At 42.9% G+C, this 72,089-nt stretch overlaps 1 protein-coding gene, 6 non-coding genes and 1 pseudogene across 8 annotated transcripts; 4 read left to right on the top strand and 4 right to left on the bottom strand.

Annotated features, from left to right (window-relative positions):
- Positions 1 to 2,806: 2,806 nt before the first annotated feature.
- On the bottom strand, positions 2,807 to 2,880 carry trnat-agu (transfer RNA threonine (anticodon AGU)). Its single transcript has one exon. It is a non-coding gene; the product is annotated as a tRNA-Thr (tRNA).
- Positions 2,881 to 7,707: 4,827 nt separating this feature from the next.
- trnat-agu (transfer RNA threonine (anticodon AGU)) lies at positions 7,708 to 7,781 on the bottom strand. The gene has a single exon. It is a non-coding gene; the product is annotated as a tRNA-Thr (tRNA).
- A 1,096-nt stretch (positions 7,782 to 8,877) lies between these two features.
- On the bottom strand, positions 8,878 to 8,951 carry trnat-agu (transfer RNA threonine (anticodon AGU)). The gene has a single exon. It is a non-coding gene; the product is annotated as a tRNA-Thr (tRNA).
- Positions 8,952 to 14,889: 5,938 nt separating this feature from the next.
- LOC133455518 (E3 ubiquitin-protein ligase TRIM39-like) lies at positions 14,890 to 19,941 on the top strand (annotated as a pseudogene).
- Positions 15,514 to 61,245, top strand: LOC133455516 (E3 ubiquitin-protein ligase TRIM39-like). Of its 2 annotated transcripts, none has more exons than XM_061734598.1 (2): positions 15,514 to 15,622; positions 59,409 to 61,245. In XM_061734598.1, the coding sequence occupies exon 2, from the start codon at positions 59,418 to 59,420 to the stop codon at positions 61,059 to 61,061; it is 1,644 nt and encodes a 547-aa protein (XP_061590582.1). In that variant the 5' UTR covers positions 15,514 to 15,622; positions 59,409 to 59,417; the 3' UTR covers positions 61,062 to 61,245. The 2 variants fall into 2 exon arrangements, with proteins under 2 accessions (XP_061590582.1, XP_061590581.1); XM_061734597.1 differs by lacking the exon at positions 15,514 to 15,622 and adding an exon at positions 58,831 to 59,067.
- trnat-agu (transfer RNA threonine (anticodon AGU)) lies at positions 23,093 to 23,166 on the top strand. The gene has a single exon. It is a non-coding gene; the product is annotated as a tRNA-Thr (tRNA).
- trnat-agu (transfer RNA threonine (anticodon AGU)) lies at positions 24,327 to 24,400 on the top strand. Its single transcript has one exon. It is a non-coding gene; the product is annotated as a tRNA-Thr (tRNA).
- trnat-agu (transfer RNA threonine (anticodon AGU)) lies at positions 25,460 to 25,533 on the bottom strand. The gene has a single exon. It is a non-coding gene; the product is annotated as a tRNA-Thr (tRNA).
- Positions 61,246 to 72,089: the final 10,844 nt, after the last annotated feature.

Below are 72,089 nucleotides of genomic sequence, written 5' to 3'. Positions count from 1 at the left end.
GTGAAGCAGCAGAAATTAAGTGACAATGTGCAAATACTACTGGCCCATTTTTGGGTAAACTAAATATGCAGAAGTAGTCTTACATGTCACTGTTTATAACACAGGGCGTTTATCCTTTGCTGGACAGGCCGTTTAAAAAAAAAATAAAAATTGGGGCATAAATTGAGAGTATACCCACTTCTTCAGGGACCACTACACCACTGGGGTCAGGGGGACCCAGGCCGACCCACAGAGACCCGGCCGGACCCCAGCCGGACTGGGGTTACCTAACCCTAACCCTAACCGGGAACTCCTGGACTGCACCCCGGCCACAGGGACCCCCATTACCTCCCAGCACCTCCAGGGACCCCACACACATCCCCGGGAAACACCACACCCATCCCCGCCAACCACCGCACTGCACCCCGGCCAGACCCCCACACCGGGAGCCAAAGCCCTCAACCCGGCGCTCCGGCCGAGCCCGGGGACCCGCACTTACGCACCCCTCCGACCGGCCACCCCTGAGTGATAGAGCCCAGCCCACGGGCCTGGAGGAGAGGCCCCTGGTACCCCCCGGGGACCTCGTGCCCGTGGTACCGCGGACAGCGCTCTGCAGCCCATGTAGGGACTTAGAAACTTTTCCAACACGTGCCTCGTGTATGTGGTACCATGGACAGCACTCTGCAGCCCGTGTAGGGACTTTGAACGTGCCTCCTGCCCGTGGGCAGCACTCTGCAGCCCGCGGGCAGCACTCTGCAGGGGACTCTCAACATTTTTCAAACATTTTTAAACACTTTTCATGCCCGTGGTACCATGGACAGCGCCAGGACCGGCAGACAAAGCTTGGATCGAGGGCTGACTTTCAATAGATCGCAGCGAGGTAGCTGCTCTGCTACGCACGACACCCTGACCCAGAATCAGGTCGTTTGCATGGGATTTAGCACCAGGTTCTCCACAAACATGCTTTGCGCAATGGGAGAGGGGCGACCATCCTTCGGGAAAAAGCTGTAGGATCTGAGTGGTCACTGTTACCACATAAGAACTTTGTCCAGATTGCTGTCCCTGACATAAATAAACTATTACTATCTCTGCCAATTGAAAAACCTGCTGGAACAGACAACCTAGATGGTAAACTGCTACGACTTGCTGCAGCTTACATATCAACTCCCATTTGTCACATCTTTAATAGATGTTTTACTAACGGGGTTTGATCAAGGATTTGGAAAGAGGCTAAGATAATTCCAATACCAAAGGACAATAAATCTAACTTCACAGATGCTAACAGCCGTCCAATAAGCATACTTCCTGTCTTAAGCAAATTATTAGAAAAGATAGTTTTTAAACCAATCCAAAATTATTTTATCATAAGCAGAGGTGTCAAGTAACGAAGTACAAATACTTCGTTACCTTACTTAAGTAGAAATCTTTGTTATCTATACTTCACTGGAGTAATTATTTTTCCAACGACTTTTTACTTTTAAATTTTCACGCAATTATCTGTACTTTTTACATTAAAAAAAAAACAGCCTCGTTACTCTATTTCATTTCGGCCTTTAAATAAAAACTATCCAGTTAAATTGCTCCATCCGGATAGAGTGAATTTGGTTGTGGTTGTTTCAGATGTTCTTGTCCAGTTTTGTTCTTACATCCGTTCCCTCAGATTCCTGCAACTAAACTTGGATGTACATTCCAATAAAGGTTAGGATAAATGATAACATGCCTCTGAAGTTTGACTTTTTGCACCATTACAATACTTATAGGAAACTAGTCATCATATCTCCTGCTCTCTGAAACACATGTTAATGCTCAATAGTACACATATATGCTTCTTTAATATATTTGCATTATACTAAGATGCATTCATTTTCAATGGCTTTTGTCCTTAATGGCTTTTTCCCCCTTACATTACTTTTACTTTTATACTTTAAGTAGTTTTGAAACCAGTACTTTTATACTTTTACTTGAGTAAAAAACTTGAGTTGATACTTCAACTTCTACAGGAGTATCTTTAAACTCTAGTATCTATACTTCTACCTGAGTAATGAATGTGAGTACTGAAGACACCTCTGATCATAAATAATGTGATCACAAGTTCACAGCATGCATACAGAGAGTGTCATTCAACCACCACAGCTCTAGCCCAGCTAACTGATTAGTACTGAAAGTACTTGATGGTATATCCATCCATTATCTTTACCCGCTATATTCTTTGCAGGGTCACGGGGGTCTGCTGGAGCCTATCCCAGCTCATTTTCAGGTGAGAGACAGACCCCTGGACAGGTCAAAACACAATTTTTATAATCTGAAACTTTCAACGATAACCCGAGTTTCAGTGGTAAACAGTTTGGCCAGTATGGGGACTGACCCCATGACCTTGGGGTTATTAGCACCAGAATCTGACATTCTGAGCTAACCAGCCTTCATGGTGAGTGTTTCTTTTTCGTATGTACGTATGTACGTATGTACGTATGTATGTACGTATGTATGTGCATGTTTGATCCAGGCCTGGTTTACAACATCTTGAATTACATGCACAGTCTCCCAAACCAAGTAGAGACCTTTTTAAGTGAGGTCAAACTTGGAAAGTAAGTGACTGTCAGAAACACCACGTAAAGAAATACACATTTGGTCAAGAAGAATTGGAGGAGTATCCCACCTTGTGGCACGAGTGAAGAACAGCAAAGCATTAAAGTGACTAAAAGGAGAAGAACCAGACACTACCTTTTTTTTAAGCTATATGTCATTTTTCCATTTCACCACCATAGTTAAACCATGAATGAATGAGACACATATCATCTTTTTCTCATCCAGAGACAGATGAGTCTAGAGGCTCTGCTGGGATTTGAACCCAGGATCTCCTGTTTACTAGACAGGTGCTTTGACCAACTAAGCCACAGGGCCTCCACAACCTCTAGAACAGTAAGTTCTAGTGTCCTACCTCACATTCACTCTTTACAGGTCACTTGAACCAATACAAAACAGGTTCAAGTGACTAAGATCAGGGTTTGTGTTTGTTTTTTTTTTTTTTTTTACGTCATTTTTTTTCATGATTTATTTTTAGCTCTGTCTGCGTCTGCGTGGCATTGTCAAAAGATGTGATGAGAACTAGTAAGAAGGAGTTCTATTTATAAACTCTGTTACAAGCTTGTTGATGGAATGGAATGGTTCATGCTTGGTGGAATGGTTGTGCATGTTTGCAGGCTGGAGCCTTGGGAGCTGCGTTCTGGCCTGTGTTCCTGGCCCCCCTCCCCCCATCCCCGGTCATCCCGTTGCTGCTTCCACATGACTGCTGTGTGCTGCTGACGTCCCCGACCACCCCAGTCTGGCCTTCGGCAGGAGGGCCTTAAGCATGCAAGCTTGCAGGTGGCAAATATTCACGTCAAATAATGACATATATGTGCCAATTATGTAACAATGATATACACTACAAAGGTTTTAAGTCAGCGCTTCCAACCTAAAATCACCAAACTAATCTGTCCACAATAACACATTTCATCTTCCACCTGCAAACCACTGCAGCCGAAGCTAAACAAGTGGCTCTTATGGGGGAAACAATACTAAATAATAATTACAAGATTTAATTCATGTCAAATTTAAATCATATTTTAAATGACTTTATAAAAAAAGGAAAAATATATATCCAGCCACTGTTGTTAAATCTACCAGTTGCAGTAATTATGCCATGTACTTTTTTAAATGACTATTGACAAAAAAAACAAGAAAAGAAACCAAAAAAAAAGCTAAATTGACAGAACTTTTACATAAAACTCAAACACAGGGAGACGGACTGATGTTGCGCTGGACAAACCACCAAATACCAGCAAATAACCAAAAGAAACACGACCAACCTCAATGAGAACTGTTTCCACCACATCCTTAGTGAGAAGATACCAAGCTGAAGGTGAATAACTAACTGACTCGGTCCAGAGGAATATTTACAGATAAATATACTGCTGGTGACGTCATAAAGGATCAAAGGAGGCAAGAATTCCACCGCCATATCAACCTACGTCATATCAAACCTACGTCATATTAGAGACGCCCCACTTCACTCCCACATGTTCACCGGGGGTTGTTGTCACATTGTGAGTGTCTAAAATAAGAGGCTGTGAACGGGTGAATAGGAAAAAGACTAAATCGCTTTGCAGAGCCTATAAGTGGCTGAACTAAAGAAATAAACTATAGGAGCGCCATCCATTTATTTGAAGGAGTAACTCGGTCGTCAAAGGACAGCATACGGATGTTTGTGTTGTTCAGTTCTGATGAAACAAACACAAACGTGACAGTACACTCGGTAAGTGCGTATTCATCGATATCATGTGACGTCACACAGTACTCGCAGCGCCATCTTTAGGACCGACTTTCAGCATGCCGTCTATCTGTTGTGCCGTGGGATGCGACAATAATAAGTCTAAAAAAACGGGATTGACCTTTTATCAGTGCTTTAAGTGGGCCGTGGGATATTGTGATGTTTAAATGTTCTTTTATTTTCTTCCTTTCACTCGTGTTGAAAGCCGGTTGAAAGCGCTGTAGGAAACAGTCATGATGAGGAACGGCTGATCCAGTTAGTTGAAATGAGAATTTATCTATGATTCCTCCTCATTTCACCACAAAAACCACAATAAAGTGGCAGAAATAAATAATATCCTATTATTATAGGTCCCAGAACATCGGACGGGAGGGAGAGAAAAGGTCCTGTAAGTGGGGGGGGGGGGAAAACAATTAATAACTGCGTGTGGTGACGCAATCAAACAGCGAACAGCGTGGAATGAGCGGCGTGTTCGTGGTGTTAAATGCAGCAAACATGCAGCATGTCAGATCATTACTGGGATGTGGGGAAAATGCAGAGGACACGAGAAATGATCCAGGCTGAGTTGGATTTGGGAGAGCCGCTTGGTGATGGAGACGTCACGGGACGCACCGCGCAGGAGATCGGGAGCGCAAGATGAACATTTGCATTAATAATATAATAAATCATATTTTATATTTTATGTTTTAATAAAGTTTTATGGTGACATGATGATATGCTTTTACTTTCTAGAGTAGTAACGTTACTGAAAAAGTGAACTGCCTTCTTACTTTTCATTACATAAACGTATCCTGTGCAGGCAATTCAACAAAAAATGTCACGTGACTGAAATCCATGAATAGAAGACAGTTGTGAAGCCGCAGCTGCCGCTTACGACCATACCGCCATGAACCAGCAGAGGGCGCTGTTGCTACGTTTGGGAACATGTGCACATTCATCCTCGTTTGCAGCAAATCAGCTCCAGCTTCAGACGCGTAGCGTTCAAATGCTCTTTCATGGAGCCTTGGAACGTCATCAAAGAATGTGATGTCTTTGATGACGTCACGAAGAATAGTGGAAGAGGAAGCACACGTAATAGCACACATTAGAGTGAAGATGTATTTCTTTTCTTGTTATTATAAACACCACCAGAAAACCAGACACACACAGCTGTTTAAAAGCACAGCAGAAGTAGTGAAATTATTTTGCCACAGGACCATGAAAATATTATAACTGTAATGGCAATCTAACAACAAAAAAGGCCATGTGAGGGAATTTGAAGACATTTCCAACTCATGCTGGTTCCAAAAAAAGTGGTCCGACAGGGAGCTGCGTTCAACACTTTATTTTACATGTGCAAAGCTTCAAAAAAACACCACCTACAATACCCGGGTGCTGAATGAGAGGTTAAAAAACAAGCTTGTGTATTATCAAAAACAACACATTATGCATTGAGTTGATGTGAAGATGTCTTCCAGCTCAGGAAGAAACATTTTACCAAGCATTCTTATGAGTTATTCCCACTGATTTTAAGACTCTAATACCAATCCAATAACACATGATCTTGCTATCTAATCGTTACATTTTAGCACACAGAAGTTGTCGTGGATGACACTGTATTTAAAGTTTTGTCATGACCAAAAAATACCAAACGCCAGCTTTTCTTCTTGTACGAATGAGTTCCAATTGCTTTCAGTGATATTGATTTAACACATGCATTGGTCTCTATAGCTGTGTTCACACTGCCAGCCCAATATGCAATAACTAGCATACTGCTTGTTGAGCTGCATGTAATTCTACTGAGTGCAAAAGATGATGCATACTGTCTGACTCTGTTACAAGATCTGCCCTTGTGCTCTCAGATGTCTGCCGTCTTCATTGCATCCCGGTCTGAAGGAGGAAGCTTGAAACTGTGAAATCTGACTGGATCACTGACTGGACTGTCGTTGGCACAACAGCTGATGATGTGCAACAAAAGCTTTATTCAACTGGACTCAGTGTCAGTGAGTGTCTTCCTGGAGCACAGGCGTGGGAGGTGGCTTTGTTGGAGTAAAAGGCATCAGGCACACCTGCTGGATTTAAAAAACAATAAGGAAAAATTGCTGAAGGTTTAATTTGTAGAATCGGTATAGAACGTTGTGCGTGAGAGTTGAATGCAAGTGATTGATTTGTTGATGACAATACTGTAAAAGCGCTTATTTGTTAGAGTTGAAGTGCCCTAAGCGCGTGCAAAAAGCTGTAGGATCTGAGTGGTCACTGTTACCACATAAGAACTGTAAGTCTGACTTTGTCCAGATTGCTGTCCCTGACATAAATAAACTATTACTATCTCTGCCAATTGAATAACCTGCTGGAACAGACAACCTAGATGGTAAACTGCTACGACTTGCTGCAGCTTACATATCAACTCCCATTTGTCACATCTTTCATAGATGTTTTACTAACGGGGTTTGATCAAGAATTTGGAAAGAGGCTAAGATAATTCCAATACCAAAGGACAATAAATCTAACTTCACAGATGCTAACAGCCGTCCAATAAGCATACTTCCTGTCTTAAGCAAATTATTAGAAAAGATAGTTTTTAATCCAATCCAAAATTATTTTATCATAAATAATCTGATCACAAGTTCACAGCATGCATACAGAGAGTGTCATTCAACCACCACAGCTCTAGCCCAGCTAACTGATTAGTACTGAAAGTACTTGATGGTATATCCATCCATTATCTTTACCCGCTATATTCTTTGCAGGGTCACGGGGGTCTGCTGGAGCCTATCCCAGCTCATTTTCAGGTGAGAGACAGACCCCTGGACAGGTCAAAACACAATTTTTATAATCTGAAACTTTCAACAATAACCAGAGTTTTAGTGGTAAACAGTTTGGCCAGTATGGGGACTGACCCCATGACCTTGGTGTTATTAGCACCAGAATCTGACATTCTGAGCTAACCGGCCTTCATGGTGAGTGTTTCTTTTTCGTATGTACGTATGTGCGTATGTATGTATGTACGTATGTATGTGCATGTTTGATCCAGGCCAGGTTTACAACATCTTGAATTACATGCATAGTCTCCCAAACCAAGTAGAGACCTTTTTAAGTGAGGTCAAACTTGGAAAGTAACTGACTGTCAGAAACACCACGTAAAGAAATACACATTTGGTCAAGAAGAATTGGAGGAGTACCCCACCTTGTGGCACGAGTGAAGAACAGCAAAGCATTAAAGTGACTAAAAGGAGAAGAACCAGACATTACCTCCCTCTCAAGAAGTCCACATCTATTAGAAGTACTTGAATGTGTGAATTAACTTTGGGTAAGAAACATTTGATGTGCCTTTCTTTTGTTTAAGTTACATGTCATTTTTCCATTTCACCACCATGGTTGAACCATGAATGAATGAGACGTCTATCATCTTTTTCTCATCCAAAGACAGATGACTCTAGAGGCTCTGCTGGGATTTGAACCCAGGATCTCCTGTTTACTAGACAGGTGCTTTGACCAACTAAGCCACAGGGCCTCCACAACCGCTCACTTACCTCGTCTCAGACATCAAAACAGTATGGAGCTAGAACGGTCTCATAATTCGCAAATGCACACACCATTTCACAAATGCACACACCGATCCGCAAATGCACACACCGTTTCACAAATGCACAGGACAATTCACACGTGCGTAAGACAAGATACACAAATGTATTTTTGTCATCGGTTGCTGCATCGGCAGAACGAAGAGCTCTCCCGACGGCTCTGGTTGAACGGCCCGACAAACCATCTCTGATCACGCTGTTTTCTTTACCGAGATCACAAGAAAAGCAGAAGAGTGATCTCCTCTCCATCCTGTTTGCTGTCTTGTTTATTTATCTTTACTCCACCAACTCCATATATTGAATCACTTTTCTAACCGAACGGCGCTAACGCAGTTCAAACAGCAGGTGTATCCGCCCCTTTAATCTGATTGGTTTAGAGTAAGTCGTGTTTTATCCACTGCTCTGCGTCCCCCACGTGGGGTGCGCTCTTATGATTGGCTGAAACAAAGGAAGACATCTGATTGGTTGCAGATCCTTCTGTGTTAAAAAAAAAAACATTTTTGGATTGATCACGTCAGGGAAGTCTTAAAAGTCCCACGCAAATCCAGCGCAGCTCACAGACAAAAAAATGTTTGTAAATCAGGTTATATTTGTGTGCGCATAGAAAATACATTTGTATATCTTGTCCTACGCACGTGTGAATTGTTCTGTGCATTTGTGAAACTTGTCCTTGACCTTTTTAAGCGAGGTCAAACTTGGAAAGTAACTGACTGTCAGAAACACCACGTAAAGAAATACACATTTGGTCAAGAAGAATTGGAGGAGTACCCCACCTTGTGGCACGAGTGAAGAACAGCAATGCATTAAAGTGACTAAAAGGAGAAGAACCAGACATTACCTCCCTCTCAAGCAGTCCACATCTCTTAAAAGAACTTGAATGTGTGAATTAACTTTGGGTAAGAAACCTTCAATGTGCCTTTCTTTTGTTTAAGCTACATGTCATTTTTCCATTTCACCACCATGGTTGAACCATGAATGAATGAGACATCTATAATCTTTTTCTCATGCAAAGACAGATGAGTCTAGAGGCTCTGCTGGGATTTGAACCCAGGATCTCCTGTTTACTAGACAGGTGCTTTGACCAACTAAGCCACAGGGCCTCCACAACCTCTAGAACAGTAAGTTCTAGTGTCCTACCTCACATTCACTCTTTACAGGTCACTTGAACCAATACAAAACAGGTTCAAGTGACTAAGATCAGGGTTTGGGTTTGTATTTTGTTTTTTTTTTTACGTTATTTTTTTTCATTATTTATTTTTATGTATTTTTTTCCTTTTTTAAATCATTCATTCAGGATTCCCTCCATCATCTGTTGACCTTCAGCGTCTGCGTCGGACAACTCTCCTGCGTCTGCGGGCGACGCGGGTCCTACGGACTCTCCGGCGCCTGCGGACGGGGCGAGAGCTCTGTCTGCGTCTGCGTGGCATTGTCAAAAGATGTGATGAGAACTAGTAAGAAGGAGTTCTAGTTATAAACTCTGTTACAAGCTTGTTGATGGAATGGAATGTTAATGGAATTGATGACATCATATATTCTTCAATGGAATTAATGACATCATAACTTGATGACATCATATCTTCTTCAATGGAATTAATGATCATATTATTTGGGGTTTTTGGTTTAGTTTTTACTTCATAACAGTGATGATGTCATAGAAAAAAAAGAAAGCAGATTTTTAATTACTTTAAATTACAGAATAGTGAATAAGAGAATGATGACTGTAATAAACACATCTTACAGGGTTTTTAGCTGTGATTTCACCTGATAAGTCTGGAAACCGCCGCAGACAACAGTGATGTCACAGTCATGTATTGATCATTGATGTGTACAGTCATCTGACAATGATGGCAGGATGAAAACGTCCAATCATGTGCTAACAGTGGAATGATGATCTTCAGCAGTTTCTATTCTGGCTCAGAGGCCAGGGCTTTATGCTCTTATACACTTTCTAAACCCACGCTGAAACTTGTGGAAATGCCTGTAAAACCCTTCGTGAAGCTTCCTTAAAACAAGTCCAGAAAAAGTCATTAAAGGTAAAACAGAGACTTGCTTGGGTAAATGAAATCAGACTTAACTCTAGCAGTTAAATATAAAAACACACCAGCTCAGGAGAGCAGTATTATATATGTAGTGGATATGGGTAAATGAAACAGTATGTATGGATATGAATGAAAAGAAAAAAGTATATATGGTATTATAATAGTATATATAGTATAAGGTCATATATGAGGTGTACAACATTATTGACATCTCACCCAGAATGAAGCAGATCCAAGTCGTACAGTGAGATGTTTTTTATTCTGTTTTCCATTCATGTGTCCTCTGCCATTGTTGTAGGTTTTTAAAAATGATTATTGAAAATAACTGCAACAAAAAACAAACATAGTTATTAAAAATAAAAACATTAATGTACAGTATCCACGGAGAAATGTCCAATTAAGATTATAACCAAAGCACAAAGGAGTTATAAATGAAGGTTTACTTTAGCCTCATGGATAGTGTTTGGCAGGGTATTATCTGTGGATCAGTGTGATGCAGGTGATACCCTCTGGTTTTGAATTTAATTCTTAGATAAACTAGTTTCAACATCTGGGAGCTAATTTGGGGTTAATGGTATTTGGCTGTGAATTATTCCTTGCTATTACAATTATATGTTTTATTATTTATTTAATTATTATTTTATTGTATATTATAAATTTATTATTTTATGTTTATTCATATCATTCTGAATGGTACCTGGTCCTTTGGTATTTAGTTGTGATGTTACATTCATTCAATGGGATCCCTGGCCATTCACCTTTATTATCTCAGTGACAAACATGCAATGCCCTTAGTCTTCCACTAGAGGGACGCAATAAATTCAGTTGGGCCACACCTTCAGCCCCTCCACCTACCAGCCGTACGTTGTTGCTCCTGGCTCTGACTCTAAGTATTTGGGGGCCTTTAAACCTTCAGAAACAGGACTCTGGATGAGGCCTGCAGCTGTACAGCCACGTATTCAAAAGACTGAAACCTTCAAGGTGTTAACTCTTGACATTGAAATGATTAATTGAATAAGTCTGCAACCCCTCAGGTCCCCCGGCCCTGCCTGTGATACGTCCTCCCTGTTTCAGGAGACAGGATTTACTCTTTGGTTTTGCACAGAGACAGTTCCAGGGAGGATTATCACTCCATGATTTGTTATAATGCACAGACTTTGCTGTGTGTTCGCTTGCTCATAGTGTCCAGGAGCTATCGCAGGTGATCTCACATGGATAGAAGGAAGAAATCAGGGGAAAATCAGCATAAAATCAATAACATAAGCAAATCAAGCAGAGAGCAAGCAGAGGAAGTGTCTGAACTGTAAAGCAGCAGGAATGAGGAGGAATATAGTTTTATTGTCCGTACCGCCCAGTCATGATCTGAACTTTGAACATCATCTTCTCCCGCTTCATCCGTTACCGGGTCGCGGGGGCAGCAGCCTCAGCAGGGATGCCCAGACTTCCCTCACCCCAGACACTTCCTCCAGCTCTTCCGGGGGGAGTCCGAGGCGTTCCCAGGCCAGCCGAGAGACATAGTCTCTCCAGCGTGTCCTGGGTCTTCCCCGGTGTCTCCTCCCGGTGGGACATGCCTGGAACACCTCCCTAGGGAGGCGTCCAGGAGGCATCCGGTACAGATGCCCAAGCCACCTTTAGCTGACTCCTCTCAATGTGGAGGAGTAGCGGCTCGACTCCGAGCTCCTCCCGGGTGACCGAACTCCTCACCCTATCTGTAAGGGAGTGTCCAGCCACCCTGCGGAGGAAACTCATCTCGGCCGCTTGTATCCGCGATCTTGTCCTTTCGGTCACTACCCAAAGTTCATGACCATAGGTGAGGGTAGGGGCGTAGATTGACCGGTAAATCGAGAGCTTCGCCTTTCGACTCAGCTCCCTCTTCACCACGACGGTCCAGTACATCGACCGCATTACTGCGGACGCTGCACCGATCCGCCTGTCAATCTCACGCTCCATTGTTCCCTCACTCGTGAACAAGATCCCGAGATACTTGAACTCCTCCACCTGAGGCAGGACTTCTCCACCCACCCGGAGAAGGCATGCCACCCTTTTCCGGTCGAGAACCATGGCCTCGGTCTTGGAGGTGCTGATTCTCATCCCTGCCGCGTCGCACTCGGCCGCAAACCGCCCCAGCACATGCTGGAGGTCCCGGTCTGATGAAGCCAACAGGACAACATCATCTGCAAAAAGCAGAGATGAAATCCTGAGGTTCCCAAACCGGAATCCCTCCGGCCCCTGGCTGCGCCTAGAAATCCTGTCCATAAAAATTATGAACAGGACCGGTGACAAAGGGCAGCCCTGCCAGAGTCCAACATGCACCGGGAACAAGTCTGACTTACTGCCGGCAATGCGAACCAGACTCCTGCTTCGATCATACAGAGACCGGACAGCCCTTAGTAGAGGGCCCCGGACTCCATACTCACTCAGCACCCCCCACAGAACGGCACGAGGGACACGGTCAAATGCCTTCTCCAGATCTACAAAACACATGTAGACTGGTTGGGCAAATTCCCATGAACCCTCGAGCACCCTGCGGAGGGTATAGAGCTGGTCCAGTGTTCCACGACCGGGACGAAAACCGCATTGTTCCTCCTGAATCCGAGGTTCGACTATCGGCCGTAATCTCCTCTCCAGTACCCTGGCGTAGACTTTCCCCGGGAGGCTGAGAAGTGTGATCCCCCTGTAGTTGGAACACACTCTCCGGTCCCCCTTTTTAAACAGAGGGACCACCACCCCGGTTTGCCACCCCAGCGGTACTGTCCCCTTCCTCCATGCAATGTCGCAGAGGCGTGTCAGCCAAGACAGCCCTACGACATCCAGAGACTTGAGGTACTCAGGGCGAATCTCATCCACCCCCGGTGCCCGGCCACCGAGGAGCTTACGAACCACCTCGGTGAACTCGGCTTGGGTGATGGATGAGCACGCCTCCGAGCCCCAACCCTCTGCTTCCTCAGTGGAAGGCATGTCAGTCGGGTTAAGGAGATCCTCAAAGTATTCCTTCCACCGTCCGACAATGTCCCCAGTCGAGGTCAACAGCTCCCCACCAGCACCATAAACGGTGCCGGCAGAGTACTGCTTCCCCCTTCTGAGGCGCCGAACGGTCCTCCAGAATTTCCTCGAGGCCGACCGAAAGTCCTTCTCCATGGCCTCCCCGAACTCCTCCCAGACCCGAGTTTTTGCCTCCAAGACTGCCCGAGCCGCGGCCCGCTTGGCCTGCCGGTACCTATCTACTGCGTCAGGAGTCCCACCGGCCAACATAGCCCGGTAGGACTCCTTCTTCAGTCTGACGGCATCCTGTACTTCCGGTGTCCACCACTGGGTTCTAGGATTGCCGCCACGACAGGCACCGGAGACCTTGCGTCCACAGCTTCGAGCCGCCGCGTTGACAATGGAGGCAGAGAACATGGTCCACTCGGACTCGATGTCCCCCGCCTCCCCCGGGATCTGAGAGAAGCTCTCCCGGAGGTGGGAGTTGAAGATGTCCCTGACAGAGGGCTCAGCCAGACGTTCCCAACAGACCCTCACAATCCGTTTGGGTCTGCCCGGTCTGTCCAACCTCTCCCTCCGCCAGCGCATCCAACTCACCACCAGGTGGTGATCAGTTGACAGCTCAGCCCCTCTCTCCACCGAGTGTCCAAGACATGCGGCCGAAGGTCAGATGAAACGACAACAAAGTCGATCATTGACCTCCGGCCTAGAGTGTCCTGGTGCCACGTGCACTGATGGACACCCTTATGCCTGAACATGGTGTTTGTGATGGACAAACTGTGACTCGCACAGAAGTCCAATAACAGAACACCGCTCGGGTTCAGATCGGGGAGGCCGTTCCTCCCAATCACGCCTCTCCAGGTATCACTGTCATTACCCACGTGAGCGTTGAAGTCCCCCAGTAGAACAATGGAGTCCCCAGTTGGAGCACCATCAAGTACTCCTCCCAGGGACTCCAAGAAGGCCGGGTACTCCGCACTGCTGTTCGGCCCGTAGGCACAAACAACAGTGAGAGACCTTTTCCTGACCCGAAGGCGCAGGGAAGCGACCCTCTCGTTCACCGGGGTGAACTCCAACACATGGCGGCTGAGCTGGGGGGCTATAACCAAGCCCACACCAGCCCGCCGCCTCTCACCCTGGGCAACTCCAGAGTAGTGGAGGGTCCAGCCCCCTTCAAGGAGCTGGGTTCCAGAGCCCAAGCTATGTGTGGAGGTGAGCCCGACTATCTCTAGCCGGTATCTCTCAACCTCACGCACAAGCTCCGGCTCCTTCCCCCCCAGCGAGGTGACATTCCATGTCCCCACTGTGAGGGTTTTGGTCCAGGGATTGGGTCGTCGAGGCACCCCGCCACGACTGCTACCCAGTCCACAATGCACCGGCCTGCCATGGTCCTTCCTGCGGGTGGTGGGCCTACGGGAAGGCGGACCCGCGTCGCCGTTTCGGGCTGAGCCCGGCCGGGTCCCACGGGCAAAGACCCGGCCACCAGGCGCTCGCCTACGAGCCCCAACCCCAGGCCTGGCTCCAGGGCGGGGCCCCGGTGACGCCGATCCGGGCGACGTTACGGTCCTTGATTTAGCTTTATCCATGGTAGGCTTTGTGAACCGCTCTTAGTCTGGCCCGTCACCCAGGACCTGTTTGCCATGGGAGTCCCTACCAGGGGCGAAAGTGCCCCCGACAACATAGCTCCTAGGATCACTCGGGCACACAAACCCCTCCACCACAGTAAGGTGGCGGTTCAAGGAGGGGAACTTTGAACATGTTCTAGTTAATTTAAGATAGACAACATTGTAAAGATGAATGTTTGAACAACGAGCTGCAGACGAAGCTTCACTCCGTCTTATTCATCACATCAACTCTGCTGTTTGATAATAATCCTGTAAATAAGAGGAAGAACCAGAGCAGAGGGAGGAAGAAGGAAAGTTCAAGTGTGACGGAGCAGAAATCCAGTCCAAAAGATTCCTGTTCGTCTCTGAAAGAAGGTCCAAGCGAGTCCATCAGGTTTTCCTCCACAACACAGCAGAGTCTCTGAAACACTGGTGAGTCCAGCTCATCACATTTCCTGCTTCAAAAGGAAATGGAAACATGCTCATTTTCCACAATTATTCTGGACAATTTCTGAGTTCCATTCAGGAGCTTCAGGTGTATGAAAGTCTCTTTTTTTCTGGTTCATATCTCAGTTTTAGACATAGAACACAAATCTTTTTGTTGACATTACTACCTGGATGCTGCCCAAATACAGTTTATAGTCAGAGATGGTTCAAAAATCTTAAATCTTAAATAAGACCCGACCCAGCTTCTGGATGATGTTTAGTTCCTGCTGACACTTTTGCATAACTAAAATATAAAAACTTCCTGATTAGATCCTAAAAACAGCCATAAAGAGTTGAGATTCTAGCACAAACAGAGATGTCGAACAACTAAAGGTGAAGAGTTTAGTGTTTATCTACAAAAAGTGACTGATGTGAGTTAGTAAAGAGTTTTCAGGTGGCAACGACAGATAACATCAGGTAAAACAGGCATAATGAAAGTCACGTGACAGTAATCAGGTGGAAAGATCAGAACTGTAGGAGGAGCAGCAGAACTGGAAATACAGGAAAACTTCAACGTCACATGGTTGAGTGAATCAGAATGTTTGTCAGAGCGACAGCAGAGCTGCAGCAGAGACTAAACCTGTCTGATTCTGGGTTTCTGAGTAAATTCAGACTTCAGAGTTTGTTCTCAACAACTCAGCAGAGAGTCTGGAGACACTGGTGAGTACAGAAGAAAACATTTACTGTGTTTCTGTCAGCGGGACGACAAAACTTCAACTCTGTTTACTAAATGTTATTCTGGAAAACTCAAACTGACTCTGGTCAAAGAACAGGAACGTTTAGAGGAAAATGATTCACATGAAATAGTTCATTATTCTGGAGTCGTGACATTTGTTGGACTACCGTCCATATGATTATGAATTCATGACATATGTGAGTGGGTGAACATTTCTCTTGGACCAGTAAACCTAAAGACTTAAAGTCTCATGATCCCTGCCTCATGGTGAGTTTACGACACCTCCAGCGTGGTCTGGAGAACGGAAAGACCCTATGGACACCAGGATTTGCATATGTGACCCTCTTGGTGATAAGGCACCACACTTTGATTGGACAAGGACCCCAAGCTGCAGGAAGGGGTATCAACTTCCTGTATGCAGCTATAAAAGAGGAGACCCCCCTCTCTCCGGTCTCTTCTCTCTTTTTTCTGCTTCCTCCTTCTCACCCACAGGTCTCTGCTGTAGCCAAGGGCCGGCTTTCTCCTTCGTGAACGAAGGAGCGTCCGTTTTGCAGCGCTGCACGAGCGACCCACGCAGTTCCGAGCCCAGAAAGCCGAACTAGGGACCCTGCATTGACTCGACGTGAACGCGACGCTGATCCGAAGTTGAAGGAAGCCAAGTGCTGTGCCCAGCTGCTCTCCCCTCATCCAGCTGCCTTTCCCCTCATCCGCAGCAAGGACACAGGAGGGAGTGATAGCCGCTTTATCAGGATCGCCTGCTGAGCGTAAACACCCAGCTGTTCCCCAGGGAACGCTGACCGACCACCCCTTTTTTTCTTCAACTGCAAAGGTTCACGTAAGAGGCTGTTTTTGATGTCTGGGCAGAGAAAACTTAGTAATACACTTTAAAAGTTAGTTTACACTGTGAGCTGGACTGCTGATCCCGTCATAGTTGTGTTTATTAACTTAAGTGTTTTGTTTATCTTCTTAATTGTCTACGGCTGCATCCACATTGCTGGATCGTTATGACATGCTTCTCGACAACCGAAAACAAGGCCCTTCTAGATTTCCCGGTTGAATGACCAGAGCGCACGTGTGAAGTTTAGTTTCACATTGGGGCATTTCTGTGTGGGAAAGATCAGAAGGTCTTGGGTTTCTGGTAGTGAGAAATTATTTAAGAGTGTCTATTATTGTACTTTTCTTCTGTATCTCTCTCTCTCTTCCTCTCGTACTAACCCCCCCCACACGCACACACACACCCAGACGCTCCCCTCGGTCATAAATTCCCGAGCCATTCTGAGATCCGACACGCACACACGCACGCACACACGCACGCAGACACGCACGCACGCAGACACACACGCACGCAGACACGCACGCACACACACACACACACACGCAGACACACACACACACACACACACACACACACACACACACACACACACACACACACACACACACACACACACACACACACACACACACACACACACACACACACACACACACACACACACACACACACACACACAAGTTACACCCCACACAGATGACTGGAACTTTTGCATTGTATAATTTCTGTCCCTGTTTACGTAGCGTGCCATCAGGATTTATTGGGGTGTTCCGTTTACCATCTTTTGACACCTATATGTAAATAAATTCTGATTGATTTGTCGTTATTGTGGTTGTCGTTATTTCATGCAGATTTTGGTCACAATTGATTTGTTTGACAGAGCCTAGTGTTCGGATCTCACCCTTCAATTACTGTATTAGGCATAAACCTTAATTTCTGAGACTGATTTTCTGCTGTAAAAGTTATCATTTCCCTGCTTAAGGAACAGGGTGGTGCCCCGAGGATTTTATTTATCATATTGGTCATTCAATTTGATAAATAGTCGACTTTATTAATTATTAATAATTATGAATAATATTTATTAATAACCCTTCGATAACTGAACAGCCAAGCTACCTATGAGTTGCACAACACATTAATAATCTAAACTTGTGTTGAGGAAACGTTCCTCTTTTTACTGTCAGACGGGTGTTTTCTCTGAGGATTCATGACATTCTTTGTTGTGTTTCCTTCTCTCTCGTTGTTTTTCTCTTCTTCATTTCATTATTGCAGCTTTGATGTTTCACACTTTCACTTTTGTTTCCAGAGAACCAACATGTCTGCTGGCAGCAACCTGAGATCTGCAGATCAGTTCCTGTGCTCCATCTGTCTGGATGTGTTCACTGATCCAGTCACCACACCATGTGGACACAACTATTGTAAAACCTGCATCACTCATTTCTGGGATGATAATGTTCTCTACAAGTGTCCCTTATGTCAGGAGACTTTCTACACCAGACCTCAGCTGAAAGTCAACACCTTATTCAGAGAGATGGTTTCTGAGTTCAGACGTGAAGCTCAACAGAAATCCAGCAGCAGCAGCTCAGAGCAACAAGCTGCAGAACCAGGAGAAGTTCCCTGTGACGTCTGCACTGGAACCAGACTGAAGGCCCTGAAGTCCTGCCTGGTGTGTCTGCTGTCCTACTGTGAGACTCACCTGGAGCCTCATCTGACAGCTTCACGTCTGAAAAGACATCGGCTGGTGGAGCCTGTGGAGAACCTGGAGGACAGGATTTGTAGGAAGCACGATAAACCTCTGGAGCTGTTCTGTAAGACCGACCAGACATGTGTCTGCACGCTCTGCCCTGTTTTAGACCACAAGAATCATGAGTTTGTTCCTCTGAGAGAAGAATATGAAGGAAAGAAGGCAGATCTGCAGAAGACAGAGGCTGAGATTCAGCAGATGATCCAGAAGAGACGACTGAAGATTCAGGAGATCAGAGCGTCTCTGAAGATCAGTAACGATGCTGCACACAGAGAGAAAGCAGAAGGTGTTCAGGTCTTCACTGATCTGAAGGAGTCTGTTGAGAGACGTCTGAAGGAGTTCATGAAGGAGATGGAAGACAAACAGAAAACTGCAGAGAAACAGGCTGAAGACTTCATCAAAGATCTGGAACAGGAAATCTGTGAGCTGAAGAAGAGGAGCTCTGAGGTGGAGCAGCTCTCACGCTCTGAAGATCACCTGCACCTCCTCCAAAGATTCTCATCCCTGGAAGATCCTCCACCCACCAAGAACTGGACAGAGGTCAGAGTCCATCCACCTTCATATGAGGGGACTGTGGTGAGAGCTGTGGACCAGCTGGAGAAGAACCTCAGAGAGAAGATGAAGAAGCTGTTTGAAGCTGAGCTGAGGAGGATCCAGCAGTTTGAAGCTGATGTGACTCTTGATCCTGATACAGCACATCCTAGACTCATCCTGTCTGAAGATGAAAACAAGTCTATCATGGTAATGTGGAGAAGAATCTTCCAGATAATCCAGAGAGATTCTCTACATCTGCTTGTGTTTTAGGAAAACAGAGTTTCTCTTCAGGCAGATTTTACTTTGAGGTTCAGGTTAAAGGAAAGACTGACTGGACTTTAGGAGTGGCCAGAGAGTCGGTCAACAGGAAGGGAAAGATCACAGCGAGTCCTCAGAATGGTTACTGGACTGTTGGGCTGAGAAATGGAAATGAGTACCTTGCTGCTAATGCTCCTCCAGTCCGTTTCCATCCTAGTTCTCCTCCTGAGAAGTTGGGGGTGTTTGTGGATTATGAGGAGGGTCTGGTCTCCTTTCATGATGTAGATGCTGCAGCACTTCTCTACTCCTTTACTGGCTGCTCCTTCAGGGAGAAACTACACCCGTTCTTCAGTCCCTTTATCAATAATGGAGGTAAAAACTCTGCTCCTCTGATCATCTGTCCTGTCAATCAAACTGTCTGATCTTTGATGTAATGAATCTTCATCAACTCTGAATGTTCATTGTGTGTGTGTGTGTGTGTGTGTGTGTGTGTGTGTGTGTGTGTGTGTGTGTGTGTGTGTGTGTGTGTGTGTGTGTGTGTGTGTGTGTGTGTGTGTGTGTGGTTCAGGTAGGAGTGTATGATCACATGATGTGACTTCATTTCTCATTGCTACCAAATATTCAATTAGAATGATGTAATTTGGATCAATTTATATCATTTATTGGATATAAATGATTCAATATTTTATATAGATTATTATATTAATATTAATATTTAATAGAGCAGAGAGAGGACTTTTTTAGTATTTTTATTATAATTTTTATATTAATGTCAGGAGACAGAGAAGGATCTTGCAGACCACAAATAAGATGCACCTACTTGTGTGGTGTCAAGGGTCATCCACCATGAATTACACTTCAATTTGATCAAAAACACGCTCTGGCCCAATTATTCTTTGATAATACGTTAATAATAAGTTTTGTTCTTGTAAGTTTCAGTTAAGTTGTATTTTTCTGTCTGTCTGTCTGTCTGTCTTTTCTGTCTTTTAACATATTCTGAATAATACACTTGAATTTGGTTTGTTACATGTTGTTAAGTTACCATTTAAGATTTAGACAAATTATTCTTCAGGTTTAAACTGGAAAATAGAAAATGGGTCAATTTACCCCCAGATGCAGATCAACTTACCCTAAACTGGGGCGAGTTGAGCCACAAGACAACTTTTGTTGTGAAGTCATATTTTCATTGCCCGTTGTCATGGAGACGTTATTATCATTTCCATTGACAGGATCCTGAAATTAAGGTAGATGTTTCTTTTTTTTTTTGATGGTGATAAGCAATGGACAATGAAACGATAACAATTTGAAAAAAAGTTTGTATCTATCTCTCTCTGCTTTTCTTTCACAAATGTGGGAATGATGGTCCAAACTTGTGTTAAAATGTACAAAACAGTGAAGTTTATTTTGCCTCGCCGGCCAGTGAACTCTGAGTGCTCAGCACGCCTAAAGCTCTGATCCTAGAACCAACCCTGGATCATATTATTACATTTGTATGTTGTACTTCTATCTTTTTCCTGTTTTTTGTTCCTCCTCTTTTTAAAGGAACGTTTGAGATTTTCCAGTCAAATGTAACATCATGTGATCTAATTGTAACATGTCTAAAGTCTGAACGATCCTACAATATCTGATGATGGAACGAGTGAAAACTGCTGGATTGTTGAAGTTTTTACTGAATAAAGCAGAACTCTGTAATCTGTGTTTGTCTCTGATGTTACAGTCTCGATTTTGAAAAGCTACATTTTAAGTTGCTTTTAGAGTCAGATAGATTGTTGGTCTTGCAGGGGTTAAAACCTGTATAAATATCAACTCTGTTGACCAGAAATTCATGTTAAATTAACAACTGTGATGGAAATTCTTAGCTGAGAGTAACCAGTCACCAGCAGAACATGTTTTTACTGATAAATCTTTATTCCGTATAAGAGCACACTGGGACTGGAGAAGTCACGATGTTGGGCTTTTGTTTTCCGAGGCGACCTGAAGGCATCACTGAAGCTGCACCGTAATTACTGATCCCTGTCTGTGGAGCTAGAATAATGTCAATATTCACAAATGTACAGGACGTTTCACTGGTGCAGAGTTTTCTGAATCCATTTATATCAATCTCTGCTGGTGTTAGATTATCATTTAAAGACTTTTAGTCAAATTTAACTGATCTTTTAGTGAAAAGTGTGATATAGATGAATAGATGAATTACTTTGATCATTTTTAAAGACTAGTGACTCAGAATGATTCGTAACAAGATACAATGGCAAACATTTGTAATTTAAAAATATGGATTATAAAGGAATGAATACAATAAAATAATAATTAAATAAATATTAAAAGAGATAATTGTAATAGCAAGGAATAATTCACAGCCAAATACCATTAACCCCAAATTAGCTCCCAGATGTTGAAACTAGTTTATCTAAGAATTAAATTCAAAATCAGAGGGTATCACCTGCATCACACTGATCCAGATAATACCCTGCCAAACACTATCCATGAGGCTAAATTAAACCTTCATTTATAACTCCTTTGTGCTTTGGTTATAATCTTAATTGGACATTTCTCCCTGGATACTGTACATTAATGTTTTTATTTTGAATAACTATGTTTGCTTTTTGTTGCAGTTATTTTCAATAATCATTTTTAAAAACCTACAACAATGGCAGAGGACACATGAATGGAAAACAGAATCAAAAACATCTCACTGTACGACTTGGATCTGCTTCATTCTGGGTGAGATGTCAATAATGTTGTACACCTCATATATGACCTTATACTATATATACTATTATAATACCATATATACTTTTTTCTTTTCATTCATATCCATACATACTGTTTCATTTACCCATATCCACTACATATATAATACTGCTCTCCTGAGCTGGTGTGTTTTTATATTTAACTGCTAGAGTTAAGTCTGATTTCATTTACCCAAGCAAGTCTCTGTTTTACCTTTAATGGCTTTTTCTGGACTTGTTTTAAGGAAGCTTCACGAAGGGTTTTACAGGCATTTCCACAAATGTCAGCGTGGGTTTAGAAAGTGTATAAGAGCATAAAGCCCTGGCCTCTGAGCCAGAATAGAAACTGCTGAAGATCATCATTCCACTGTTAGCACATGATTGGACGTTTTCATCCTGCCATCATTGTCAGATGACTGTACACATCAATGATCAATACATGACTGTGACATCACTGTTGTCTGCGGCGGTTTCCAGACTTATCAGGTGAAATCACAGCTAAAAACCCTGTAAGATGTGTTTTATTACAGTCATCATTCTCTTATTCACTATTTTGTAATTTAAAGTAATTAAAAGTCTGCTTTCTTTTTTTTCTATGACATCATCATTGTTATGAAGTAAAAACTAAACCAAAAACCCCAAATAATATGGTCATTAATTCCATTGAAGAAGATATGATGTCATCAAGTTATGATGTCATTAATTCCATTGAAGAATATATGATGTCATCAAGTTATGATGTCATTCATTCCATTGAAGAAGATATGATGTCATCAAGTTATGATGTCATTAATTCCATTGAAGAATATATGATGTCATCAATTCCATGAACCATTCCATTCCATCAACAAGCTTGTAACAGAGTTTATAAATAGAACTCCTTCTTACTAGTTCTCATCACATCTTTTGACAATGCCACGCAGACGCAGACAGAGCTCTCGCCCCGTCCGCAGGCGCCGGAGAGTCCGTAGGACCCGCGTCGCCCGCAGACGCAGGAGAGTTGTCCGACGCAGACGCTGAAGGTCAACAGATGATGGAGGGAATCCTGAATGAATGATTTAAAAAAGGAAAAAAATACATAAAAATAAATCATGAAAAAAAAAATAACGTAAAAAAAAAAACAAAAACAAGTGACCTGTAAAGAGTGAATGTGAGGTAGGACACTAGAACTTACTGTCTCAAGTCTCTTTAACCACAGAGGGACTAAAACTCTCAACCTTCTTATCCAAAGTCAGATCCTTGTCCTTTAGGACGTGTGGTCCACCAATGGCTTCTGTTTCTCATTCCAGCATGTCACACCTCTAAAGGTCTTACTGTTTTGATGTCTGAGACGAGGTAAGTGAGAGGTTGTGGAGGCCCTGTGGCTTAGTTGGTCAAAGCACCTGTCTAGTAAACAGGAGATCCTGGGTTCAAATCCCAGCAGAGCCTCTAGACTCATCTGTCTTTGGATGAGAAAAAGATGATAGATGTCTCATTCATTCATGGTTCAACCATGGTGGTGAAATGGAAAAATTACATGTAGCATAAAAAAAAGAAATGCACATTGAATGTTTCTGAACCAAAGTTAATTCACACATTCAAGTTCTTCTAAGAGATGCGGACTGCTTGAGAGGGAGGTAATGTCTGGTTCTTCCCCTTTTAGTCACTTTAATGCTTTGCTGTTCTTCACTCGTGCCACAAGGTGGGGTACTCCTCCAATTCTTCTTGACCAAATGTGTATTTCTTTACGTGGTGTTTCTGACAGTCAGTTACTTTCCAAGTTTGACCTCACTTAAAAAGATCTCTACTTGGTTTGGGAGACTGTGCATGTAACTCAAGATGTTGTAAACCAGGCCTAGATCAAACATGCACATATGTACATACGTACATACGAAAAAGAAACACTCACCATGAAGGCCGGTTAGCTCAGAATGTCAGATTCTGGTGCTAATAACCCCAAGGTCATGGATTCAGTCCCCATACTGGCCAAACTGTTTACCACTAAAACTCGGGTTATCGTTGAAAGTTTCAGATTATAAAAATTGTATTTTGACCTGTCCAGGGGTCTGTCTCTCACCTGAAAATGAGCTGGGATAGGCTCCAGCAGACCCCCGTGACCCTGCAAAGAATATAGCGGGTAAAGATAATGGATGGATATACCATCAAGTACTTTCTCTGACATACTCACCCATTTAACAAAAGTGTCCATAAAGTAGAAGTACATCAGTTATCAATTCTGTAAAGCTGAAATAAACGTGTATGTTTGATTGAATCGGAAAAATTAGTCAATAAAATGTAAAATTTGAAGTGAAGAGTTTAAGTTTTTGGAGAATCTCTACTCTCTCCATATATTTGCAATTACCCGAGACGGTAGCTAAACTGAAGTGACCTGTAAAGAGTGAATGTGAGGTAGGACACTAGAACTTACTGTCTCAAGTCTCTTTAACCACAGAGGGACTAAAACTCTCAACCTTCTTATCCAAAGTCAGATGCCTTGTCCTTTAGGACGTGTGGTCCACCAATGGCTTCTGTTTCTCATTCCAGCATGTCACACCTCTAAAGGTCTTACTGTTTTGATGTCTGAGACGAGGTAAGTGAGAGGTTGTGGAGGCCCTGTGGCTTAGTTGGTCAAAGCACCTGTCTAGTAAACAGGAGATCCTAGGTTCAAATCCCAGCAGAGCCTCTAGACTCATCTGTCTTTGGATGAGAAAAAGATTATAGATGTCTCATTCATTCATGGTTCAACCATGGTGGTGAAATGGAAAAATGACATGTAGCTTAAAGGGAAAGTTCCATTTTTTACAACCTGGACCTTATTTCTTGCATTTTTTATGGTCGTATACTCACCCAGGCAAGTTTGGTGTCATTTGGAGTCCTTCGGAAGATATTAGGAGTTTTGTGCGAGCCGCTTCTCCATATAACGGTAGTGAACGGGGCACAGCGGGACACAGGCGTTGCAGCGTCTAAATAACACATGATTGCCGCGAAACTCTTCATTTCTTTTATGAATCACTAGATCTGCTTCCAGGACCTGTTGTCTACATCCGGGGCTGTGTGTGTAACAAATAAATCAGTTTGTAAACAAGACCTCTGAACTCATGACGTCATCTCTGTGCAGCACTCTGTCCTCCGTTCAGTGAGCTCTTCAGCCGTATACTCTGGCTCAAAACGGTAAGGACGTCCATCATATTCAAAGTCGTCGTCCACAACCTCAGAATTTGACAAATATTCAGACATGTTTCAAATAACTAACAGTAAACTAACAGTAGTGAACTCCAGCTGTACACGGAGCTGTGTCTGGGATACGCGCACAGAGATGACGTCATGAGTTCAGAGGTCTTGTTTACAAACTGATTTATTTGTTACACACACAGCCCCGGATGTAGACAACAGGTCCTGGAAGCAGATCTAGTGATTCATAAAAGAAATGAACGAGTTTCGCGGCAATCATGTGTTATTTAGAGGCTGCATCGTCTGTGTCCCGCTGTGCCCCGTTCACTACCATTATATGGAGAAGCGGCTCGCACAAAACTCCTAATATCTTCCGAAGGACTCCAAATGACACCAAACACCTCTGGGTGAGTATACGACCATAAAAAATGCCAGAAATAAGGTCCAGGTTGTAAAAAATGGAACTTTCCCTTTAAGCTACATGTCATTTTTCCATTTCACCACCATGGTTGAACCATGAATGAATGAGACATCTATAATGTTTTTCTCATCCAAAGACAGATGATTTTAGAGGCTCTGCTGGGATTTGAACCCAGGATCTCCTGTTTACTAGACAGGTGCTTTGACCAACTAAGCCACAGGGCCTCCACAAGCTCTCACTTACCTCGTCTCAGACATCAAAACAGTAAGACCTTTAGAGCCAGAAATAAGGTCCAGGGGCCTCATTTAAAATGGAGTGCGTAGGATTCATACTAAAAGTGCACGTACACCCAAAAGCCGAAAATGGCCGGCGCAAAAAAAGATCCGGATCTATAAAACCGCGTGCACGCACACTTGCACGCAATGTTCGCACAGTCCAGCTGGAAGGTTGCGCAGGTGAATCCGCCTCATATCCCGCCCTCTACACGCCCATAAATGCATATGGATGAGCCTACTGAGCATGCGCAGTGGTTTCCTGCAGCCTTTGGCGTCAGAATGAATGAGAGGGTGTCCCACCGTGACACTGACTTTCACGGAGACCTAGATGTTGTAGATGATGTGGAGGACAGGAAAACCACATTATTTGGTGGTCACAGTAAAAGTTATAATAAGTATATAAATAGTATACAATAAAATAAAGCGAGTGAGTGGCAGCACGCCGTTGCTGCGCTAAACGCCGTGAGTTCCCCGGCGCACCAGGGGGACACACGTCCCCCCGTCTTTTCAAAATCATGTTTTTTTCCCCCTTACTTTTTACAGTTTAAAAACTGTTTAAAAACGGTAGGCTCAGCCTTAAATTGCAAATTAACACTGTATGAAAGCGATACGAAAACGGCCCCGCAGCCCCGTTTCACCCCCCGCTCCCCCTCCTCCTCCCTCCCCTCAGAGCTGCTCAGGGCGGGTTTATGGTTCTGCGTTACACCAAACGCGTCGTTTTAACGCGGGACCCTAATTTAGGCACCATACACCCGCACCTAAAGGTTTCACGCGCGCGCAAAACTCATATATATGAAAAAAATCTGAGTCCCTTTAGGGGCTCCGTGGGGCTCCCCAAACGCAGCCCCTCATTTGTTCTGTCCTAAAGCGGTGGGTGTGAGGAGGTTCCCCGCGTGTCACCGCGGCTGCAGCTCCAGCAGCACCAGAGTCCTGACTGACTGAGCTTCACACACAGAGGACACGATCAGCGCTATTTTATTTTATTTTATTATTTTATTATTTTATTATTTTATTATTTTAAGTCTGATATATGTTGTGATATGTGATGACATTATTAAGAGTATGACATGAATCTGGCTTCATTTCACCACCTCACAGCCTGCCTCGCCAGTTCCCCGTGTCTTAAGTAAATTCTTACGGGAGGGTCCGAGTTGCCGTAAAGATAAGCAGATTTTTCTGTTAGTTTTTTCTTTTTAGATCCGAGGATTTGCGTAGATGGTGGCTTCCGCAACTTTCAGGCGCTTTTTCTGCGCAAGCAAGCTTTATAGATGAGGCCCCAGGTTGTAAAAAACTGAACTTTCCCTTTAAAAAAAAAGAAAGGTTGACATTGAAGGTTTCTTAACCAAAGTGAATTCACACATTCCAGTCATAAAGTTCTTCTAAGAGATGCGGACTGCTTGAGAGGGAGGTAATGTCTGGTTCTTCTCCTCTTAGTCACTTTAATGCTTTGCTGTTCTTCACTCGTGCCACAAGGTGCAAGATCCTCCAATTCTTCTAGAACAAATGTGTATTTCTTTACGTGGTGTGTCTGACAGTCAGTTACTTTCCAAGTTTGACCGCACTTATAGGGCGAGTAACCATATACGGTAATTTCCGTGGACACGGAAAACTACTTTCCCCACACTTCTCAGTGAGGTCTTGAAGTCATGTGAGTTAATCCTGCCAATCAGCACAGATCATGCTTTGTCACAGACAGTGTCATCATGGCCTCTGACCAATCAGCCAATCATCCTGGAGAAGCGGGAACGTCATTGATTTTCAAGAAGGGGAAATTTCACATTTTTGCTCCTACCTTCTTCCACACAAAAGTTCAGAAAGGTGAAACTAACCATGCTAAGTTGATGACACTCACACAGTATGTGTTTGAATGATGGTGCTAACTGATGAGATAAGTGTTGTTTGTGCAGAATTAGTGAAATCAGTGAAATAGTTAGCATGAATAATGGTAACCCCATATATGATCATACGCCCCTGTGTGGTAAAACTAGTGCAAGTGACTAAGGAACCTTTTATAGACATATGCCAGATACTCTAGTAAGCCATACTTTGTGTTTTTTTTTACAAATACACCCCCTTATGGTCAAACTAGTTCAAGTGACAGTGTCCTTTTGTAGACATATGCCCGGTGCATCTAGTAAGTCATACTTCGGGTGTTTTCCTTTTACAAATAGCGCATTATAAGGTAAGACAATATTGGACGTTGCATTGGATGTTGCCACAGATTTGTATAGCATAATATCAGTACCACCATTAATTCTAATGCTATTCTTCACTTCTTGTTCTGTGGCATGGTCAATGGCATGGTCAACCTGCCTGCTGCTGGTGGAGAGAGAGGGTCAGGAGCTGATTGGACTGATTGGACGAAATATCTATGGATGGAGAAAAAGAGAAGCCCTATAAGTCAAGTTGTACCATTCATGGAGAAAAGTTCTAATATCTCTATGAAGAGAGTATCATAAATATTATGTTGTATGTGTTTTTTGTATTTTTATACATATCCAATGTATGGGTACAATTTCACCCTCAATGGGCAAGTAACCATACATGGTAACTTCAGTGTTAGATACAATGTTACTCGCGATGGGCAAGGAACCATATATGGTAACTTCTTTGACCTCGATTTGCATCAAGAATAAAAAAAAAATGAAAAAAAAGAAAATTTTAAAAATACTCTGGTAGTAGCCCCCAATAACACTCTAGGGTTGAAATTGTACATTTCCAAGTATTTCAATGAGTGCCCTATAAAGGGTTAAAAAGATCTCTACTTGGTTTGGGAGACTGTGCATGTAATTCAACATGTTGTAAACCAGGCCTGGATCAAACATGCACATACATACACACATCTGTGTGATCTGGAGAATCACAGAACGGCCGGTAGTCCAGGACGGCCGGCTGCCGGCCACACACCACGCAGTCTGTTTTTTGCCCCCGCTAATCTACTGTTTCACACTCCGGTGCGGTCGGTGGCAGCAATGCATCTTTGAGTTGAATGCTGCCGCGGCCGTGCCAGGAGAAGAAAAAGAAGAAGTAGTAGTCTACGGAGCACTGAGCCGTACGTCAACGGTGCCGCCATAGTAGTAAATGTAGTAAATGGACTTATTTTCATAAAGCGCCTTTCTACAAAGAAATGTATGTTTTACGTCTCATTTATTCATTCACACACTAATATACTTGGGAAACAGTTAGGCACCAAATATATATTCAATTTTCTCAGATGGCAAAAATAAGAACTTTATTGATCCCACATAGGAGTAATTTATGTTATATCAGCTATAGAGAACAAAGTAGTGCTGAAAAACAATATATATCCCCCCTCACAAAAATAAGAAAAATAGAGAAACATATTTTCTCATCAACAAAACATATTTAAAATTTTTCAAGTAACAAAATAACATATTTGAACCATTTTTCAGGCAACAAAATAACATGTTTTGTTGATGAGCAAATATGTTTCTCTATTTTTCTTTTGTGAGGGGGGAGCACACAGTCACAAGAACACCTGGAAGCATTCATGCTCATGACCACAGAGAAAGATCCTCATGTCCCTTGACAATGACTTGGTCGTAGACAGAGTTGCAGAAAAAAGGGACCTGTTGAAGGAACTCCTTATCCCCAAGCATTGAGAAAAATGGCATTGCTGGTTTGTTTTTTTAGGTTAGTATTCAACCTTCATTTCTATGTGAGTATTCAAGTTAAACTGTATATTTACAACCTCTTTACATTGTGATTTATCATAACTCATACAGTGTTGTGTATTTCAGATACCTGTTTTGCTTTGGTTCAACCAGAGGGACTGCAGTGAGACCTTCATTTCTATGTGAGAGTATTCAAGTTAAACTAGAATACTATGCTCTTAACACATCTAGTCACATCAGTGCTATTGCTATAATTCGATGGTATAGTATCATGAGCCACAATTAAGTATTGTGACACTCATGCCAGGCGTTATTGTTGTTGTTCTTGTTGTTGAGTTTCCACGCCCCGATTGCTTTGGGCCGGGCCTAGTCAAAGTCCCGGGCCGTTTTCTGGTCCCAGTCCGTCCCTGGACACAGGTGATCAGGTGCAGGGGAGCTAGGAGCTGGGAAGCCACACAGTTTTTCAACCGTGCATGGAGTGTGTGTCCGCATGGTTTGTTCTGTCACCAGTAGCCTAATGTGTTGTTTTTGATAATACACAAGCTTGTTTTTTAACCTCTCATTCAGCATCCGGGTATTGTAGGTGTTGTTTTTTGAAGCTTTGCACATGTAAAATAAAGTGTTGAACGCAGCTCCCTGTCGGACCACTTTTTTTGGAACCAGCATGAGTTGGAAATGTCTTCAAATTCCCTCACATGGCATTTTTTGTTGTTAGATTGCCATTACAGTTATAATATGTTCATGGTCCTGTGGCAAAATAATTTCACTACTTCTGCTGTGCTTTTAAACAGCTGTGTGTGTCTGGTTTTCTGGTGTTTATAATAACAAGAAAAGAAATACATCTTCACTCTAATGTGTGCTATTACGTGTGCTTCCTCTTCCACTATTCTTCGTGACGTCATCAAAGACATCACATTCTTTGATGACGTTCCAAGGCTCCATGAAAGAGCATTTGAACGCTACGCGTCTGAAGCTGGAGCTGATTTGCTGCAAACGAGGATGAATGTGCACATGTTCCCAAACGTAGCAACAGCGCCCTCTGCTGGTTCATGGCGGTATGGTCGTAAGCGGCAGCTGCGGCTTCACAACTGTCTTCTATACGCACTTACCGAGTGTACTGTCACGTTTGTGTTTGTTTCATCATAACTGAACAACACAAACATCCGTATGCTGTCCTTTGACGACCGAGTTACTCCTTCAAATAAATGGATGGCGCTCCTATAGTTTATTTCTTTAGTTCAGCCACTTATAGGCTCTGCAAAGCGATTTAGTCTTTTTCCTATTCACCCGTTCACAGCCTCTTATTTTAGACACTCACAATGTGACACCAACCCCCGGTGAACATGTGGGAGTGAAGTGGGGCGTCTCTAATATGACGTAGGTTTGATATGACGTAGGTTGATATGGCGGTGGAATTCTTGCCTCCTTTGATCCTTTATGACGTCACCAGCAGTATATTTATCTGTAAATATTCCTCTGGACCGAGTCAGTTAGTTATTCACCTTCAGCTTGGTATCTTCTCACTAAGGATGTGGTGGAAACAGTTCTCATTGAGGTTGGTCGTGTTTCTTTTGGTTATTTGCTGGTATTTGGTGGTTTGTCCAGCGCAACATCAGTCCGTCTCCCTGTGTTTGAGTTTTATCTAAAAGTTCTGTCAAATTAGCTTTCTTTTTTGTTTCTTTTCTTGTTTTTTGTCAATAGTCATTTAAAAAAGTACATGGCATAATTACTGCAACTGGTAGATTTAACAACAGCGGCTGGATATATATTTTTCCTTTTTTATAAAGTCATTTAAAATATGATTTAAATTTGACATGAATTAAATCTTGTAATTATTATTTAGTATTGTTTCCCCCATAAGACCCACTTGTTTAGCTTCGGCTGCAGTGGTTTGCAGGTGGAAGATGAAATGTGTTATTGTGGACAGATTAGTTTGGTGATTTTAGGTTGGAAGCGCTGACTTAAAACCTTTGTAGTGTATATCATTGTTACATAATTGGCACATATATGTCATTATTTGACGTGAATATTTGCCACATGCATGCTTTTGTTCAGAAGTATTTACTGCTAATAACTGCCCAAGGCATCACAGGAAGATGTGTCTTTCTGTTTAACTCCTTTAGCTGTGTGCTTTTTTTTATGGCTCACTTGAAAGTAGAGATCAGAGTTTTCATAATCTTCACTTCTGATTGAGGGTCATTATAGATCGTTATTCATGAGTGTGACTGCAATAAGTTACTGAATTTCAAAATGTTTTCTTAGCAATTTCTTTGCTCTGTGATAATAACCTTCTGCAGCATTCATACGTAGACAGCTGTGAATTAGTTTCCCAGGAAAGTCAGTCTTGTTTGTGCATTTTAACTGTTGTTCTTTGTCTAATTGTTGCGGGTGAAAGGTTAGTCCAGCATGTAACATCATCTTGTTTTTTTCTAAAGTAGGGGGCATGAAGTTATGATTGAAAAACTCTGGCACCCTGGGGGAAATATTGATATCCAGATATATTATTGATATGAATTGGGAGTGTTAGGTAGAAGAATCACATGAATCTTCAGACTGTGATATTATTCTGGATTTGTTCCAGCTTGGTGTTATACTTAATGTCATTTCTTGATATTGAAAGTTACCTGTAGAATTACTAGTAAGTTATGAGGATGGACGGATCAATAGCAAAGTATCAATATTTCAGGCCTTATTTTTCAGTTTTAAGGATCTATTTTTGTGTAAAAAAAAAAAAAAAACCCAAAACAAACAACAATGCTTTAAATGTTTGGTTTCATTGATTTTAGTTCCTACCCAAACCCTGATCTCAGTCGGTTGTTTGTTGTTAGTCACATGAAAATATGGTAACGTAACATTAGCAAATAACTAAGAAGATTGTTAGGTCAAACACACAGGATGTATATTATAATGGAGAAATATTATAACTGACACGAATCTGTAAAAATTACAGACTTCTACATGCTTTTCAAGTGGGAAAACCTGCAAAATCAGCAGTGTATCAAATACTTGTTCTCCCCACTGCATGAACAGTCTTACCTTCATCTTGCCTTTTTTTCTCTTCTCCACTACAGATGGAAAAAATAGTTCATTTTTTCTCCTGCTCAAAACCAGAACCGACACCTTGACATCTTGTGTGAGATTAACTTCAAAAATCTCCGTCGCGCTTTACTGCGCATGCGTCGTACTACAGAGGCACATTTACTGACGTACCCCTTTATATAGATGCGTTGTTAATATAACATGATAATTAAAAATAACATTAATAATAATAACATTGTGACATGGTCATTTCTCAAAAACGAAAAAAAGAAAAGTAAAAAAAAAAGACCTGCGATGTTTGGCGTCCCAGAATGGAATGACGTCATTTGACGTCATCCGCGGGCCGACCTTCCTGCGCATCAGAGGAGTAGTGATGACGTCACGTCACGAAGGTTAAATGCTGAACATTGAGAAGTTGTATTGACAAACAGTCGAGATTAATTGGTGAAAGTACACACAGGATGGATATTTCACCTCTGTATTTGAAACAAAGTGGAGAAATATTATAACTGACTTGAATCATTGAAATTTGATTATTTTTCTTTCTCACGTGTTTTCAAGTTTGCAAATTGAGATGAACTTGGTTCTTTTTTTTTCTTTTCTCAGGTTCATACTCGGAGGAACGTGGTTTTATTCTTTCTCTTGTTTCTTAGTTTTAGATTTGTAAAAGAACTGAATAAAAAGTAAGCAAATTCATCTGAAGAATGTGGTAGAGAACAATTAGTAAATAACAATTATTAGTCATAATTCAATCATTTCAGTACCTTTCAGCACTGAAATGTGTGATGCTCTGGTGAATACTCCCACTGTAAACCTGAGGAAGAAATGTTTCTAAATATATAACCTTGTGAGGAACCAGAGCGGCCTCCCCACGTACAAGGGGACAAGGCAAAACTGGACCTGGGTGATGAGGTGTAAAAAAACCCTTCCAGAGTGTAGAATGCCACAAAAGTAAGGCTTTTTATTGTGTGCAAAAAACAGACATACAGGCGGAAGGCAAAATCTGTATTCTGGAAAAAAGACACAATGGGGCATAGCCTCGCAACAAGCTACCTCCATTCAGCAGCCACCTTTCTGGTATACAGCTGCAGTTTATAAACCCAGGCAGGGTGGAGCGGTTGATTGGACACAGGTGTACCACAATCAGCAGAACCAGGCACACCTGTGTGCTGCACCCCCGCAGACCACGCCCAATCCTCCACTCTGCCACACACATTAAAAAAATGTCCGGTGATGGTGAGAAGGGGAGGGGTTGCTCACTTTCTCACAAACCTCCTGAGGTCAGATCCATTGTGATGTCATTAATGACATCATAGACCTTTGATGATGCATCTCTGTGATGTTTTAGAATGTTTATTCATTGTGAATCCTTTAACATTGTTGAATATGAATGACTGTATCTAATTAATGACAGAAATGCACTGAAAGGATTCACATTCCTAGGAGTACCTTAGAAAGCTTATAATAATAATAATTATTTACTAATTGTTCTCTACCACATTCTTAAGATGAATTTGCTTACTTTTTCTCCAGTTTTTTGCAAATTTGGTGTGTTGTTATTCTGGTGTTGGATCAGATCCTCATGTTTAAAACATGAAACATAGAAAAAAACAAAAAAGAAAAAAAACACAAGTGAAAACTACATCTCAGTTTGATTCAGTGTCACAGACAGAAATGAATAGTTTGTGTTTTACGTTACCACTGCAGTACTTCATTTGGTCCAGTTATCTCCAAGTTTTCCGTTAATCTGTTAATGTCCTGATGTTCTGGTGATCTGTCAGATCCTACAAATGTAAACCTGAGAAACAAGAGAAAGAATAAAAACCACGTTCCTCCGAGTATGAACCTGAGAAAAGAAAAAAAAGAACCATACATGAACTTTAGATTTGCAAAACATCCTTTTGATGATGATTTTTTTTAAATTGGTGGAACAGACATGTACATGGCTTGTATTTGAGTTCAAAACTTCATACTTAAATAAGCTTGTGTTTTACGTTACCACTGCAGTTCTTCATTTGATCCAGTTACCTTCATATTTTCAGTCTGATGTGATAAAAACATTTACCTTCTTCCAGTGTCGTTTCATACTAGTGTTCTGTTAGTCCAGTGTTCTGGTACATCCTCCCACTAAGATCCAGTGAAGAAATGAGTAAAAACATGAAATAATAAAACTGATCAACTTACCAGGTGGGACTCTCATTCTTGGTATTTTTTTCATTATACTTGTTAATGTTTCATCACCTTATTGTCGTGCTGATATTACATTATTCTCATAATCTGATGTCCTGATATTCTGGTGTTTTATGAGATCCAACAAATGTAAACCTGAGAAACGAAAGAAAGAAAAAGAAACATGTTTAAATATGTACCATCAAATAATCAAATTTCAATGATTCAAGTCAGTTATAATATTTCTCCACTTTGTTTCAAATACAGAGGTGAAATATCCATCCTCTGTGTACTTTCACCAATTAATCTCCACTGTTTGTGAATCCAACTTCTCAATGTTCAGCATTTAAGCCTTCGTGACGTGACGTCAATCACTACTCCTTTGATGCGCAGGAAGGTCGGCCCGCGGATGACGTCAAATGACGTCATTCCATACTGGAACGCCAAACATCGCAGGTCTTTTTTTAACTTTTCTTTTTTTTGTTTTTGAGAAATGACCATGTCACAATATTATTATTATTATTATTATTATTATTATTATTATTATTATTATTAACAATATTATTTTTAATTATCATGTTATATTAACAACGCATCTATATAAAGGGGTACGTCAGTAAATGTGCCTCTGTAGTACGACGCATGCGCAGTAAAGCGCGACGGAGATTTTTGAAGTTAATCTCACACAAGATGTCAAAGCGTCGGTTCTGGTTTTGAGCAGGACAAAAAATGAACTATTTTTTCCCTCTGTAGTGGAGAAGAGAATAAAAACGAGTCCGGGGTCGAGAAAAAAAAGGCCAGATGAAGGTAAGACTGTTCATATCTGTAAAGTGTAAACTGAACCACCTGTGAATCTAGAATCTTCCAAGGAGCTTGGATGTTCCTGCGTGAGCTTTATTGACAAGATTATGTTGGTTTTTACACCTGGAAACGGTGTTCATACTTTAATGTAGAACATGTTTTTTTAAGTAACATCTATGGTACAGTCTTCAAAATGAAAATAGCTTATAACATCTTGGTTATTCTGCCTCAGTGTGTTCCTTAGTTACTTAGTTATTGGTAGTTCAGATGACATTATTTGGAGTAAGGTAACAACATGGGTGAGAACATCGTACACAAAGTATTTCCATCACTATTCTGCTTCTGACAGATTTGTACTTTTTTTATTTGAATTCATTTTGATCTCAAGATGTGCAGCTTTCATTGAATATGATGATCAACTGTGTACTTGTGTTGTGTTATTTAGCTGGAGCATCGTTGAACTATCTTGGAGCAAAACCAACTCCTGCCCAGCCAGAGCCTCCTCAGCTGATGACAATATAGATAATTAGTTTGAAACAGAGATCATGGATAAACCACATCTTATTTGATTTGTTTTCACAGGCCAAACTCCAGGCTTCTTCTGAGACTATAGAGTTGAGTAATCCTCTACTGACAGTTTGAACGATCCTAGAAGATTTTGAAGATCCTAGAAGATTTTGGAAGACTGTTAAGTCTCTCTCTGCCAACTCTGGCCCTGCTGAGCTACCTCCTCATATCATCCATGACTCAGTACCAGTGTTCGATAAATCAGAGATGCTTAATTGCTTCAACAAACACTTTATAGCCTCTGGTTCATTATTTGATTCCTTGCCAGGAGCCAACTCTCCACCCCCCAGTTCTCCTCCTCCTTTGGGGATGGCCTCCGGTAGTCTCCCTGGGCATCACTCCTTCTCGTTCTGCCATCTCACTGTTGGTGATGTTTGGAAAGTCCTGAGGAAGCTCGACCATAGGAAATCAGCAGGTCCTGATAATCTTCCCCCTTTCTTTCTGCGCCTTGCTGCAGACTTCATTGCAGAACCTGTTTCGCACATCTTTAACTTATCCATCGCCAACAACGAGATCCCAGAGGTATGGAAATCTGCCTTTGTGGTCCCACTCCTGAAGGGTGGTGACCCCAAATGTTTGAACAACTACAGGCCAATTTCCAAACTTCCTATTCTTGCTAAGGTTCTTGAGCAATTAATCAATGTACAGATCAAGGACTTCCTGGACTTACACAATATCCTTTCACCCTTGCAGTCTGGTTTTAGGAAGCAGCATAGCACAGTATCCGCTGCTCTTAAAGTGGTCAACGACATCACTGAGGCCTTGGACAGGAAGAACCACTGTGCCGCACTCTTTGTCGACTTGTCAAAGGCATTCGACACCGTCGACCACTCCATCTTATGTCAGCGCCTCTCGGACATTGGTTTTTCCTCCCATGCTGTTGGCTGGTTTACAAACTACCTGTCTCAGCGTAAACAGGCTGTGCAGTTTGGTGATCTGTCCTCCAACATGCTTACTACCTCTAATGGGGTGCCACAGGGTTCGGTCTTAGGGCCAACCCTATTCACCATTTACATAAATGAAATAGGATCAACCTCAAATGCTGCTGTTCATCTTTACGCGGATGACACAATTATGTACTGCTTTGCTTCTTCCATCTCCCGTGCCTTGGAGTCTCTACAGACTGCTTTTGACACCCTTCAGTCCCAGTTGTCTCAGCTTAGACTGGTGGTGAATGCAGGGAAGACCAAGGTCATGCTCTTCTCCAACAGCAAGCAGGCGTCAGCGGCACTTCCTGGCATTGTGTCTCGTCAGGGTACACCTATTGAGATTGTGTCAAACTACAAGTATCTTGGCGTTGTTCTTGACGACACTCTCACCTTCCAACTTCACATCAATATGCTCTTGAAGAAACTGAAGTTGAAACTGAGCTTTTTCTTCAGAAACAAGTCCTGCTTTTCAGCTCTTGCTAGGAAACGGCTGGTTACTGCCACCTTCTTGCCTCTTTTGGACTATGGTGATGTCCTCTACATGAATGCATCTGCAAGCTGTCTCCAACTTCTGGATGCTGCGTACCATGGAGCGCTGCGCTTCATAACCGGTTGTAAACCACTTACACACCATTGTGTGCTTTACTGTCTGGTTAACTGGCCATCTCTTTCCATCCGCCGAACCCTCCACTGGTACACTCTCATTTACAAATCCATTCTTGGTCTGCTCCCACCCTACCTCTCTGTCTACTTTTCACGCAAGCAATCCAGATACGCTCTCCGTACGCAGGATATCATTACTTACTCCATCCCCTTGGTCCGCACAGAGAAAGGCAAAAGGGCGTTCTCTTTTGCAGCCCCGTCCACTTGGAACTCCTTGCAACAGAGTCTGAAGTTGACGAACCTGATTCCCCTTGCTAGTTTTAAGCTTTTGCTTAGAGACATGGAGAGTGCATCTTTATCTTGTACTTGCACTAGATGACCTCTGCCGCAGCTAAGCATTTAAAGCACATAAGCTAGTCTGTGTTCTACAAGTTTTATTTTTGTCTGGGGCTAGTGTGCTAACCTGATATCTCTATTTTCCAGCTATTTAACGGTTATAGTGTATTGTCATTTCCACTCTGCATCAGTTTCAAGTGTTATGTCCTGTCATATCTTGTCATGTCTCATTTTTATGTTTTATGCAACTGTGTGGATGTGAACAGGTCACACTTGAAAATGAGTCTTCGGACTCAAGTGTTTTATCTGTATAAATAAAGGATAAATAAAATAAAAAATCCTTTCCAAACATTTAGCTTGTCTTGTGAGCTCTTTAAAAAACACAATCAGTTTACTTCAATGCCATTTCCATTGAGGGTGTAAAGCTTCTGAATCCATAAATGTCCCATCTCCTCCTTCCAGCAGTTGCAGCATCAACATGGAGCAGCAGCTCCACATGAGTGAACTGAGGTCTCTGCTATCCTGTCTGAAGGTGAAGGAGGATCTGGTGTGGAGAACCAGCACCTGGAACAACTGGAAACTTCACATTCACAAACAATGCTCTGATCCAAAGCTTACACACTTATTCACTTAGACTTGTTTGCTATGTTGTATTTTTAATGTCTCTGTGCTTGTTTTACATAATTAGTTCAGTGGATCTTATTGTTTCAGTCTATTTGAGTTGCAGCCATGTATTTTATTTTGAAAGGTGGTGGGTAATTTGGTTCCAGCTGATGTTCCTTTATTGATTAGAGACAGTGGGAAGTCAGTGGGCTCCAGGGAAGGTGGATGGTTTTTACAGCTTCAGACAGCTTCAGTATCAGCCTTAGGACTAAATGAAGAGCCAACATTTCAACATGTTGCTGTTTTGTTCAGGGAGAGGGTTATTAAAAGCCACTAAACGTTGTTTCCTGTCTGGACAATTGCCTCATTCCATCCTGTGGTTCCTATTTGATCTGATTAGAAACGCTGACCTGCTGCTTCTCAGTGGCCGTTTGAATGAGTTGTTGGAGACAAATAGCCACTACATATATCTTTAGAGAGACGTTGCACTCATTCATCACTTCTCTGTTCATTTTGGGTCGTTATTCAAGTATTTTTTGAAGTAACTTATCTATGTATTTATTACTTAATTCATGTATTTGTTTTCACAACTGATGCTTTTATGTAAGAGGATCATATGTTTGTTATCTGGTTTTATTTGTAAAATATTTTAAAAACGAAAGCAAATAAAGTGTTTTACTTGTTTACAGTGTCGTGTCTGCTGATGTTTTCTCCTCCATTCACATACAAGTTGAGTAGGGAACACTTTTACATCATTCTCAATATTAAAAAGTGCAAATTAGCATTCTTAATATGGTGTGGTTTGTGGCTGCTTCTGCTTTTATTTGTTCACAAGGCTCTTTTTCTTGTTCATTTCCTCCTCAGGAGGAGGTCCAGGGTCCTGATGGCCAGCCGGGATATCAACACGTCCTGAAACTGGCCAGGGCCCTGGTGGAAGCCAGGAGTCTCCAGGGGAGAGAGAGAGAGACGGGTAGACAGACTCTGGCAACGCCTGCCAGAGCAGGACGAGCGGAGAGTCGTGTACCCGTCCAGACACCAGGACAGACGCTCCAAGGGTTCAAGGCAGCAAAGGGGAAGAACACTTCCTGTCCTGGGAAGGAAAGTCTCCAGCGGTGAGTTTCACTTCAAACAGCTCTGGTGCTTCTGTTGTCGTGTGCCGTATTTGAACAGCGTCTCACCTCCACTGTCTTCCAGCTGCTACTCCCACTCAACTGGGGCCCTGCAGACGGGCCAGATGCAGCCGCCTGGTGGAGGCCGTTTGCAGCAGCTCTGCCGTCTCCATCCTGCCGCCACATGCGTGGGAGGATCATGAAGACCCGCTGGTCCCTCATCCACGGAGACTACGTGTCCATCAGGGAGACGGTGCTGGCAGCCCGAGGCTGATGCTCAGACCAACATTCAGCTCTTTGAGCTGAATCAGAGGACTCTGTGGTAAGAGCTGCTGTTGGTGGAAGTCTGTGGGGAGTGGAAGGAGGACGGGAAAACACAAAAAAATGAGGTTTTGTATATAAATGTATACAGTTTTTTATCATTTGTATATAGTTTGTTTTTATTTTGTATATAAATGGATATATTTGTTGGTATCAGGTGGTATAGTTTGTCTTTTTGTATGAATAAATGTGGCTTGTTTCTCTTTCAACTTTGAAGCTTTGTCTCATTCCTTGTTAAATTCTACATATATAGTTTGATTATCCACTTGAAATGATTGTTAATTATATGAATGGAACAGATAAGATCAGATCAGAAAAGATTGAAAAAAAACCTCAGGGAATACCTTTAATTATAAATTACAAGAAGAACTGGAGTAAGTAGCCAAAACCAAATGAGCAGAATGACTGAGTGGAAGCAGGATCTGGTTTATTTTTGGGGCTTTAAGTATCCAGAGAGGACAGATTCTTGGCAGGTACGTCGTCTAGTTCTCCGGGTCCACGTATCTGAAAGAGAAACACATTTAATATGGTTTCTGGTTTGATCTGACTGGAACGTGTTTCCTCCTCTCCGTTTGTTGTTGCAGTGCGCCTGTTCGTCCAGCAGATGGCGACATTTCCCCGGATCGTCCGCCGCTCTCCAACCTGTAGCGGTATCAAATCTGAAAATGGTTGTATTTGGAACATTTGCATTTTAAAATGAAACACAGCAAAGTTAACAGACAACAAACCTCTTTAATGTCATTGAGATGAACTCTATCTGTGGAGTCCAAAACTATTTTTTGGACCAGACTGTAAATATGTTCATCTCTGCTGTAAAGTTGGACATTTTTAACATGTGAGTCAGTGAATATTGACACGTTACTAGATTCAGCCTCCAGCCGTCAGCCAAAGAACTTCACCTTCTTTTTAGTTGCACATGCAATTCATTTCAAGGATCTTTATTTCAAACATGATGGCAGTAGAAAGTCTTGACCCTCGTTATTAGATATCAAAAAATCTTGACGTACTTAGAAGTTACACCAATTAATAGTATAGTATAATAGTAATCATTTTACACAGTCTAAACATACATTGTGGTAAACCTGAGTATAAATAGTATAAATCAGTGGCCAAGTTGGGACATTTACAACTTTTCCTTTTTCAACATAGTATCAACCAATCAAGTTGCAGCTACTCGGCTAGAGGCTTTCCAATGAACTCCTACATGGAGCCCCCCCATTAGTCAGACACTCATTATGAAGACTTAAATATAGAAATGACATAATGAACCACAGTGTCATGAAAACTGATGGATATCTTAAAAGGAAAACCCAACTCAAACTGATATTTTCCAACAACTTAATTTCAGTGTTAATATGAAGGTGTGTTTGAACCAGAGCAGAAAGTAGGTTTGTATTTGAAGAATAATCTGTCAACCAAAGTCTCTTGTTACTGGCATGCTTGGGTGGATAAAACATGTGCACCCAAACACCTGAAAACATTCTTGCATGGGTACCGAGAAATGAGAAAAGTTGCAGTTCCTTGACCGGCCACTGGAGGCTGGCGATAGAAGCAAGTCCATCTTCATTGAATCACATTAAAATACACTGGTTTTGACACGTCTGGATGAATGAATGAAATGGAACAAATGAAAATGTCCACATTTGAAGAAGAGATAAACATTTGCAGCCGGGTTCTAACAGTTTAGTGGCATGGCAGCTGTACAGGTGCTGGATTTAGTTGTACCGCATCAGGTCAAATTAAAAAAAGCACCAAACTTATGTTTAATTAGGGGTTTGTTTTTTCTATTTGCGGCCAGCACAGCAAATGGTGAGCTGCTACATTTACATTTGCTGCCCAGTGCAAGTGTAGCGACTGAGCTGTGAATATAGATGATAAAAAACAACAAAATAAAGTACCATAGCTAGACTGGCGGCATGGACGACAGCAAGGTGGATTACAGGACTTAATGTTTATTTCCACGTCGAACTACGCCTGATCACCGCACCGGGCTCCGATCGGAGCCCCTGCGTGTAAGTATTGTTCTGAGCAAAAAAATAATATCCTCTTCGCCATCTTTGAGAGTTCGTTTTCCACGCCAGATCACCGCAGCGGGCACCATAATCGGTGCCCGTGTGTGTACGTACCACTACACTCTCCAGCTAATGTTAGCCTCGGCTAACAACAACAACAACATCCACTCCCTAGCCATAGCTCTGTGTACTGGCACCTATATTCTTTTCCCCCGAGGAATGTCTCCGACCCCACTCACCTCAGACGACTCCATATCCGAGTTGAGATCACAGCTCCGCACCATAGAGGACCTCCTAGCAGACATCCTCCGGAGGAAGTCAACAATCCTCTCCCAACTGGATGAACTGGAGGCAGCCGGACAACGACCGAATAAAACACCCCACGGTCCATCTCCGCCCAAATCTCCCTCCTGGGCATCGGTGGTCAAGAAGGGGAGAAGTTTCTCTCTCCCGCTGTTCTCCCCGCTCCATACGTCCAACTGTTTCTCCCCACTTGCTGCGGCAGAGCAAGCTGCTAGCAAGGAGCTAGATGCTAACCGCAGCAAGATGCTAACAGCGGCGTCTGTGGTTGCCATGGTCACCCATCCATGTGCTGCCCAAGAACAACAACAGCTCCGTCTCAATCGAAGCTCCGCTCGAAAGCGAAGCTGTACGACGCTGACTCCGAAAAAGGACCTCAAACGCAGCCGACAGCGTTCTCCTCCATATTACTCCTCGCCGCTCACAGCAGCCAACCTGTTCGAGCGTCCGCCATCTCCGCCGTCCACCTTCAGCCGAGAAATGGACATAGCTGTTCCAGATAATGACGTCATCAACCCAGCCGAGTCTGAAATCACCAACCCCGCCCCCCTCACACCGGCCAGTGCAACTACATCTGACCCCCCTCCCCCCTCACCAGTCAGTGAAGCTATTCATGCTGCAGAATCAAATGCAGCTTCATTTCATATATCACCCCCCAAATTTCTCCTTGTGGGAGACTCTCTTGTACGTCATGTAGCCATCCCAGATTGCAGTAACATATTCATACTCTGGCGCAAAAATTAAGGACTTGCATACACACATCCCAGGTATTCTTCACCAGTATCCATCAATCCACTCTGTCATTGTTCATGTGGGACTCAATGATATAAAATCAAGGCCTGCCCAATCAACACAATTACAGAAGGACTATGAGACACTAGCCAACTCTATTGAAACCCTGAAAATAAAATGCATTTTTTCAGGCTTAATGCCAACCCTCAGTAGGCGCTCCGAACTCTTCAGTCGCCTAGTCAGCGCAGATAACTGGATCCAAAATTTCTGTGTTGCATGTGGTTATGGCTACATCTTCAACTTCGACTCAGTTTGGAAAAAACCCCAGCTATTCTATGATAACACTCATTTAAATTACAAAGGAAAAAAGATACTGGCCTCAAACATCACCCGTCTACTAGAGTCCACCACTACATGACGCCAGTCAACAACAGACAATCACCCCCCTTCACATTGCCTTTCCTTCCCATCACATAATGACATTGCCTCATCTCCCATGTCCCCCAGTCCCATGTTCCCTATTCCTGTCATGATCTCAGCTAGAATCAGTCAAACAAGGTTCATTTCAAATAGGGATCGCTGTTTGGTTACGGTACCCCTCAACCGCTCCACCCCTCAAAATCATGAAAATAAGCTAAACCTGGCCCTGTTTAACATACGATCACTGGCAAATAAATCCCCTCTGTAAAGAGAATATTGACATAATGTTTTTAACTGAGACATGGCTTGGTCCAGATGGAGCTGTACTTTTAGCGCCAGCCTGTCCTCCAAACTACAGCTTTATTCACTGTACCCGAGAGGCTAAGAGAGGTGGAGGTCTCGCAGTTATATTCTCAGACAAGCTAAAGTTTAAACCTCTGTCTCTGGGCTGTTTTTCCTCATTTGAGTACCAGGCCACACTACTGCAGGGTTTCCCACCTATACCGTTGATTAGTATTTATCGCCCTCCAAAGTGCAGCAAAGCTGTATTTTTAACTGAATTTTCAGAACTTTTATCCATCTGCTCCTCTAATTATGATAAAACGGTGGTCTCAGGCGATTTTAATCTACACTTGGACCTTGCCTCTGATACTACTGTAAGGGATTTTTTAGAGTTACTGCACTCCTTCGATTTTATTCAACATGCTGCTGGACCTACACACAAACATAAACACACCCTGGACCTGGTAATTTCTAGAGGTGTAAATATCAATATGGAAAGGGCTATTGAAAGGCCTGAGCTCTCCGACCACTTCCTGCTGTGTTTTAATATGACTGTCCCTGACCTAGAGAAAAATAACACAGAATGCATTATAAAAAAAACCCTTTTTTAGCTCATCCGCAGCCAGTGAGTTTCCTCTGCATCTGACGCCCCCCCCCCTATCCGATACTCTCTCAGTAAATGAGTTGGTTCACGATTTTAATCTTAAACTAGAAGCAGCCCTTGACATAGTGGCCCCTATGAAGACCAAAAAGAAGCGGAGCACCAGAACAACACCCTGGATAAATGACCACACTCGCTCACTGAGGAAGGATTGTCGCAGAGCTGAGAGAGTTTGGAGAAAAAGCAAACTCACCATCCACCTAGAAATTTAAAAAAAATCAACGGTCACCTACAACAAAGCTGTGCGTCTGGCAAGACAGGCCTATTTCTCTGGCATTATTAATGAGAACAAGACAAATGCCAGAGTCCTTTTCTCTACCATCGAACAACTTTTAAACCCCCCTGAGTCCTACAAGCAGTCGTTCCCTGCGTCTAAAGCTAAGTGCAATGAGTTTGCATGTTTTTTTGATGACAAAATTTCTAACATTAGAGCTGGTATTATGAGTGGTGCCACTAGTGCAAACCTTCAAACTGGAGCTAATGGTGCCAGGGTTGACCTCCCCAGTGGGCACCTTATGTCATTTCACGCAAGTGATGAAAATGATCTTCGCAGAACCATATCTAAGATGTCATCATCCTCCTGTTCATTAGATACAATTCCCACCTCTTTTCTCAAAGAAATCCTAGAGAGCGTGATTGGAGATATACTTAAAATTGTAAACAGCTCTCTGCAGTCAGGCATATTTCCAGACACACTGAAGTCGGCTGTAGTTAGGCCCCTCCTCAAAAAACACAATCTTGATCCCTCTGTGCTGGCCCACTACCGTCCCATCTCTAATCTGCCCTTTCTGGGCAAGGTTCTAGAAAAATGTGTCTTTCATCAATTGGACGTGTTCTTACAAAATAATAATGTGCACAACAAATTCCAATCGGGTTTTAGGAAAGGTCACAGTACCGAAACAGCACTCGTTAAGGTGATTAACGATCTGAGAGTGTCTGCTGACAAAAAAAATGTATCCGTTCTCCTACTGCTCGATCTAACGGCGGCATTTGACACAATTGATCACTCTATTTTAATAAAACGCCTAGAGCACTGTGTAGGTCTGTCTGGATCAGCCCTATCCTGGTTTTCATCCTACTTAGCAAACAGAACTTATTTTGTTAAATTAGGTGAGTTTGAATCAGACAAACACCACATCAACTCTGGTATTCCACAAGGTTCAATTCTTGGTCCCCTACTGTTCTCCCTATACATATTGCCGCTGGGGGAACTCATTACCAATCACGGTGTGAATTTTCATTCCTATGCCGATGACACCCAACTCTATCTTTCTGTAGCTCCAAATGATCTCTCTGCCCTAGACCCACTCTTGACCTGTCTGTTCAGCATTAAATGTTGGATGAGTGAGAACTTTCTGAAGCTAAACGAGGATAAGACAGAGGTTCTCATAATCGGCTCCAGTGAGCAGAAAACAATCATAAACAGACAACTTGGCAACCTGGCTGTAGATAGCAACGGCACAGTCAAGAACCTGGGTGTCATTATTGACTCCGATCTGAATTTTAACTCACACATAAGTTATGTTACTAAGACTGCCTTTTTTCACCTTAGGAATATTGCTCGAATCAGAGCCTACCTGTCTTTGGATGATGCTAAAACGCTGACCCACGCCTTTGTCTTTTCTCGTCTTGACTACTGCAATGCACTTTTTTCTGGCCTACCGAAGAAAACAACAGACAGACTACAACTTGTCCAAAATGCGGCAGCCAGAGTTTTAACTAAAACCAAGATGAGAGAACATATTACTCCAGTTTTAGCTTCACTGCATTGGCTTCCAGTTGTTTTTAGGATTGATTTTAAAGTTCTTTTACTTGTTTATAAAGCTCTGAATGGTCTCGCGCCTCCCTACCTGCTGGACTGCCTCCCTAAATATGTCCCAACCCGCCCCCTCAGGTCTTCCACCGCTGACCTGCTCGTTGTGCCCCGAAAAATGACAACTAAAAAATATGGTAAAGCGGCCTTCTGCTTTTACGGCCCAACTGCGTGGAACAAACTCCCACTGTATCTCCGACAGGCAGCCTCTGTGGACATTTTTAAAGCACAGCTGAAGACATACTTTTACACACTTGCTTTTAATTGATCTTTTAAATTATTTTAAAATACTGTCTGTGTTTTGATTATTTTAATCGATCTTTTGGGTTATGTGTTGGTTATGTCCTCACTATGCTGCTTTACTGCTATTGTTTTTGCTTCCACTTTGCTGCTTTGATTTTTGTTTTATGCCCTCTATTTCTATGTTATGTCTTATGCCTTAAATTTCTTTTTATGTGAAGCACCTTGCGCTGCATTTTATGTATGAAAGGTGCTATACAAATAAAGTTTATTATTATTATTATTATTATAGCTAAGCAGATGCCACCAGGAGACAGAGCCTCCTGTACAGGCTCTTGGTAAATGCATCGAGGAGATTAATGACTTGATGTGCCACAACTTTCTCCAGCCAAACAAAAATAAAACTGAGTTAAATGTCTTTGGAGCCAAAGAGAAACGATCACAGGTCACCACAGAGTTTCAATCTATACACCTAAAAACCACCAACGAGGACAGAAATCTGGATGCAGTGATGGACTCAGACCTACATTTGGAAAAACACATTAAGGCAATAACAAAGTCAGCCTACTACCACCTTAAGATTATATCAAGGTTAAAATATCTGATGTCTCAGCAAGACCTGGAAAAACTAGTTCAGGAATTCATCTTTAGTAGCTTGATTATTGTAACAGCATCTTTACATCCACCTTAAAAAGTTAGTTAGACAACTGCAGCTCATCCAGAACTCTGCTGCTCAACTGGGAGCAAAAGCAACATCTCCTCACTTGCTGGAAAAGTGTGATCTATTGTTGAATGCTCCACAAAGGAGTGAGGAAAGAGTGATTCCTCCTCTCATCAGCACCAGCTCTGTTGTGGTGCGTGTGGCTCCTCCCTCCAGCTGTCCATCAACAACGCCGCTGCGGCTGACTGGTTTGGTTTGGGGCTTTACATCCCGACACAAGTGAAAACACAAGTCATCAGGAACTGAAAACAACCAGTCATTGAACAATAATTCTCTTTATTTTGCTCCCATTTGGATGAATGACATGTTTGTAAAGGCACACTTGAAGCAGATCTAACATACAGTCAGTCATCCTCAGCTGCTGTTTGTCTGCGCAGCGTGGCACACTTTCATCCTCTCCAGCGTTCCCGTCACGTACGGGTCATTGAGGTACAGGAGAAGGTGTCTCATGGTGATGAAATCCTCTCTGAGCGCTGCGTCTGGTCGGATCCGGATTCCTGGATCCATCTGCAGCATCTGAACGAGCAGCCAGGCGAACTTCCTGCAGTCCTCATGGAGATAGCAGTTGCTGGGCTTGATCTTTCTCATCACCACCTCTTCCAGGGAGAAGCAGTCTTTGGAGAAGCCACAGTGGTCCATGATGTGGTTCCCCGTCTCCAGCGTGTACTGGCCCGGTGGTTTCATCCGCCAGATGTCGCGGGGACCCTCCTGATTCAGGTAGAAGAACCGAGTGGCTCTTCTTGAGGCGTTCAGGAGCCCTTGGGTGGACCAGGTGCAGCCGTCCGGGAACCCGGGGCAGGACCAGCCGTAGTTCAGCTTCACCATCATCCGCATGGCCTCGTATTCACAGTCAAACGGGAACAGCTCCTCACTGAGGAACAAGAAGGCCAGGACGCAGCCCAGGGACCAGACATCCACTCCTGGACCCAGGGAGGGCTGGTCCAGCAGGACCTCCGGGGCCACGTAGGCGTAGTTCAGGGGGATGTCCTCCCCCCGCAGACTGGAGGCCACACAGGCATGACCAAAGCCAGCCAGCTTCACCTTGAGGGGCTGCGTGTGATGCTGGACCAGCAGGATGTTCTCTGGTCTGACCTCCGTGTGAACCACCCCGGCGTCCCTCAGGGCGTCCAGGGCCACCAGCATCTGCTGGGCCACGGGTCGGATCTCACACAGCTGCAGCGGCTCAAAGTCCCTCCTTTCCATGAACGCAAACAGATCCATGTCCGACAATTCAAACACTAGACACAAGTTGTTCCTGTGTGTGAAGTGTTCAGTGAGGCGGAGTAAAGTGTGTGTGTCGGGGTGGAGCTGGCGGAGTTCCTCCAAGATCTCAGCTTCTCTCCTGCCTGCTTTCACCTGGTCCTGTCTCACCACCTTTACGGCCACTAACCTGTTTGTTTCCAGTATCTTGCACTTGGCCACTTTAGAAAAACTCCCCAGGCAAGAAGGCAAGAACTGCTCCACGATGTATTTGTGCGGATGAGCAGCCAGAACCTCTCCCACCTGAGCGTGGAAACCTGGTTCTGACGAGGAACCGCTGCTGGACGGCTCCATTTCTGGGACCCGGACACTTCCACCAGATAGAAACACGGACCGTCTCTGAGAAATGTGCTTCACCGCTGCTTTTCACCTCAAAACGCCAACCAACAACAACAAAAATCCTTTTTCTCCTCACTCCGTTACTCCTCTCGTTTTCGTCTCTGCAACCACCAACCGCTCCGTTGCGCCCGTTATTTTCCATCACCATGGTAACTCTCCGCCCGTGAGGTCTTCACGAACACCCGGACAACTCAACACTTCTAAACAGAACAGAACAGTTAAACATTCCTGTTCATTACAGTACGTTGATCAACTCGTTTAATAAAATATATATATAGGCTTATATATATATATATATATATATATATATATATTGTAACGAACTGGAAGTTTAACTGTTCTGTTCTGTTCAGTTTAGAAGTGTTGAGTTGTCCGGGTGTCCGTGAAGGCCTTAGGCCGCGTTCAGACTGCAGGCAAATCTGATTCATATCTGATTCCTTCTCATATCTGATTTTCAGGGCTGACTGTCCACACTGTTTTTAGCAAGTGTCCATATCAGATATGACTCTGTTCAGACTGGGCCAGATCATTGACTGATCTGACGGGTTGCCGTAGCAACGACGTCGGAGCGGAGGCGTCACCCAGCGCGTGTATTGTGGTTCATGCATTTTTTTTATATATAAAAAAATCCCAAAATATCTGTACCGTTTCTGATTGGGTCGGCACTGCGCATCATTTTTAGACATAACAATGAACGCATACAGCAAAAGTTGTGTCTCGGCGGAGGGACCCGACGTCCCAGCAAAATGAGAAACAGAGAAAAGTGTTCAGAACAAAACCACCAGCAAACTAACAAACCAACCAACAAAGCTCAGAGTTAACAAAACGAACCAGCAATTAATAACTGGCAGCCCTGCTCCATAACCTCTCCTCCTGATGAGCTGACGGGCTGCAGGTTCAGGCCATGGATCTATTATATAACGGTTCAGGCTCACAGCGCGACTGAAGGCTGATTTATGGTTCCGCGTTACACCAACGCAGACCTACGGCGTAGGGTACGCGGCGACCCGTACGTGGACATGCGGTCTTTTTTCTGCTATTACATGATTTGTAATGTGAATTTGCAACACTTAAACTACAAATAATAGTTTTTGAAGTGACATCAGAGATTGTACATGCTCTCTGTGAAAGGATGAGTAGCTCCACAACTGGAAATGAGCGGGTGGTTTGGAGCGTCTGGGACAGTCATATCCGATCTGAGTGTTTGGAGCTGTTCACACTGAGACGCATCTGCCCAAATGCGATAATGATCGGATATGAAACTACCTCCTGGAGGTGGTTTCCATCTGGTTTGCAAAAATCGGATCTCATGCAGTTTGGGACTGTTCAGACTTCAAAAGAGTCATCCAGTTTCAATCTGGATGGGCTAAAAATCGGATATTGGCTGGCAGTCTGAACGCGGCCTTAGGGGCGGAGAGTTACCATGGTGATGGAAAATAACTGGCGCAACGAAGCGGTTGGTGGTTGCTGTAAGAGACGAAAACGAGAGGAGTAACGGAGTGACGAGAAAACGGTTAAACATTCCAGTTCGTTACAATACATATATATATATATATATTTTTTTTTTTTTTTTTTTTAAACGAGTTGATGAACGTACATTTGAACTCCGCAGTCAAACACAGGCCTGCAGATCTGACAGGTCACGTGGTGCATCATGTGACCCCCACAATTTTTTTCAAAGGGTACTATAAAGTATAAAAATACCTTAACCAGGGTTTTACAACAGGAAATAAAATAAAAGAAATTGTGTAATAGCAAAATAATAAATGATTGCCCTTTCATTTGTCCTCCTTGCCTCCCTGCCACTCCTCATCCCATTGTTTTATAACCGTGTATTAATTCAATTCAATTCAATTTTATTTATATAGCGTCTAATACAACAGAGTTGTCTCTAGACGCTTTACAGAGACCCATACCCAGAACATGACCCCCGAGCAGTTATTACATAAACAATGGCAGGTAAAAACTCCCCTAGTGGGAGAAAAACCTTAAGCCAAACAGTGGCAAGGAAAAACTCCCCTTTAGGAGGGAAGAAACCTTGAGCAGGACCAGGCTCATCAGGGGGGACCCTCCTGCCGAGGGCCAGACTGGTGGGTCAGGGACGGCAACAGCACAGCAGGCAGGTGGAAGCAGCAACGGGATGACCGGGGGTGGGGACCGCAGGCCAGCACACAGCTCCCGAAGCTCCGGCCCAATCAGCAAGTCCCAGGTTGGGGTGCAGGGTCAGGAAAAGACTTGTGCTCCGTAATGCAAGCTACAAGCCACCCACGGCCACCTGCAGGACAAAAGAGAGAAAAGGGAGGAGAAGGGGGGGCCAGCAACGGGATGACCAGGGGTGGGGACCGCAGGCCAGCACGCAGCTCCCGAAGCTCCGGCCCAATCATCAAGTCCCAGGTTGGGGTGCAGGGTCGGGGAAAGGTTGAGAAGGGGCAGGGCCAGGGAGAGGAGTCTTGAGGGACGAACATTCTCCCCCGCCCAAAAGGGGCCGTTACCCTGCCCCCCTCACTCCCACACTGCAGGTTCCGGTGTCCGGCAAAGGATGCTGCAACATGGACAAAAGAGAGAAAAGGGAGGAGAAGGGGGGGCCAGCACAAGAAACCACAGGAGCGACTCTGACACACTAAAGTTTACACTACCTAGAGATTTACCAACACCAGCTAGAGGTTTACTAAACACTAACTATAGGCTTTACTAAACAGAAATGTTTTAAGTTTAGTTTTAAAGGTGGAGGTGGTGTCAGCCCCCTTAACCCAGATTGGAAGTTGGTTCCATAGTAGTGGCGCCTGATAGCAGAACGCCCGCCCTCCAAATCTACATTTAGATACTCTAGGAACTACGAGTAAACCTGCACTCTGAGAACGGAGAGCTCTGACAGGAACATAAGGCACTATCAGGTCTTGCAAATAATGCGGAGCTAAGCCGTTTTGGGCTTTATACGCAAGTAATAAAATTTTAAATTGGATTCTGAATTTTACGGGTAACCAATGGAGCGACGCTAACACTGGAGAGACGTGGTCTCTCCTGCTAATTCCTGTCAGTACTCGTGCTGCTGCATTTTGGATCAGCTGGAGCCTATTCAGCAAATTACTTGGACATCCTGCTAACAACACATTACAGTAATCTAGTCTAGAAGATACAAACGCATGAACTAGTTTTTCTGCATCACTCTGTGAGAGGATTTTCCTAATCTTTGCAATATTACGGAGATGGAAAAAGGCTATTTTACAAACCTGATTGACATATGGTTTAAACGACAAATCCTGATCGAAAATAACACCAAGATTTCTCACAGTTGCACTGGAAGCCATCGCAACACCATCTAATCCCTTCCTAAGATGCTCTGGACCAAGAATGATAACCTCTGTTTTATCTGAATTTAGAAGCAGGAAATTTCTGGACATCCAGTCCTTGATGTCCCTAAGACATGCCTGAAGTTTAACTAACGGTTCTGTTTCATCCGGCTTCATAGACAAATAGAGCTGCGTATCATCAGCATAACAATGAAATTGTATGCCGTGATTCTGGATTATACTTCCCAACGGCTGCATGTATAAACTGAACAAGATTGGCCCTAGCACTGAACCCTGCGGAACACCATAACAGACCCTTGACTGTTCTGAAGAAACCTCATGTACATGAACAAACTGGAACCTGTCAGATAGGTATGATTTAAACCAACATAGAGCTGTCCCTTTAATCCCAACAACATGCTCTAACCTGTGCAGTAAAATGCCATGATCTATAGTGTCAAAAGCAGCACTGAGGTCCAGTAGAACCAGTATGGACACTAATCCCTTATCTGAGGCCATAAGGAGGTCATTCGTGACTCGAACAAGTGCTGTCTCTGTGCTATGATGCATTCTGAACCCTGACTGAAAGACTTCAAACAGATCATTTCTATACAAATAGTCACATAACTGGCTTGAAACTGCCTTTTCCAGAATTTTAGACACAAATGGAAGGTTGGAAATTGGTCTATAATTAGCTAAGGTGTCTGGGTCAAGAGAAGGTTTTTTAAGTAAAGGTTTAATTACTGCGACTTTGAAAACCTGTGGTACATATCCTAAACTTAGGGATAAGTTAATTTGGTCCAGTATTGTCGTACCAATAAGAGAAAAAATATGTTTGAATAGTCGAGTCGGGATGGGGTCTAACATACATGTGGTTGACTTAGCTCTATTAACGAGTGAAATTAGCTCAGGGAGGTCTATAGGATCAAAACAGTCTAAAGACAAGTCAGAGCCTAGGGAAGTCGCTAAAGCTGAAGAAACACCTACAACCGGCTGGTTGATTTCTTCTCTAATTCTCGCGATTTTACTGTTGAAGAAGCCCATAAAGTCCTCACTACTGAGAGCTGCAGGAATGCACGGCTCAACAGAGTTGTGACTCTTTGTCAGCCTGGCTACAGTGCTGAACAGAAAACGTGGGTTACTTTTGTTATCCTCTATCAACGTTGAATAATAAGCTGTTCTGGCTTTGCGAATGGCTTTTTTATATACTATTAGAATATCTTTCCATTCACGATGAGAGTCTACAGACCTACAAGAGTACCACTTCCTTTCCATTTTACGCACGTTTTGTTTCAACATGCGGATATCTGAATTATACCAGGGAGTTAAGCTCCTGTGGCTAGAAACCCTCCTTTTCAAAGGAGCAACTTCATCTAAAGCTGAATGCAACAAATCAGCAGTGTTACTAGCAAGGAAATCAACATCTGCAGAGGTAGAACCCAGGTCACTGGCCTCGACTACATCACTATTTCGCACTGTCGTAAGATAAGCAATGGCCTCCCTAAATTTAACAATAACTTCATCAGACAAACATCTGCTAAAATAATACCTCCTATTTTGCACTTCAACATCAACAAAATTAAATTCAAACGTTATTAAGTAATGGTCGGATAAAAGGGAGTTTACAGGTGACACCAACAGACCATCAGTTTCAACACCGTAGGTGAGAACGAGATCGAGAGTATGATTAAAACAGTGCGTCGGTTTATCCACTTTTTGTGAGATACCCATTGATTCTAGAAGAGAATCGAAGGCTAATTTAAGATTATCGCTTTCAACATCCATATGAATGTTAAAATCACCCACTATGATGAATTTATCTGTGCTGATCAATAATCCAGAAAGGAAATCTGAAAATTCAGACAAAAACTCCAGATACGCACCAGCAGGGGGCCGGTACACTACCACTAACACAACTGGCTTCTCTGATTTCCGGCTCGGAAATTTCAGACCAAGCATGAGGCTTTCAAATGTATTATAGTTGCACTTAGGTTCAATTTTTGTTTCGAGACCGGAGTTATAAATTGCTGCGACTCCTCCGCCTCGGCCCGTGCTTCTAGGAATGTGATGATTAAAGTAGCCGGGCGGAGTTGATTCATTCAAACTAACATACTCTTCCTCCTGTAACCATGTTTCTGTTAAGCAGAAAATATCACTCCTGCTCTCTGTAATTATATCATTTACTAACAGAGACTTAGAGCTTAATGATCGTATATTTAGTAGTCCGCATCTAATTTTTAGGTCTGTAATTGGTACCAAATGTACATTGGTTTTAATTTTTACAAGGTTATCTTGGTTAACGCCTCTATAACGCTGCACCTGGTGAACTTTTGGAGGGCGGGGAACTGCAACCACTTCTATTTTGCTAGGCACCTCTAACTGACTAAGCCTCGCCTCCAGCCCTGTTAAACTACAGCTCTGCATCCTGGCCTGGACCCTGCATTGTCAGGGGGAGTGTCTAATAACATTGGCCAGATTTCTAGACATAAGAGCTGCACCATCCCGGGTGGGATGAATGCCGTCCCTTCTAATCAGACCGGGCTTTCCCCAGAATGTCTCCCAGTTGTCAATAAAGTCCACGTCGTTTTCTGAACACCACTGAGACAACCAGCGGCGGAGCGAGAGCATGCGACTAAACATGTCATCGCTGGTCAGATTGGGGAGGGGGCCAGAAAAACCTACAGAGTCCGACATGGTCTTGGCGAAGTTACACACCGAGACAATATTCATTCTGGTTACTTCCGACTGGCGAAGACGGGAGTCATTATTAGTGTTATTAGTGTATCAACCACTACGGAAGAGTATAGGGCCTGGCAGGAGAAAAATAAAAGTAATATTTTAGAGGAGGAAGATTTTTTTTTCATTATGCAATCCGAGAAAAAAGTCGAAATGTCGAGAAAAAAGTCGAAATGTCGAGAAAAAAGTCGAAATGTCGAGATTAATGTTGAAATGTTGAGAAAAAAGTCCAAATTTTCAAGAAAAAGTTGAAATGTTGAGTTATGCAATCCGAGAAAAAAGTCGAAATGTCGAGAAAAAAGTCGAAATGACGAGAAAAAAGTCAAAATGTCGAGAAAAAAGTCGAAATATCGAGATTGATGTTGAAATAGAAATTCGAGAAAAAAGTCGAAATCTTGAGAAAAAAGTCAAAATTTCGTGAATCGAGTTGAAATGTTGAGAAAAAAGGCGAAATTTTAACTTTATTCACGAAATTTCAACTTTATTCTTGAAATTGTATTTCAACATTATTCTCAACATTTTGACTTTTTTCTCGACATTTCGACTTTTTTCTCTAAGTGCACAATTAAAAAAATCTTCCCCTCTCAAAATATGTGTTCTCCTGCATGGCCCTAAGTGTTTTACCTTTGGTAGAGTGAAGTGTGATTGAATATTTAAAGATATTCATGAAAAATTAAAATCAATATTTAGAAAACATTTTTCATAACCATTTTATTCAAAAAACATTTGCTGATTTGGTTTGTTTCTACAATTATTTATCACAAAACATATTCTAAAGATTTCAAGAACAAGAAATCCAAATGATGGACTGATGAACCACGAGCTCCTGATGACCCAAACTTTTGATCTGATCTCTGTCTCCTTACACACACATTAGTTGCTGTATATCATTTCAAATGATGTGGTACAGGTACAGGTGTCATGCATGTGAAATCTGGCCATGGAGACCCAAATCATTTGTGTGTTTGTTTCTGCTGTAAAGGTAAATATTGTAAGATGGGGTGATGTTAGGAATCCTCCTCCTCTGGCTGGGGGAGCCAGCAGGTGCTGCTGATCTTCAATCAGCCCCAGCTGCCACTAATCACCAGCCCAGGCACAAAAGGAGACCTGGGGCCGGATTCACAAAACATTCTTAAGAAAAAAAATCTTCTTAAGTGTCATTTTTTGCTTAAGTTCAGTATTAAGAAGAAAAAAAGAGAAGAAGTCATATTCTCTATTCTAAGTATTTTCCCAACTTTCTTCTTAAGTTTCTTCTTAAGAAAAAACTTAAGAATAAATGGTATTCTTGAAATAAAAGTTCTCAAATTTGTTCTTGACTTTTTTCTTAACTTTAAGACAACCTTGACCTGTCTTAAATTTTCTTCTGTGAAAAGGTTTAGCCTCTAATATCACCTTTTTCAACACATTTTAGACAAGTTTAGACTAGTAGGTCATAGTTTGAGGATATACTTTGTAATTAATTACACAAAGAGCCTGTTAACTGTTTGTTAGCATGTTAGTTAGCGTGGTAGTTAATTATTATTAATTTTCCTCAATAGTATTTTTTTTCACACATTAATCTCATCCACCATAACCTTGAAAAGTTCCTGCATCTCTTTTTCTCCTTCTCCATGTTTAGTGAGTGACTAACGGTTAAGACCAAACTACCTGTATATATAATATATATATATATATATATATATATATATATATATATATATATATATATATAAATGTTGTTTGTTGGAGCGTGCAATGTAATTACATATTTTAAGAAGTTCTTAAGTAGAAAAATAAGAAATTCGTAAGAGATGACAGTTCTTAAGACAGTTCTTAAGAAAATATTGAGGAATTTCACTTAAGAGCTTTCTTATGAACTTCTTAATTTTAGATCTTAAGACATTTCTTAAGATCGTTCTTAAGAACATATTGGTGAATCCGGCCCCAGGTTACTCCGTACAGACAGCGGGCTGAGCAGGACTGTTAAGGCTGGAAATGACTTGCTGTTTGAGCCGGTGTTTATGCTGCCATAATGTCCGCTCGCACAGACAACCAGCTGCGTTGTAAACGTATCTCGCTCTCGCACCACGCGCACAGCGCCTCATGCTGTAATACAAAATTACTATTCTACCTGTTACAGACGCCGTTAAAGAACATGATCGCCAGCCTCTTTGTGTTGTAACGTTTATGTTTTTCACAGTGATCCTCGCTCGTATCCTTCCGTGTGCAGTCAACCGTGTACTGGTAAAACTTGCAGATCATTGAATCAAGTACAGTTGCTTCAAAAAGAAAAAAAATATTTAAGTAAAAAAAAATCACTTAAATAAAAAAAAATAATTTTCAATCAAAGAAAAAAAGTGTTACCGGGGCGCCAGATGGGGTGGGGAGGATCCGGCCGGAATAACGTGATCCTTCCACGCGCTACGTTCGGCCGGAGAAACCCCACCCTGCCTGGTGAAAAGAAGCTGCTCACTCCTCAGGTTAAGGAGGAGACCTGAGCTCAGTGCAGGGCCCTCCCGGGGTTGGTAGAGGATGGCAATGCCCAGGACTGTCAGTAGGTAGGAGCACGGGGTGGTAAAAATGGGAAAAAAACCGGGATAAAAATATTTTAAAAAAAAGAAAAAAAGTGTTTGAATGCAAAATAATATTTCATAAACAAAAAATTGCATTTGAACACTTTTATTGGGATCGAAAATATGTTTTTCGATTTCAAGTGATTTTTTTTTTTGATTGAAGTGAAAAAAGTTTTGAAGTCTTTTTTTTTTTTTTTTTTTTTTTAATTGAATCATTTTGACACAAACATCCTGCAGTGGGCGGATGCTTCCCCATTGGTCGGCCCATAGGGTCAGAAATGTTCTAGTGACAAGTGTTTGTTGTGACAGGTGAAATTTTTTTAATTTAAAATATAATCTTTGATTGAAGAAATCTTTTTTTTTTGATTGAATAATTAAGAAACAAATCTACCCCCATAGAAAAGCAGGGCAGTACATCTCAAAGTTGCACATACACTGGACACTCCTGCATCCATGCTTTGTGAAGATTTATCTGTCGAAGAGATCAAGTTTTATCTTTACAATCAGTGGCACAAATTTCATTGGAGCGGAAAAGGAATTGAGAGAAGCGTTCAACGGTCTAAATCAGGACAATATTCAAAGTGCTACGCTTCAACGAGGGTTAAAGTGGCGCTTTAACCCCCCAGCAGGATCCCATCACAGCAATGTTTGGGAAAGATTGATCCGCATGGTTCGAAATGTGTTGAAATCTGTGCTAAACCAACAAGTTCTCGATGATGAAGGATTGCAGACTGTTCTTTGCGAAGCTGAAGCGATCTTAAATGATCGACCCATAAATAAAATGTCTGACGATCCACTGGACCTGGAAGCACTTAACCAAATCACCATCTTCTGCTGGAAACCAAGCCTGTACAACCACGTGGACTCTTTGCAAGAGAAGACTTGTACAACAGTCACAGATGGAGACAAGTGCAATATATGGCAGATCTGTTTTGGAAAAGATGGACACAAGAATACCTACCCCTGATCCAAGAACGACAACGGTGGTCTAAAATAAAAAGAAGCTTTGCTCCAGATGACATTGTTCTGGTGGTTTATTCCACTGCACCAAGCGGATCCTGGTTAATGGGAAGAATACTGGAAACAAAACCAGATGCAAAGGGTCTTGTCCGCACAGTTCGCCTCAAGACAAAGAGCAACATCTTGCAGAGACCGATAACCAAATGTCTACGTCTATGTCTATGTCTACTCCAAGAAGCTGAGGCCTAGACACGGCAATGACTGATGGCCTTTACTCAGAAAAAAGGAGAAGAAAAGAAGATGAAGAATCAAGATGATTAAATGCCAACATATAGTACATACCCCTTTTATTTTTGGAAAATTGTATAAAGTTTAAAAAAAAAAGGTGAAGAAAAGGATGTACAGTATGTAGCTCCATTTTTATTTATTAGTAATTGTTTTGTTATACACTTAGGACAATTAGGGGCCGGTGTGTAGGAGCCATTTATGTTTATTGTTGGCAGTTTATTTAATTTAATTATTGGGTTGTGGTTACATCATTTAGACACTAGGTGGTTGTGATTAGAGTTCACCATATATAGAAGTATAAGGAACAGGAAAGGAACAGGAAGAGGAAGTCAAACAGTTCTCACCAGACGCCCAACAGATCACACAGACAAACGGAACAGAGCTGAGCCTGCAACAGGAAACTGGTATGTTAACCTTTTCTTCAATAAACCACCAACTAACTGCAACTGTCACTGCCTGGAAATTAATCATTTGGGTCTGCGTTGGTTCACTCCTGCCCCACCTGTGAAGTAATGAAGAATCTTTGGAAATAGGCAAACTTTTTGGAAATTTTCATTACACCGTCTTATTCATCACATCAACTCTGCTGTTTGACAATAATCCTGTAAATCAGAGGAAGGAACCAGAGCAGAGGGAGGAAGGAGGAAAGTTCAAGTGTGACGGAGCAGAAATCCAGTCCAGAAGATTCCTGTTCGTCTCTGAAAGAAGGTCCAACCGAGTCCATCAGGTTTTCCTCCACAACACAGCAGAGTCTCTGAGACACTGGTGAGTCCAGAAGAAAACATTTACTGTGTTTCTGTCAGCGGGACGACAAAACTTCAACTCAGTTTACTAAATGTAATTCTGGAAAACTCAATCTGACTCTGGTCAAAGAACAGGAACATTTAGAGGAAAATGATTCACATGAAATAGTTCATTATTCTGGAGTCGTGACATTAATAATCTAAACTTGTGTTGATGAAACGTTCCCCCCTTTACTGTCAGACGGGTGTTTTCTCTGAGGATTCATGACATTCTTTGTTCTGTTTCCTTCTCTCTCGTTGTTTTTCACTTCTTCATTTCATTATTGCAGCTTTGATGTTTCACACTTTCACTTTTGTTTCCAGAGAACCAACATGTCTGCTGGCAGCAACCTGAGATCTGCAGATCAGTTCCTGTGCTCCATCTGTCTGGATGTGTTCACTGATCCAGTCAGCACACCATGTGGACACAACTTCTGTAAAACCTGCATCACTCATCACTGGGATGATAATGTTCTCTACAAGTGTCCCATATGTCAAAAGATATTCAGTACAAGACCTGACCTGGAAGTCAACACCTTATTCAGAGAGATGGTTTCTGAGTTCAGACGTGAAGCTCAACAGAAATCCAGCAGCAGCAGCTCAGAGCAACAAGCTGCAGAACCAGGAGAAGTTCCCTGTGACGTCTGCACTGGAACCAGACTGAAGGCCCTGAAGTCCTGCCTGGTGTGTCTGCTGTCCTACTGTGAGACTCACCTGGAGCCTCATCTGACAGCTGCACGTCTGAAAAGACATCAGCTGGTGGAGCCTGTGGAGAACCTGGAGGACAGGATTTGTACGAAGCACGATAAACCTCTGGAGCTGTTCTGTAAGACCGACCAGACATGTGTCTGCACGCTCTGCCCTGTTTTAGACCACAAGAATCATGAGTTTGTTCCTCTGAGAGAAGAATATGAAGGAAAGAAGGCAGAGCTGCAGAAGACAGACGCTGAGATTCAGCAGATGATCCAGAAGAGACGACTGAAGATTCAGGAGATCAGAGAGTCTCTGAAGATCAGTAACGATGCTGCACACAGAGAGAAAGCAGAAGGTGTTCAGGTCTTCACTGATCTGAAGGAGTCTGTTGAGAGACGTCTAAAGGAGTTCATGAAGGAGATGGAAGACAAACAGAAAACTACAGAGAAACAGGCTGAAGACTTCATCAAAGATCTGGAACAGGAAATCTGTGAGCTGAAGAAGAGGAGCTCTGAGGTGGAGCAGCTCTCACGCTCTGAAGATCACCTGCACCTCCTCCAAAGATTCTCATCCCTGAAAGATGCTCCACCCACCAAGAACTGGACAGAGGTCAGAGTCCATCCACCTTCATATGAGGGGACTGTGGTGAGAGCTGTGGAGCAGCTGGAGAAGAACCTCAGAGAGAAGATGAAGAAGCTGTTTGAAGCTGAGCTGAGGAGGATCCAGCAGTTTGAAGCTGATGTGACTCTTGATCCTGATACAGCACATCGTAAACTCATCCTGTCTGAAGATGGAAAACAAGTCTATCAGGTTGATGTGGAGAAGAATCTTCCAGATAATCCAGAGAGATTCTCTACATGTACTTGTGTTTTAGGAAAACAGAGTTTCTCTTCAGGCAGATTTTACTTTGAGGTTCAGGTTAAAGGAAAGACTGACTGGGATGTAGGAGTGGCCAGAGAGTCGATCAACAGGAAGGGAGACATCAATCTGAGACCTCAGAATGGTTACTGGACTGTTTGGCTGAGAAATGGACATGAGTACAAAGCTCTTACTGGTCCTTCAGTCCGTCTCCATCCCAGTTCTCCTCCTGAGAAGTTGGGGGTGTTTGTGGATTATGAGGAGGGTCTGGTCTCCTTTCATGATGTAGATGCTGCAGCACTTCTCTACTCCTTTACTGGCTGCTCCTTCAGGGAGAAACTACACCCGTACTTCTATCCTGGTAACAATGATGGAGGTAAAAACTCTGCTCCTCTGATCATCTGTCCTGTCAATCAAACTATCTGATCTTTGATGTAATGAATCTTCATAAACACTGAATGTTCATTGTGTGTGTGTGTGTGTGTGTGTGTGTGTGTGTGTGTGTGTGTGTGTGTGTGTGTGTGTGTGTGTGTGTGTGTGTGTGTGTGTGTGTGTGTGTGTGTGTAGACAGCTACTATAGCCACATAGCGGATGTCACCCCCCCCCCCCCCCCCCCCCAAAAAAAGACCACTGGGTTTGTATGTGTACTTATATGTATGTGTATGCGTATGTATATATATGTATATATATATTAAATATAGTAACAATGCACATATATATGCCTTAGGTTTTTACCAGCATGGTATCAACCATTAGTATGTGTGCAGACAAGGTAAAAAAAAAAAAAAAGAATGCACCTACTTGTGTGGTGTCAGGGGTCATCCACTATGAATTGCACTTCAATTTGATCAAAAACACGCTCTGGCCCAATTATTCTTTGATAATACGTTAATAATACGTTTTGTTCTTGTAAGTTTCAGTTAAGTTGTATTTTTAGGGCCCGAGCACTTGCAGTGCGAAGGCCCTATTGTATCTGTAGGAATTATTCTTCTTCTTCTTATTGTTCTTACAAAAGGAAGGCCTTTTTGCCCCCCTAAACGTGCCCAAAAAGTCACCAAATTTTGCACGCAAGTCAGGCCTGGTGAAAAATTTGATATTTAATGGTTTGCATTAATGGGCGTGGCAAAATGGCTCAACAGCGCCCCCTTGAAAACTTTGTGCCTCAAGCCCCACAATGCGGTTTGTCGTACATGCACGAAAATCGGTACACACCTGTATCATGGCATAAAAGTCTCTGGGCGTCATGTCGAGAAACCGAACAGGAAGTCGGCCATTTTGAATTAATCGCGTCATTTTGGCGAAATTTATGCCATTACTTCGGCAGTTAATACGGCCCGAACCGTAACGTGCACCCAGGTGTGTTATACATCAAAATGTGCGTCTCCATCCTCCGACACCACGCATGATTTTTCTCTTTCAAAAGCGTTACCGTGGCGACGCTAGACGCCAAAAAGCGTGCCCACCCTTCATCTGATTGATTCAGACAGAAAAAACTTTGCGCCTCAAGCCCCATAATACGGTTTGATGTACATGAACGAAAATCGGTACACACCTGTATCATGTCACAACTTAAAGAAAAGTCTCTTGGCGCCATGGCCGAAACTGAACAGGAAGTCGGCCATTTTTAATATTCTGAATTAATCGCGTAATTTTGGAGCAATATATGCCATTCCTTCGAGAATTAATACGGCCCGAACCGTATCGTGAACCCAGGTGTGTTATACATCAAAATGTGCGTCTCCATCTTGCGACTACGCGCATTACTTTTCTCTTTCAAAAGTGTTACCGTGGCAACGCTAGACACCAAAAAGCATGCCTCCCCTTCATCTGATTGGTCCATATTTGATAGTTCTCCAAAAGTCACCAAATTTGGCATGCAAGCCAGGCCTGGCGATAAATTTGATATTTCATGGTTTGCATTAATGGGCGTGGCAAAATGGCTCAACAGCACCCCCTAGAATACTTTTCTCTGCCATAACTTTTGAAAGGTTTGACATAAAGAGTCGTGGGTGGTGTCATGGGACTCCGTATTGAGTCCTTGACCATAATTGGTGAAAATTAGCCCCGCCCCTTCTTCTGATTGGTTGTCCCTATTTTCTGCTATAACTTTTGAATGTTTTAACATAGAGAGTCGTGGGTGGTGTCATGGGACTCTGTAATGAGTCCTTGAGCTTCTTTGGCCTTAATCAGCCCCGCCCCTTCTTCTGATTGGTTGTCCCGATTTTCTGCTATAACTTTTGAATGGTTTGACATAGGAAGTCGTAAGTGTTGTCATTTCTATATGCTTATGGGCGGCGGTGGCCGTGAGTGCGAGGGCCCGTTCATCGCTGCTTGCTTTAATTCTGTTTGTAATGTGTAATGTGGAGTTATTTCACCTTTTCTTTTAACATATTCTGAATAATACACTTGAATTTGGTTTGTTAAATATTGTTAAGTTACCATTTAAGATTTTGACAAATTATTCTTCAGATTTAAACTGGAAAATAGAAAATGGGTCAATTAACCCCCAGCTCAACTTACCCTAAACTGGGGCAAGTTGAGCCACAAGACAACTTTTGTTGTGAAGTCATATTTTCATTGCCCGTTGTCATGGAGACGTTATTATCATTTCCATTGACAGGATCCTGAAATGAAGGTAGATGTGTTTCTTTTTTTTGATGGTGATAAGCAATGGACATGAAACGATAATAATTTGAAAAAAAGTTTCTATCTATCTCTCTCTGCTTTTCTTTCACAAATGTGTGAATGATGGTTCAAACTTGTGTTAAAATGTACAAAACAGTGAAGTTTATTTTGCCTCGCCGGCCAGTGAACTCTGAGTGCTCAGCACGCCTAAAGCTCTGATCCTAGAACCAACCCTGGATCATATTATTACATTTGTATGTTGTACTTCTACCTTTTTCCTGTTTTTTGTTCCTCCTCTTTTTAAAGGAACGTTTGAGATTTTCCAGTCAAATGTAACATCATGTGATCTAAGTGTAACATCTGTCTAAAGTGTGAATGATCCTACGATATCTGATGATGGAACGAGTAAAAACTGCTGGATTGTTGAATTTTCTCCTGAATAAAGCAGAACTCTGTAATCTGTGTTTGTCTCTGATGTTACAGTCTCGATTTTGAAAAAGAATGATTTGTAACAATATACAATGGCAAACATTTGTAATTTAAAAGTATGTATTATAAAGGAAAAATGATAGTCTACAACAACAGTACCTTCAGGCTGACTGCTGTACTCTCTCTTCCTAACCTGGGGGCGAGGACAGCTCCCGGACCAATAACTGCACTAAGGAGTGACCTGCTAGCTCGGCTCAGGGCGACAGACCCTGTCAGGAACTTCATTCACAACAAATTCAACTTCATGGAAAGATACTAACCTGAACTTCTTGACATGCAGAATGTTAAGAATCATCTTTTATATATGGAGCTAGAACAGTCTCATAATTCACAAATGCACAGGACAAGTTTTACAAATGCACAGACCGATTTGCAAATGCACACACAGTTTCACACGTGCACAGAACAATTCACACGTGCGTAGGACAAGATACACAAATGTATTTTTGATGCACACACAAATATAACCTGATTTACAAACGTTTTTTTGTCTGTGAGCTGCGCTGGATTTGTGTGTGACTTTTGAGACTCCCCTGACGTGAATCGATCCACAAATGCGTTTTTTTTAACACGGAAGGATCTGCAACTGTAACAATTGTAACATCTGTCTAAAGTCTGAACGATCCTACAATATCTGATGATGGAACGAGTGAAAACTGCTGGATTGTTGAAGTTTTTCCTGAATAAAGCAGAACTCTGTAATCTGTGTTTGTCTCTGATGTTACAGTCTCGATTTTGAAAAGCTCAATTTTAAGTTGCTTTTAGAGTCAGATAGATTGTTGGTCTTGCAGTGGTTAAAATCTGTATAAATATCAACTCTTTTGAACAGAAATTCATGTTAAATTAACAACTTTGATGGAAATTCTTAGCTGAGAGTAACCAGTCACCAGCAGAACATGTTTTTACTGACAAATCTTTATTCAGTATAAGAGCACACTGGGACTGGAGAAGTCACGATGTTGGACTTTTGTTTTCTGAGGCGACCTGAAGGCATCATTGAAGCTGCACCCGAATTACTGATCCCTGTCTGTGGAGCTAGAATAATGTCAATATTCACAAATGTACAGGACGTTTCACTGGTGCAGAGTTTTCTGAATCCATTTATATCAATCTCTGCTGGTGTTAGATTATCATTTAAAGACTTTTAGTCAAATTTAACTTAACTTTTAGTGAAAAGTGTGATATAAATGAATAGATGAATTACTTTGATCATTTTTAAAGACTAGTGATTCATAACAATATACAATGGCAAACATTTGTAATTTAAAAGTATGGATTATAAAGGAAAAATGATAGTCTACAACAACAGTACCTTCAGGCTGACTGCTGTACTCTCTCTTCCTCTACCTGGGGGCGAGGACAGCTCCCGGACCAATAACTGCACTAAGGAGTGACCTGCTAGCTCGGCTCAGGGCGACAGACCCTGTCAGGAACTTCATTCACAACAAATTCAACTTCATGGAAAGATACTGAACCTCTTGACATGCAGAAGCACCAGCGTAGCTCACAAGCTTAGTTCCCTGGCTTGTAGTTGAACAATATTAACTAAACACTTGTCTCAACAAACAAGGGGATTAAGTAGTAGTAGTTAAATTAGACGTTTCAGTTAACGCTCCACTGTCCTTGCTGGAAGCCATTTTGAACTGACTGAAATTCCCATCAGCACGGTTTGAATGGCTTAATGTGATTGGCTTATGAGTAAATCATCCCCCACATGGGGTGCGTTCTTGTGTTTGGTTGAAACAAGGAAGATATCTGATTGGTTTTAAGTCACTCTGTATTTAAAAAAATACATTTGTGGATTGAGGCAAGTCAGAGGAGTCTCAAAAATGGTCCACAGACCACAAGCCGTTAGTAAATCAGTTTATATTTGTTTGTTTATTAGAAATACATACGCTAGGGTGCTGACCCACAACTCCCAAAAAGAGAAAATAAATACATAAAATAAAATACTTCAAATTGTATGTATAAGAGATAAATAGTATACAGTTAGTGAGTAAAGCTTTTTATGTTCATCTATGTTGTCTAAAGTTACTGATTGATCATGTGTTTCTTCCCCGAGGCGCCAAAATCTTCCCCCAGAGACTCTTGTTCTAGTTGTAAAGGTGCAGTTTCCTCTCTTCAACACCAGAGATAGGAGCTTGTTGCTGCCCTGCTGCACCCAAAGCTACGCTACGTCACCTCCGTCTGTCACAAGCTGCAGCAGAGTGAGTTGGAGTTGGAGACGGACAACGGAGGAAGAAGCAAAATGGAGAAAGAGAAATTAAATTCAGTGAAGTCACTTAAAACAGCCATTTGAGAGAAGCTGGACGTGAAACAGACCTGGGGCCTCATTTATAAAAGAGTGTGCAGGATTCATACTAAAAGTGCAAGTAAAGCCAAAAGCCGAAAATGCTGGGCGCAAAAAAAAATCTGGATTTATAAAACCCTGTGCACGCACACTTGCACGCAATGTTCGCTTTATGAATCACAGTCCAGCTGGAAGGTTGCGCAGGTAAATCTGTAGTGTGTGACAGACGTGCATGGGACAATTGTGAAATACGGAATAAACTGCATTCCGTATTGGTTCAATACGGAACCCAACTTTTAATTCCCAATTACGTAACAATTCCGTATTTCAAGGGTCGGGTGGCAAGCCTACTCACCGCGGCTTCAGCTCCAGCAGCACCAGAGTCCTGACTGACGCTGATCTTCAAACACAGAGGGACACGATCAGCGCTATTATATTATAAGTCTGATATGTGATGACATTATTAAGAGTATGACATGAATATGGCTTCATTTCACCACCTCACCGCCTGCGTTGCCAGTTCCCCATATCTTAAGTAAGTTCCTACGGGAGGGTCAGGGTTGACGTAGGGATACGCAGATTTTTCGGTTAGTTTTTTCTTTTTAAATCCCAACCTTTGCGTAGAAGGTGGTTTGCGCATCTTTCAAGCCCTGTTTTGTGCGCAAGCGAGCTTTATAAATGAGGCCCCTGAGGCCTCATTTATAAAAGAGTGTGCAGGATTCATACTAAAAGTGCACGTAAAGCCAAAAGCCGAAAATGGCGGGCGCAAAAAAAAATCCGGATTTATAAAACCCTGTGCTTGCACGCAATGTTCGCTTTATAAATCACAGTCCAGCTGGAAGGTTGCGCAGGTAAATCAGCCTCATAGCCCGCCCTTTACACGCCCACTTCATGCCATAAATGGCAATGCAAAGTAGTATTTGCATATGAATGAGCCTGCTGAGCATGCGCAGCGGCTTCCTGCAGTCTGTTTGGGCATGAATGAGACGTATCCAGCCACCGTGCCACTGAATTTCACGGAGACTGAGATGGAGATGTTGTGGATGAGGTGGAGGACAGGAAAACAACATTATTTGGTGGTCACAGTAAAAGTATAAATAGTATATAAATAGTATAAAATAAAGCGAGTGAGTGGCAGCACGGCGTTGCTGCGCTAAACACTGTGAGTGCCCCAGCGCACTGGGGACAGGGGGGACATGTCCCCCCCACTTTTAAAAATCATGTATTTGTCCCAACGGTAGGTTCAGCCTGTAATTGCAAATCATCAAGACACTCTGTTCGAAGGCGATGCGAAGACGGAACGGCAGCCCCGCTCCCCCTCCTCCTTCCTCCCTTCTGCCCTCAACTCTCCCCTCAGTGCTGCTCAAGGCTGATTTATGGTTCCGCGTCACACCAACGCAGAGCCTACGGCGTAGGTGCGCGTCGCCGCGTACCCTACGGTGTAGGCTCTGCGTTGTTTTAACGCAGAACCATAATTTACTACGTTCACGCTGCAGGCCTTAATGCTCAATTCTGATTTTTTTCCCATATCCGATTTTTTTGTGTGGCTGTTCACATTATCTTTTAAAATATGTCCTATATCCGACTCGAGTGTGAACGCATCGCGGCCCTGAACTGACCCGCATGCGCAGAGGAACAATAACAAAGACGTCACACGCAGCCCGCCGTATGTTGGGCTAAACGTAGCTCCACTCCCCGGAGTGTCAGCTCCGCTCCCCGGCGTTTCAGACTCCTCTTCGCCTGTGTCGACAGAGCTATCAAGCAGCTCTAGCGGCTGACAGCTGGGTTTATCACCTAACACACGGTCCAGCACGTTGTAAAACGGACAGGTTATGCGACCACGACCGCTTCGCTGTTTTGAATCCTTAGCTTCTTTATTTAGTAATATGCTTAAATTCAGCAGGTTGTCTCGTCTGATCTGAGGTCGTAGGCGAAAAAGAGGTGAGCGCAGGGGAGGGGAGGAGGAGAGGCGGAGGCGCCCGGAGGAACCCCTGCCGTCTCCCATGTCTCTCCCCCGCGGCTCGGGGCTCTGCGTGTGACGTCAAAGTCGCATTAATTCAGACCTGGCTGTTCACACTGAGGTCGCATTGCAAAACATCAGACCTGTATCCGATTTAGAACCACATATGGAAGCGACCTGAATCTGATTTGAAAAGATCAGATTCCATGTGACTTGTGCTGTTCACACGGTCATAAACAAATCAGATCTGAGTCACATATGAGCAAAAAATCGGATTTGGGTCACTTGGGAACTGCAGTGTGAACGTAGCCATTTAGGCTTACGCCCGGGCTTAAAGGTTTCTTGCGCGCGTAAAACTCATTATATATATTAAAAAAAAATCAGTGTCCCTTTAGGGGCTCCGTAGAGCCCCTAAACGCTCTACAGAGCCCCTCATTTGTTCTGTCCTCAGTCACTCTACGGTTGGAAGTGGTGGGTGAAGAGGAGGTTCCCGGCGTGTCCTGCACTGCGGCTGCAGCACCAGCAGCACCAGAGTCCTGACTGACGCTGAGCTTCAAACACAGAGGGACACGATCAGCGCTATTATATTATAAGTCTGCGCGTCGCCGCGTAACCTACGCCGTAGCAATGCGTCGAGCCAGTTGTCGCATCAGAGCCTTAAACTCATGCTGAGTTTCAGCAGCTGAAGTTGATTAAAAACTCACTCCGGGAGGACTTCCGGTTGAACGATGTAGTGGAAGGACGTGTGGTGTAAGCCTCTGCATCTTCCAGCCACACTTCTACTATTACGGGGATGGAAAGGGCTCTGTCGTCTCATTCGGACAGCATTACAAGCCTGGAGCGGAAAGTCGTGGAGCTGCGGGCCAAGCTGGCTTCACTAACGGAGGGAAACGGTGCGCTTCAGACCGCTGTGGATGACCTGATTTCTCGCTCAAAGCGCCAGAACTTGCGAGTGATTGGCCTGCCCGAGGATGCTGAGGGCACTAACCCAAGGCAGTTTATGGCGGATTTGTTCAAAGAAGTAGCCGGGGATGCGCTGGATAACACCTGCCCGGAGCTGGACCGCGCTCATCGGAGCCTCCGTCCCAAGCCCCGCCAAGGATCCCGCCCGGTGATTGTGCGTTTTCACCGCTACATCGAGAAGGAGAAGGTGCTGCAGTGAGCGAAGGAGCACCGCGACATGACCTATCGGGGCCACAGGATTAAGTTTTATGAGGATTTCAGCGCTAATGTGGCAAAGAGACAGGCTGCTTTCAACCAGGTGAAATCCGCGCTGTTTCAGAAGGGGATACGGTTCGGCATGATTTATCCTGCCCGGCTGAGAATCACCTTCAACGGCGTGAACCGTGTCTTCGACTCCCCGGAGCAGGCTGAATTGTTTTATCGGGAAAACATTCAGGATTCGTAAAAAGAGAGCCTGAGTGGGGGATTTCGCGACCACTTCATGGGACTTTGCGCACGGGAGGTTTTTTCCTTTTTTCTTTTTTCTTTTTCTCTCTCCCTCGCCCTTTGCCCGTTTGTGTGTGTGTGCTGAACTCATTTAAGGTAAGATATACCTTCAATATTTGGGCGGACTAAAGACTGAGTTTATTACTCTGTTTACCTCAAGTTAAAGGGGACTTGCTTATGTTGTTTGAATAACGACATAATTAACGGTGTGTGCGCGCTCGTGTGCGCGCCAGCCCCGGCTCTTGTCAGGACACACACATACCTGTTTTTCTAACTGAAGTCGGACGCGGAACTTCTTTCTCTCTCAATTTAAAATGTTTTTATTTTTTATTGTACTTTTTAAAAAATATATAAATCTGGCGTTTGTTCACTGTTTATGATATTCATGTGACGTAAACTTTGGATTGTTTGGAGGCGGAATCCACTGCAAAGTGAATCGGTTGTGTGCAATCCAATCCTGTACCTCGTCTTGCGTTTTATGACGAGCTTAGGAAACACTTTGACAAGTTTTGAGTTATATCATTTTCAACATTTTTGTTTTTTGGGGGTATGTGTCTGTTTTTCTTTATTTTCTCCATTTTATTTATTTTTCTTTAAATCCAACTTTATTATCATCTGGATGCTGCTGGGTGCTCACTTCTTTTTTGCATATACTATTGGGTTTTTTTCCACTTTCAATGTGATCAATGGTTAACCCAAATATGTCCTAGGGAAGGAAAGATAGGCCCTCTGTCAGGCTGGTGAGTTGGAATGTTCGGGGTCTCGGGGGCCCGGTAAAGCGGTCCAGGGTGTTTTCGCACCTTAAGGGTCTTAACACTGATGTAGCTTTTCTTCAAGAGACCCACCTTCGTTCCTCTGATCATAATAGACTGCGCAAATCTTGGGTTGGGCAAATATTTCACTCATCTTTCAACAGTAAATCTAGGGGTGCTGCTATTCTGATTAACAAACGTATCCAATTCTCTCCTGCACAGGTCATATCTGACCCTGGGGGGCGCTATGTCTTGGTGAGTGGGACATTGTTCCAGACTTCAGTGGTATTGGTGTGTGTTTATGCCCCTAATTGGGACAACCGAAATTTTATGACCTCCCTTTTTTCCAATATTCCAAACCTGGATACCCACCATCTTATTTTCGGTGGTGACCTGAATCTGGTGATAGACCCTAAGCTTGACCGCTCACACCCTAAGACGTTTGCACCCACCTCCATGTCAAAAACACTGTCTTCTCTCACAAACCAGTTAGGCTGCATTGATCCTTGGCGCTTTCTCCACCCTGTTGCGAAAGAATTCTCCTTTTTTTCTAAAGTCCAACAAGTCTACTCGCGCATAGATTATTTTTTTATAGATAGAGCCCTCCTTTCGGCTGTAAAATCCACTGAATACTCTGCCATTGTTATTTCAGATCATGCACCACATATTTTAGATTTGTCACTTTCGCCTGTAACTAAGAACCACTGGAGACTCAACACAGCGCTATTAGCCAGTGATGGGTTTTGTGATTTTATCTCTAAACGAATTAATTTTTTCATTGAGACGAATAGATCTGAGTCGACCTCTCCTTCTCTTCTTTGGGAAACCTTAAAAGCTGTAATACGTGGTGATATTATTTCATATAGCTCTCACTTGGCCCGTAAAAATAAACAAAAACAGCAGGAGCTGATCGACGCAATTCTCAGCGTAGATGGAGAATATTCCGGTTCCCCCAGTCCAGATCTATATGCCAAAAGGATCAAACTACAGTCTGAATATGACTTGCTTACCATAAGCAAAGCTGATTATCTCTTGAGACGAACTAAGGGCACATACTATGAATACGGCGATAAGGCCAGCCGCCTGTTGGCCCTCCAACTTAAACGTCAGTCAGCCTCTCGTTATATAACTGAAATTTATGACTCGTCTCACTCCATAATCACCGATCCAGCCAAAATAAATTCTACCTTTGCGTCTTTTTACTCTGACCTTTATAAATCCGAACACCCTGATAACAGGGTGACGATGGATAATTTTTTAGATAGCCTAGCTATCCCCACTATAGACCCTAACATCAAAAGTAAACTGGATGAACCCATACGGTTGGAAGAAGTTTCCACTTGTCTTAAATTAATGCAAAACAACAAAGCGCCTGGTCCTGACGGTTTTCCGGCTGATTTTTATAAAAAATTCTCTCATCTACTTACCCCCCTACTCTTAGATATGTTCAATGATTCTTTGAAACAAGGCTCCCTTCCCCCAACTCTAAATCAGGCTTCAATTTCGCTCATTCTTAAGAAAGATAAGGACCCAAAAGAATGTGGCAGCTGGAGGCCAATAAGTTTGCTGAATTCGGATGTAAAGCTCCTGGCTAAAGTCTTAGCATGTCGGTTAGACCCTTGTGTACCGGACATAATCTCAGAGAGCCAGACAGGGTTCGTCAGAGGACGGCAACTGTCGTCTAACATCAGGCGGCTGTTAAATGTTGTGCTTTCTCCCAATGTTGCTCAAGCGGCTGAAATGGTTATATCGTTAGACGCGGAGAAAGCGTTTGATCGGGTTGAATGGGACTATTTGTTTTCTGTTTTGGGGAAATTCGGTTTTGGGGCTAAATTTATTTCTTGGATACAACTTTTATATTCTGCTCCGACGGCTTGCGTAACAACTAA

This window comes from Cololabis saira, chromosome 11 (assembly GCF_033807715.1).
Source record: "Cololabis saira isolate AMF1-May2022 chromosome 11, fColSai1.1, whole genome shotgun sequence".
NCBI lineage: Eukaryota > Metazoa > Chordata > Actinopteri > Beloniformes > Belonidae > Cololabis > Cololabis saira.
This window is presented reverse-complemented; position numbering and strand designations above follow the sequence as displayed.

Bases quoted from the DNA above. Each gene is read 5' to 3' on its own strand.
- LOC133455516 (XM_061734598.1), top strand. From the start codon at position 59,418: ATGTCTGCTGGCAGCAACCTGAGATCTGCAGATCAGTTCCTGTGCTCC.